The sequence below is a fragment of the Dipteris shenzhenensis genome, chromosome 14 (genome assembly GCF_047967505.1).
Source record: "Dipteris shenzhenensis isolate YYH24624 ecotype China chromosome 14, Dip_SZ_1.0, whole genome shotgun sequence".
Classification (NCBI taxonomy): Eukaryota; Viridiplantae; Streptophyta; class Polypodiopsida; order Gleicheniales; family Dipteridaceae; genus Dipteris; species Dipteris shenzhenensis.
In genome coordinates this window covers 6,097,440-6,169,528 of record NC_141609.1, presented here as the reverse complement: position 1 = coordinate 6,169,528, position 72,089 = coordinate 6,097,440, and the positions used below count along the sequence as shown (strand labels likewise).

Sequence of the window (72,089 nt, the reverse complement as noted above, 5' to 3'; positions counted from 1 at the left end):
TTCAGATTGAGTGTGTTGAACCTGTAAATTGGAAAGCCATCTTACTAGGGGATGCATGCAAAGTAAGGCATGAGCCTCGGTTCCAAATAAGGTCCCATGCTCTATGGTTCATATGGGTCTCTAGAAATAATTTTCAATTTAATCATAAATATTTATGTACCGATGCTTTGTTTGCTTCATGGCGGGATAGGAAAAGAGAAGACTTGACTTCTTCATTAGTGCCTACAACCTTGAATATCAGAGGTTAAATGCAGTCATTTCCAGACATAAACATCATTGTTTTATCTCAGATGAACATTCCAAGCTACCCAATTTCTTGTAGAGGAAAGATTTAACAACTGGTTCTCCCATTCAGATACCCTTCCACTGTTGTTTTGTTGTAGGTGCATAGAGCCCTCCTGCTATTAGTATGAGTTCTTAGAGCTTCTTCTCCCCTCATCAGCCTCTATGGATGCTGCTTAAGATGTTGCTGGCCCTTCTCTCTATTCTCCAGTGGTTAGCTTCTCTAACTAATCCCCCTCTATGGATGTGGACACTTCAGATTAGCTACCTTTTGCTTCTCCTAGGTGGATCCTACACTCAAGTTCTTGGTTTCTCTACTCAGCTACCCTCTTCCGTTTCTCGTCAAATTCGGGGACTTGCTACGGTGTTACCTATTTTAGGACAGGATTTGGATGCTATGTCCATTGACCCTTCTCAGGGTGTTGCTGCTGCTCTTGGTCATTCTCCTGATACTACTGTTGTTGTTGCTTTAGATTCCCTTCATAGTGACTCTAAAGAGGAAACCTCTAGCTTCTCCTTGCACCTCTAAGAAGCTCCTCTCAGTATTTTTTGAGGACTTTACTTTCTATGATTTTGTTGCTATGGTTCCAAGATATAAGTGCTTATGTGATTAGCATTGCTAGTATAGTTCAACTTTGATGATGTACAAAATGTTATAAAGTAATAAAGTCACTTTCTTTTTCTACCCAAAACAAAACAAAACAAAACAAATATCCCATTGGCCGGTCAAGCCATATAGCTTCCTTGCAACCCTCTATAGCTGCAACATACTCGGCCTCTACTGTAGACAAAGCGATGCAATTCTGTGCACGAGACATCCATGACACCTACAAAGGTGAACACATAACCAGAAGTGGATCTCCTGCTATCCACATGCCCTGCATAGTTTGAATCTATGTACCCAAGTACACGGATCCCTCCTCTGCCAAAGCAGATACACATCTCCTTGGTACCCTTCATGTACCTCATGATGCACTTAACTGCCTCCCAATGCCTCTTTCCTGGACTAGCCATGTACTAGAGCTAACAGCTCCCACTACGAATGCAATGTCTAGTCTAGTAGCTTGTAAAGAATAAGGGAGAGAAATAGGAGACTCAAGTTCAGCTTTCTTCACAACACACAAAAGAGAGAGGACACAAGGTTGGAGGGTGAAGCCTTTCTTCACTTTTGCACACAACAACAATACAATAGAAGAGGGAAATACCCTATATGTCAAAACCTAGAATACGTGGTTCATATGTGAACCCAAACCAAAAACATACGTGGTAGTCTAACTACACCACGAGTACAACTAACATAGGCGGTGACATAAATGATAGTCATCCAGGAGAGCTTGATATCTCAACACTCCCCCTCAAGCTCAAATCCATCTCACGTACACCAAGCAAGCTCCTAAATCTACGAAGCTTCTCGGTACCCAATGCCTTCGTAAAAATATCAGCCACCTGCTCCTCAGTGCTGACATAGACAAGATCAATCTCACCAGCTAGAACCTTCTCTCTCACAAAGTGATAATGCACCTCAATGTGCTTCGTTCTAGCATGATAAACTGGGTTATTAGCAAGCATGATGCTACTAATGTTGTCACAATGAATGACAACTGCTCCATGAATTGACTGTCCCATATCTGCAAGTAGCTTCCGTAACCAAGCTACCTCACATGCAGCCATTGCTGCACCCCTGTACTCAGCCTCTGTGCTCGACAAGGCAACTGTTGGCTGCTTCTTGCTGCTCCAACTGATGGCACCACTCCCAAGGGAAAACATAAAACCACTAGTAGATCTCCTGTCTGAGACACTACCAGCCCAATCAGCATCTGTGTATCCATGTACCTGTAATGCACACCCAGCTTCATAAAACAGTCCATAATGTAATGTGGACTTCACATACCGCAGTATGCGCCTAGCCGCATCCAAATGTGGCTTCCTCGGTGCCTGCATAAACTGGCTCACCAGCCCCACAGCATAGCTCAAATCTGGTCTGGTTATAGTCATTTAAATCAAGCTACCTACTATGCGCCTGTACATAGTAATATCTTCAAGAAGCTCACCTGTCTCTGCATTGAGCTTCACATTCTGCTCCAATGGAACAGAGATAGGCTTACAGCCTGTCATCCCATATTTGGACAGCATGTCCAAACCGTATTGCCTTTGCAATAGCCATATCCCACTCGGGGATCTAATAACCTCAATGCCCAAGAAGTAACACAGCTCTCCCAAATCCTTCATCTCAAATTTTTGCTTCAACAGCAGCTTCACTTCATTAATGTCTGCATCACTATCACCTGTAATAATCAAGTCATCAACATAGATGACTATAAGCACAATCCCTCTGTTTGTCCTTTTCACATAAAGTGAAAAATCTGAATTGGAAATCTGAAATCCAATAGTGACAAGATATTGCCCTATCTTGTCTGACCATGCCCTCGGCGCCTGTTTTAAGCCATACAAGGCTTTGCGCAACCTGCATACAAAATCGGGGTGTGAATTATCCTCATAACCTTCTGGCTGCATCATATAAACCTCTTCCTGCAAATCACCATGCAAGAAGGCATTTTTCACATCCATCTGATGCAAAGACCATCCCTTTGCAGCAGCCATAGCAATTACTGCTCTCACGGTTGCCATCCTTGCAACTGGGCTGAAAGTTTCCTCATAGTCAATTCCATATGTCTGCGCAAAACCTTTGGCAACCAATCTTGCCTTGTACCTGCTAACAGACCCATCAGCATTGTGCTTTACTTTGTAAACCCACTTGCAGCCAATAGCCTTCTTATCATGAGGCAAAGGCATCAAATCCCAAGTGTGGTTTGCATCCAAGGCAGCCATCTCTTCATCCATAGCTGCTTCCCAATTTTTATGCCCTGCTGCATCCTCAAAACATGTGGGCTCTGGCTCCTCTAGAACCTTGACCATATAAGCATAGTGATGTGCTGTATACCCATCATATCTCAGCCTGTCAACTGAATACTTAATACGAGTGGACCTCCGTACAACTGGATCAGTTGCAGGAGTCTTTAAATCATGCCTGCTTTTCCTTGCACCAGGTGTAACAACAGAAGGAATCCCAAGTTCCTCATCAAGGCTCATTTCAGAGCCGCTTGACTCTCCATCAACATGAGAGCTACCAGCAGACACATCAAACACTGGAGCATGGTCTACTTTTTCTTTTCCCTTATGTGATACCTGCACAACACTATCAGGGCTGCCATGTGACGATTCACTAGATCTCAATCTCCCTGTCCATGCATTAGATCCACTAGTAGAGGACTCTCTGGGTCCACTCAAGGCTTGAGATTGCTGCTCTGCATTTATTGCAGCATTCCCATTTCCTGTATCTGCATCTCCTACCATAACAGTTGGTGCATACCAGCTGCTCATTTCATCAAAAACAACATCTCTGCTCACTTGCATTTTGCGGGTGGAAGGGTTATAACAGTGATACCCTTTCTGGTGCTGAGCATATCCAATAAAGATGCATTTTTTTGCCTTTGGATCCAGCTTTGTTCTCTTCTCATCAGGAACATGAACATAAGCTATGCAACCAAATACCTTCAAGTGAGAAATATCTGGTTTTTGGCCTGTATACATTTCTTCAGGCGTCATGCCATGGACAGCTGCAGTGGGGGTTCTGTTCATAATATAAACAGCAGTTGCTACTACTTCAGCCCAAAAATAATCAGGCATGTTTTTCTCATTTAGGATCGCCCGTCCTACTTCTGCAATATGCCTGTTCTTCCTTTCTGCAACCCCATTCTGCTGAGGGGTAGACCTGCATGAGTACTTCCTTTGAATTCCCTGTTCTTTCAGATATTCACAAAATTCTTCTGAAAAGTACTCTCCCCCTCCATCAGATCTTAGCACTTCAATATGCACACCTTTCTCTTTTTCAACCATGGCCTTAAAAGCCTTGAAATGGCTGAACACTTCACTTTTGTGCTTCATAAAATAAATCCACACCTTCCTAGTGTAGTCATCAATAAACGTCACATAATAATGGCATCCACCAATAGAAGCAGCTTTGGTTGTCCAAACATCTGAATGGATCACTTCCAAAGGTCTTCTGCTCACCTTAGCATTTTTGGGAAATGCATGTCTGGCCTGCTTACCCATTTGGCATGCTTCACATACCTTTTGCATTCCCTCAACTCTGAATTTAGGCAAACCTGCAACAATGTTTTTCGTTTGCATAGATTTCAGCCTTTGTATATTCACGTGCCCAATGCGCTTGTGCCATATCTCAATATCTGCAATGACACCTCTCCCATGCGCAAACATAGCAGCTTTCACCTCAGGCATATCAACATCCAAGGTGAACATTCTTCCATTTTTGTTGCCTTTCGCAACCAAGCGGCATTTATTTTTCAAGTCCTCAACAAAGCATCCATCAGGATTAAATCTAACCTGCAGACCTTGCTCAACCATCTGGCCAACTGAAACCAGGTTCTTAGTGATTTTTGGAACATGAAGTACATCTGCCAAGTACTTCGTTTTGCCATCCTGCATAGCCAATGGTACTTTACCAACCTGCGTAATTGGGTGCGCAGTATCATCACCTGTTTCAACATAACCTGGCTTATCCAAATTTCTAACATCATGAAACCACTCACCATGATTGGTCATGTGGTTAGAGGCACCTGAATCAACATACCAAACATCATTGCAAGCTGCAGCATCTCCTGACATGGAGTTAACCATATGCTGCATCACAAAAAGGTGCTCATTTCTGTCGTCACCATGCCCACTTGATGATGCATAGTTGCTTTGCTGCAACTTCCCACTTTTGATGTCATTCTGCTTTTTATAGCATGTATTCTCCTTGTGTCCAGGCTTTCCACAATAATAGCATTCTGTGCTGCTATTTACTTGCTGGTTCCTTTGCCATGAACCACGGCCCCTTTGGCTCCCCCTGCCTCTAGAACTACCACGTCCTCCTCCATAGGACTGGTTTTCCTGTTGTTGCTGTTGGTTCTGATTTCCTGCACGGCCACCAAAACGGCCTCTTCCTCTACCTCTGCCTCTACCTGTATTCGAGTAGAAAGCAGTCTCTTGAGAAGTTGAGGTGGCTGAACCACCATTCCTTTGCTCTTCACTCAGCAAGAGAGCAATAAGTTCCTGAAAATCAAGAAATGTTTCAGGGACTCCAATGGATGTCCGAAACTGTGCATAATCTTTCCCAAGACCATTCAAGGTCACGGACACTAAGTCCTCATCATCAACAGGTGCTCCAATGGAGGCAAGAGAATCTGCAAGGCCTTTCACCTTCAAGGAATACTCATTTATATTCAGATTTTTCCTTTGCACATTGTGCAACTCCTGCTTTAGCTGCATCTTTCGTGCTTTGGTATTTGTGCTATACAGCTTCACCAATGTATCCCATGCCTCCTTAGGCGTCTCTACATCCTGTATATGCACAATCATAGAATCTGAAATGCTAACAGACAGCCAATACAGGCATTTTTTGGCTTTTTCATGCCATTCTTTAAAGGCCTTCAATTCAGCAGGAGTGGGAGCAGCACCCAAAACTGGTTCTGCAGTTTCACCACTGATGTAATCCCAAACTCCCTTTCCCATAAGGAAGTTTGTCATCCTGAACTTCCATGCTTGGAAGTTGTTCTTGTCAAGCTTCTCACTGACAATGGTAGACAGATTCTCAGACATTTTACAAATCACGAATTGCAACAGCAACCTGTAAACACAGCAAATGCCTCACAAGGGCAAATAGCAAAACTTCTGCAAAAGGCCTCACAGGGGCAGATCTGCAACACTGACGAAAGTGGTATTTCACCACACAGTCACTTCCTAGTGACGATTTTGCATCAACAGGCAATAGGCATGAAACTGCAACTCCCAATATCTCTACACAAAGGCATACGATGCAATTTTTGTGGCACCTTTCCACCGACTAGCCGCGCAGCGAAAAACAGGGCCTTTTTCTGAGTGCCTGCGAAGAACTTGCGCCTTCAAAACGGCCCCCGAAACGGCCTCAAATCAAAAAAATAAAGTCACTGAGGGCTTCGCCCAGTCCCGCAGCATATACTGCGCTCTCGCCACACCGCGAAGGGCCTCTCAATCTGTAACAGTGCACTCCTGCACTTCTGGCTGTGCTACCTACAGAGATTTGCTCCCAAACTCGAAATAGGAAAGCTACACTGGTCCTCTTACCAGGACACCACAAACTTGGCTTGCTTTCTTGAGCTCCTTACCACGAACAAGGCTCTGATACCATGTAAAGAATAAGGGAGAGAGATAGGAGACTCAAGTTCAGCTTTCTTCACAACACACAAAAGAGAGAGGACACAAGGTTGGAGGGTGAAGCCTTTCTTCACTTTTGCACACAACAACAATACAATAGAAGAGGGAAATACCCTATATGTCAAAACCTAGAATACGTGGTTCATATGTGAACCCAAACCAAAAACATACGTGGTAGTCTAACTACACCACGAGTACAACTAACATAGGCGGTGACATAAATGATAGTCATCCAGGAGAGCTTGATATCTCAACATAGCTATCACATGTCTAATTGCATATCATACTCCCACTTGCACTAATCCTCGCTCATCATAGCCTCTCTATAGCAAGAAGGCTCACTGCAATCAATAAGCATCACATAGTCTACAAATATCTCAGGTAGTTCAGACACTCTAGATGATCTTCTCAAGAGAATTTCAGCTTGATGTCCCGCCTACATATCAAGCACATTTGGCTCATCATTCCCACCAATATATGATCCATCATCTACCCTTGATTGTGTACCTATGTGAGTACCTGGTGGCACCAGTTCCTGCACATTTGGTGCATGGACAGCTTGCTATCTATCAACATATTTGGGTGAATTCACATCTTGAAAAGTGATTCTCCTCATTTCCACATCCCTCATGGGTGTCTTATGCATCTTCTTCTCATTGAATACCACATCATGGCTTTGTATGATCTTGTTTGCTTCTGGATCCCAGAGACGATAGCCCATCTCTCCACTTTCACCATAACCCAGAAATATGCATTTCCTAGACTTAGGATCTAGCTTCTTCCAAATCTCTTTTGGCACATGTGCATATGCCTCACACCCAAATATATACAAATGAGAGTAAGAGGGCTTCTTGCCACTCCATGCCTCTTTAGGAATACCAGCATCCAAACTCTTAGTAGGTGATCTATTATCACATGCACTGCAGTCTTCATTGCCTTAACCCAAAAACCACTAGAAAGACTTGCATTGGAAAGCATACATTGCAACCTTTTTTAAATGGTGCAGTTCATCTATTCTGCAACTGGATTTTGCTTTAGAGTATGAAAAGATGTGAGCTCCCTCTTGATCCCACGTGTATCACAGAAATGCTGAAAGTCATGAGAGATATACTCTCCACCATTATCAGCCCGTAGGCATTTAAGCATTCTACCTGGCTGATTTTTAGCCATAGCCAACCATTTTTGAAATACTTGGAATACACTACTTTTCGAGCTATAGCATAGGCCCACACTTTCCTAGTTGCATCATCAATGAATGTCACATAGTATTCAGCCCCACCTAATGACCATATAGGCATGGGACCACATACGTCTGAATGCACCAAATCAAGCCTTTCAAGCTCTTTCTTTCCCCTTATTTTGTGGGCTGATTTAATCTGCTTCCCATAGAGACAATGCTCACAAAATTCAAAGTCAGAAAAACTCAAATGCGATACACAACCCAAACGTCATAAGAGTTTCATTCCATTCTGGCTCATGTGCCCAAGCGGTAATGCCACAAAGAAGTACTTGGTTGCTTAGGAGTTGCTTAGTTATTACAAAAACATGATCAGACACCCCTGATACATGTAATGGATACAATGTCCCACATTTGGCACCCCTTGCGAAAACCATAGAGCCCTTCTAAATTTTCCAACTCTGAAAACCAAAAGTGGTCTAAAAACTAGCATCATCTAGCTGACCCGCTGAAATAAGACTCTTGGTCAGCTTAGGCACATGTCTCACATTTTTCAAAACAAATGCAAACCCATTTCCAAAAGAAAACTTTATGTCACGTGCTCCCACTATGTGACGTGCATAGTTATTTCCAAGATGCACACAACTTGTCTTTCCACGGTCATAAGTTGAGAACCATCCCCTATGGGAAGTAACATGGAATGAAGCACCAAAATCCAAAATCAAATCCTGGGAATATGCATAGTCTGCTAGGTAGAGTAGATATGAAGAGAATTTCATTGTCACTATTATCAATGATTGCATTGATCTCCTTGATCTTCATTTTTTCTTTGTCCTCCCTTGGACTCTTTTCCTTCTTATTTTCACTCCAATTTGCATTCTTTTTCTTATCCTTTTTCTCTCTTTTTAGCTTGTAGCAATCCTTTTTCATGTGGCCCTTCTTACCACAATGGTAACACTTAATGTTCCATGCCCTAGATTGGCTATGAGACTTTCCTCTTTCTTGGGACTTCCGCTTAAACTGTGATCTGCCCCTTTGCACATTTAAGGCTGCATCCTACTTGTTGCCTTCCATAGACTTTTGTCTAAGCTCCTCAGCCAACAAGCTATCCACAACATCATCAAACTTCAGTACTCCACCAGATGTAGAGTTATTGATAGCTGTACAAAAGGTACCGCATGAGGATGGCAATGAACACAAGAGGAATATTGCCTTAGTCTTTGCATCAAAATTCATCTTCTGAGCCTAAAGATGGCTGAAAACAATATTGAATTCATTCAAGTGAGAAGTAATGCAACTCAAACAACCTCTTCATGAGGTAAACTTTATTAGAGGAAGTTTCCTTCTCATAAGTGGCACATAATTTCTTCCATAAATCTTTCGTAGTCTACTCATTTACTACTTTGAAATAGACTAACTCTGCAAGATGAAGTCTAATAGTAGACTTTGCTAATGCATCCAACTCATTCCAATCATCCTCAAACATATCTGCAAGCTTAGCTCCAATCCCTACCAAGTGTTTAATCTGCTTCTTTTGAATAAGCACATCCTTATCTATTCTTTCCACAAAAAAAGTTTGTCCCATCAAACTTTTTAATGCTGAAAAACTCCTTTTCAAACATGGAAGAGGATGCCATGATGAAAATGACACAAAATCCCAAATGCTAGTACCACCTGCAAGAGAGAAATCACACCAAATACCAGGTGTACCCAAATATGTATTCCTTTATGAAGGATAGTGTCACCAAAACTCAAGGCTCAAAGCATCAAAATGCATCTGACTCATGTGCATATACTATGCATCCATATGAGCAAATATGGCCCAAAAGAAAATGTTAACCTGCAATGAACAATGGCAAACCCAATGCTAATAAGAGCCAAATGCCTCAAATATAAACATCATCCATGGGTATAAGCATCAAAAATGTCTTATCCAAGAGAGCATAGCACTATGAATGCATCCACTGCAATATGTCAAAGCTGTCCCTCAGCATAAAATAGCATCTTTGTGCTAAACGTCCATCAATAAAGCATCCCACAAGACAATCTAGGCCTATAAGTGCATCCAACAAGGATATCAATACATCTAAATGGCCTGTAAAGCATCCACTACAACCCAATGTCAACCACAAATGAGCGCACATGGCTTAGACTACAACCTGAGAGATTTGCATAAGGTATATCCAAGAAATCACGGCCCCACTGCAATTACTGCTAGTGAAAATAGAGCCTTGGATGCCTCAAAACATGGGTGTCACTACATAATTGGACTCAACAAGACAATCTACAAATATCTCTCTTTTGCTAGAACTACAAAATCCCAACCGATGAATGGGAAACAGGGAGTCAACCCGTAAAATTGACCTATAATCCAAAACTCAAAGGTCTGAACCTTTAAATGAATTTTTGACAGAGATATATACGATTTGTCACCTTAGAGAGGGAACTTCTCCAAATCTCCATGGTATCACATAAGAGCTGGAAGGTAGGGGTTTTTGGGCCTCCAAAATGCAATGGAACAGATGGTTTTAAAAACCATGGTCCCAATCACCGAGTCCAACACACAGACCAAAAAATGTTTTTGCAAATAGACCTATTTGTAAACACCACCAGAGTGTGAATGATGAGCAACATAGAAGTTTTAGGACCTCGAGTCCACTAGAACTCACAAATCTATGAATGGTTGCTTCAAACTTGAGTTCCAACACACTCGCAGAAAAACGTTAAAGTAGAGACAGTGAGTCAAAAATCCAATGAAATGATCCCAAATTCAAGAATCATGGAGTTTTTGAACTCTTGAAGTGCCATGGATACCAAAAGTAGGCAATGGTTGCCTCTACAAGTCATTCCGGACTCTCAGTAGTCGAAATGAACAGGGGAATCATCAAAAAACGTCTTTTTTTCCAAAATCACCTGCTGGCTTGCAAAAACCCACTCAGAGAACTTTCCAAAGGTTTCTACAAGGTCTCTGCACACCAGGATGCAGGTAAAGTCACCTAACAGAGTTCCTCCTTTTGCCCATAGAGTTGCAGCACAGACTTCATGCTCTAGGCACACACTCGGGCTCGTCTACACACAACACTCGCACTCTGATACTAGCTGATAGATATCAACAACGAAAGCAGAATAGAAGAGCGTGAAAGAAAAGGAGAGCCAAAAGAGAGAGCTACACAAGTTTTGGCGGGTGCAAAACACTCTAATTTTCTATATCATCCATATGTATATGTGTTTGAGTATTATACATAACCGAGGTAAAGGTATAGTGGCTTTAACCCCCACATGTCATTCATGAAATGAATTGCAAAGAATGGCACTACTGCCATTCTCCAGATGTCAAGGGTGTCACATGAGAGTTTTCTCATAGAAAATTGCTAACAACCATTGAGCATGTTTACGGATCTAGTCCATCCAATCCCTATGGGTTTTGAGACACAAATGACTCAGGATCAAGGAAATCGTCGAGATCACCCAAATTGGCAAGGATAACACAAGAGCCATTTGGATGCCATATATGGATAACATAAGAGCCATTTGAAGATAGAGGGAAGGTTGTAAGTATTAGCATATGCCTTGGCACTATAGGGGCCCAAGTGATTGTAACAAAAGAGAGAGACACACACACAGAGAGAGAGAGAGAGAGAATGTATATGTGTGGTACAAGGAATAGGGTTGGTTATCCCTTCAAAAGGTGACTTGTATAAAAGGCCAAGTAGTTGACTTTGGTCTTCATTATTATATGCAACCTTTGAGAAATACAAGCTCTCTTCTTGCTCATGTGTTGAGATTGAGGTTTTCTTACTCTCCTTGTTTGCCTTTGGTGGTTGCCACGATTCTCCTTCACCTTCGTCATCCCCTTCCATTCTTTCCTCCCCCTCCTCTCTCTCTTTCTCACCTCCTTCTTCTCGATGGAAACCCCATTGCAACAATCTAGGAGGCACTCGAGCGACACGAGTGAAGGCTTCATTATGCAAGGTTCCCAGATGGAGTAGCATGGGAGTGAGGAGCTCCATTACTACACTTTCAGCATCCCCACGACACGTGTGTCTCTGCCAGACCATACATCTTTAGTGCTGCTACGTGCCAAGGAAATACGAGGTATGCTTTTTTGTTTGTTTAGATTCCTCTCATAAACAACCCATTGCACATGACCTTAGGCTTTGTTAGTAAAGATTAGGAGTGGATTTGAAGTGGAAAAGAGTGAAGAAAGAGTGATTTTAGTATAGAAAAGCTTACTTTTCAACTTTCTACCCATAAAGCCATTTTCATGCATTTGAGCTTGTTTTGATTGTTTCTTGATGTTTGTTTATACAAGAAGGTAGTTAGAATGATTTCTATGCTGGTCGTAGTGTCAAATCCAAATAAAAACACTTGAAAATTAAGATTGGAGTGGACTTTCAAAGTAGTTTTGGGTGCATGAAGAATCCAACTTGTAAAAAGCACTTATTTGTGTGCCAAAAGTCATTGTTTTGTGATGTTTTTTGTTTGAGGTAGGTAATGTAGGTCCTTAAAAGACCCCCTATGCACACAAACTTGGAACATAACTTGAAGAACCACTAGGAATCATCAGAAGAGAGTGGACGAGAGGTTGACAGCATTACATGTTCCCAAACATTTCCTATCCTGTCAACTCGTTGCCGTAGCTCACTATCTCGCCAACCCATCGCCTTGGTCTCTATCCTATCAATTGACACACGTTAGTCACCTAACCTATGCCACCTTAATTAAGATTTGTCAGGGGTTGCTAGCCCATCGGCCTGACATGCATTGACCTGATGCCATAACCATTATCCCTTTGACCGATGCCATCCTTCCACCCCGCCGACTAGAGATATCCTACCACTGGGTGCTTTAACATTAACCCGCCAACCCAGTGGCATACCAACCCAACCCAAGACACTGACATGTGTCATCTACTATCCCATCGACCAATGCCATAAGGCTAACCCTCCGACCTGATGGCATACAGCTAACCCTCCGACCAAAGAGATAGCTCTGGAACAAATTCTCTGACAAAAAATACATAATTGAATTCGAGGGAAGGTGTGCCTTTGTAGGGGTCTCATACATGGACTTGAGGTCTGAGAGAAATTTGTCCAAGGAGCCTAATCTTGAGGACATCATTTTGAACTACACCTTTTGCTCTAGTTTTGGTTCACTCCCATAGGGTATTCGATTCCCAGCTCTCGTTCAGTGTTAGCGCTCCAATGTAGTGATCCCTCCAATTCAAATAAGACCCATATCTTGAATGAGGAAATGCAAGAACCAACTGGCTTGAGGGCCTCTGAAACCCCCTATACAAGCATAGCTCTACCTTATTCTCCTGCTCCTTTCGTAACCTCTAAACTAAGGGGGACTATATCCAATATGTTTGGACGGTTAGGCCAAATGGATTCAGCAAAAATGAAGAACCCGTTTGCCAGTATGTCCATGGAAAGGGGAGGCCAACGATAACCAATCCTTGCACTGCAGGGAGGGACTAAGGCTATTTTTATGGACTTATGACCTACAGTCTTCACTGACACCCTAACCCAAAGTGTATGGAAGATGAGGACTCGTGGATGAGGCACTTCGCTAGATAAAACCCTAGGCTTAGAAACTCATGGGACTTCCAGGAGGGAACCCCTCATGAGCCCTCAACCCACCAAGTGCCCAGGGATGACCATTTTTCGAGCAAAATCTTACGAGCGTCTGAGCGAAGGAAAAAAAAGAGCTTCCAACTATGTAACAATATGGCAAAAATGGATCGGAAGTAAACATAGTTTCACTTAAGAATATGCAAAGTATTATAGAAATGCCTATTTTATACACAAATGTTTACATGAATCTTTGGGAATGCTGAGTAACATAATGGGATGGCTTTTCAAGAAACCCACATGTAGAGTAGACGTCTCTATGGAAATTCTCTTATGTTCCTTCTTACAACTTTTACTTAATAAGGGATGGCATTGAAAACCCTCTGTCAACCTATCTTCATGAAAGGGTTTCTACAAAGAAACCTCATTGAAGCAAGCCATCAAGGTAGTTTCGCCACAGCGAAACCCCTTTGAAGTAGGTCTTCCAAGGTAGTTTCACTGGCGAAACTACCTTGGACAACAGTGAAACTACCTTGGACAACACTTTTAAAAGTGACTTCACATCCAATGTCCAAATATAGTCATTCAACCATTCAAATTGATTGAAAAACCCCATTTGTGCACATATATGGGGTTATATAATGAAAAATTGTGCATATATAGTATTAAATATTACATGTATTTTATGAGAGTGATATATAAGCCTAAGTTAATACTTATTTATAGTAATTTAAACTTCTTTAGAAACATATCCATGAATATCTTGTTATTTGTGTTATATATGTTATAAAAACACTAGAAAGATCTTGTCATATGATATAAATATGTTTAATAAGTAATTATATATGTGTAATATTATTACATTATGGGAGTGATTATGAGGGATGTTTCTTAAAGGAATTATTTTTCAACACCTTTTTTGGGTAATAACAGGGGTACAAAGGGATTTCCTAAGAAGCTATATGCTTCCTTTCCTACAACTCTTTCTAGAAGATGCTCCATAAAGGGCAATGAGTAGTGGTCTTTTTGAGTCACAGCATTTACCTTTTTGAGATCTATGCATCTCTAATTTTTCCTTTCTTTTTTATAACTATGATTATGGGGGATACCTAGTCCATATGGTCAATCTTGTAGATAAATCCTATGTTGGTTAACTTTTATTTTTCTTCTCTTGCAATCGTCCTGTAGTTTGGATTCATCGAGTAGGGTCTCTGCTGCATTCGTCTAATATCATCCATCATGGGGATGGTGTGTTGTTGTACATCTTGTAGCACTCCCTTCATATTGGTATACTTCCAAGAAAAATAATCTTGAAACTCATGTAGTAGGGTAAGTAAGGCTTGTTCCTAATTAGGGGTCAAGTCATCAGCTATATAGACTAGTTCAGGGACTTTGCCTTCATTGGCAAGGTCCACTCCCTTGACCTTATTCAGACCATCATCACTGTATTGGTTCCCTTGCTCTGCCATCCATTTAGCTTGCTCCAATAGTATTTTTTGGTCTTGAACCATATAACCTTTGAAGTGTTTGGGGACCTGTTTAGTCTCCTCTTCCTTGTCATCTTCCAAACCTTTGGGATAGGCTGCTTCTCCTTAGGAGAGGACTTGGTGGCTTAGTTTTTGAAGCATTGCCTTTTTGCAGTGGATTAGCTTCCTAGGGGGCCTTAATCGTAGCTAGAGGGGTCTCTTCTACCTTGAGGGATCCTAACAAGCATTGATCCTATCCAACCTGGCTCCCCAATTTATTGAGAACTCATGGTGTGTGGTAACAGCCTCAACCAAAGCTAGAGGGATCTCTTCTACCTTGAGGGATCCTAACAAAGCATTGATTCTATCCAACTTTGCTCCCCAACTTGTTGAGAACTAAAGGACACAGGTTCCTCATTTACAACCTCATGCCATGTAGGATCCTCTTCAAACATCTTGTGACATAAGAGCAATCATCCCCCAGATGTGCTATTTGAAACTATCTCATCCGCCTTTTCCAAGGTGGGCAAAGGTTTGGGAGTTCTTTTCAAGGCCTGATGGTTTGGATGGATAGTATCCATGCCTTTGTTAGTCCTAAGCCTTTGCTCAAATCTCTCCTGACACTTGCACACTAACTGTTGTTCCTCTACAAGGTGTTTCTTCTTAGTAATAGTAGGGTCAAGGTATTTATTGTGGCTGATTGGACTTAAGTCCCATCTATGTGGTTGTGCCTCAATTACCTTACCCTTTTCCTCATGCCATAGTACGATAGGATCTAGCATCAATCGAGTGGGTCCTGAAGATGTGGATGTGGATATTGTAGCAATCTCTTCATCATTTGAGCCACTTTGAATGATGGCACAATCCAATCCCTTACCTGTTGGGATATCTCAAGGTGTATGCCCCAGGCACACCTTGGTTTCTATGTGTGTGTGCTAGAGGCACAGTTAGGTGCCCATAAGCACTGTTAGGTGGTAGATGCCACATAGGATGATTGAGAGATTCTAGGAGCTGATTGAGGAGATGATTGTGGAGCTGAGAGGTCATCAGTGATGTCAGTGATCATGTAAGAGGTGCCTACATATGGACCTCACCTTTCTTCATTCCATAATCAAGCATTCTCATTTTGTGTTCACTTCATGCTTTTCCTTTAGTTCCTCAACATGGTATCAGAGCACTATGATCCTCCTTGAGCCCATTTGTGCCACATCATCTTCTTCTTCTTCTTCATCTTTACAATTTCTTCCCAAAACTTGCTAGAGCTTGTTCTCCCTTGTTTTTTTTCCATTCTCCAAATCCTTTGAGCTGGAGATACCCTTCGCATGGGCAAACTTTCACCTGTAAGGAATTGAAGAAACATCGTTGCTGCTGGTCGCCATTCCTCGAAGATCATCAAAACTCCCTTCTACGCATTCTCTGTTTTTGCTCCACCTTTCTCTAATTCCTTTTAGAGGAAGCTTGTCCATACCTTGGACTATCTTGTGTTCAAATTTGAGCAGCAATGGTTGCATATTCGAGGAGAAAATGCAAAAAAACTAGTCAATCTTCAAGCTACTAGCTATGGCAACGTGTCACAGCATTTCGCCCTTCCTCCTCAGTGGCTCTTCTCTAGTTATGAGCTTTGTTTCTACCTAGAAATCCCTGTTTTCTTTGCTTTGAAGAAGGAGATATAAGCCCTCCAAGTTCAGGCCTCTGTTTTGGACAATTTTGATAAGGTTGTGAGTTTAATGCGACATTAGATGCTACTTTAGCAATTATGATGTTTTAAAGTGATGAATAGCTTCAATACAACTATGGCTATAGCTTTGCTTTAAGTTGCTACACCTAGATTTGCCTGGAATGCTTTCATTTAGCCACCTCTATGAAGCATACAAGTGAAAACATCATTTCCATTATGTTTTGTGGTATGGAATTTGGTTGCAAGCCTTTGCTATTCTAAATGCTTGTATTTTGAAGCTCTTCAACTCTTTCTAGCCTTGTAAGAGAGTAGACACTGCCCATTTTGGGTTAGACCCTCTCATGGCTACCATCTTAAATATGGATAAGTTCAATGGTAAAGGCATTCACACATGGCAGATGAAGGTTAAGTTTGCATTGATGAGGAAAAACCTCTGGGGGCTTGTCAAACTGGCTTCAACTTCTTCTTCAACAGCCTCTAATGCTGGAGAATCCTCAGCTCTAACACACCCAATAAGAGATCCTACTAGAGAGGAGAAAGCCTATGGCATCATTGCTCTTGCCTTAGGAGATGACTATATTCATCACATCTCTGACTTAGAGTCTCCTTCAGAAGCTTGACATTATTTTTGGTGCTAGCTCTCACATCTCAAAATTGTCACTTAAGATTTCTTTCTTTGAATTGAAGATGGTTAGTGGCACTCCTCTAGCTGCCCATGTCAATCTTATGTAGAGTCTCATGACTCAAATTGCTTCTGTCAACTCTCCAATCACTATAGATGATGCAATGGTAGTATTGCTCAAAAGTATGCCTAAATATTATGATCATGTTGTTAGCACTTTGAAAAATCTTCTTAATCCTAATCTTGAAGGTCTTATTTCTGCTCTTCAAGAAGAAGAAAGGCACATGGAACTCCGAAGAGGCAATGACATAGCATACCAGAGAGGCAATGACACAGCCTATGCCATAAAATTTCAAAAGTGCAAGTTTTCACCTTGCAAACATTGTGGGAAGACTAATCACCTCTCAAAAGACTGCTTCAAGATCAGTCTATGCAAACACTGTGGCAAAAACAATCACCACGAAAAGTATTGTAGAGTCAAAAAGGAAGCAACTACAAAGTCAAAAACTGCCAATCTACTTTCATTTGATGAGTGTCCACATGATGAAGATTATGCTTTTTGAACCATCTCCATATATGCACTAGATCTCTCTTTTTATGATTGAGTCAAGGTACTCAGCCTCGATAGTCCTCCAAAGTGAATGAAATAAACTATTGTGTTCTTTGTAAACACCTACGGTCACCATATGATGTAGGCCATGTGTATGTGTTTTGCTCCATGGTACCTCCTACAGACATTGTGTGCATGTACATGCAGGGGAGATAACCATTGGAAGGTCTTATGTATCCCTTTTGTTTACCTCACACCCTTGGGAACCCCTTGCTAGCATGAGATCCTAGCCATAGATTAATCCTTGATCACCATGAGATGGCATGAGAAACTATGAGACTAGATGAATCCTTGACATAGCCTGAGGCATTCCCTTGAGGGGGGATTTGTTGGGATATCTCAAGGTGTATGCCCCAGGCACACCTTGGTTTCTATATGTGTGTGCTAGAGGCACAGTTAGGTGCCCATAAGCACTGTTAGGTGGTAGATGCCACATAGGATGATTGAGAGATTCTAGGAGCTGATTGAGGAGATGATTATGGAGCTCAGAGGTCATCAATGATGTTAGTGATCATGTAAGAAGTGCCTACATATGGACCTCACCTTTCTTCATTCCATAATCAAGCATTCTCATTTTGTGTTCACTTCATGGTTTCCCTTTAGTTCCTCAACATTACCTAGTTTGATTGAACTTGCATGGCCTTTACCTTTGGATTCATATGTTTCTGCCTTTCCCCTCTTGGCCTATTTACGGAGCTCTCTTTACTCAGCTCTAGCTTGGGCCCTCATAAAATCACATTTAATGATATTGAGGATATTTTTCCTCTCTCAATACTCAGCAAATTGATGCTGGTCTTAGGATTAGGGGCCATTCTATGTGCTCTTCTGATGGGACACTCCTTGTATAGATGATCTACCCCACATCTTGAACATAATGGAGTGTTTGTGTTAGTAGCAGATGTTCTAGGCAAGGATTGGTCATCCTTATAAGGACAGTCCTTAAGGAAGTGAGGTCCTTGGAATTTATAACAAGCTATGGCTTGATTGGCAGTTGCCTTATAAGGACACTCACTTGCTTGGTGTGGGCCTTAACAAGTATAGCATTGGATAGTTGGCCTGTGATTCACGGTGTTCATAACCCTAGCTCATTGCATAGTGGCAATGGTTTGATACACAGGTATCTGTTGTTTGTCTGCATGATATAGTGTCTTACTTAGCTGGTCTAATATACAGTAATTTCACATGGCAAGGGATCGGGTGCCAGAATGGCATAGTCAGGATCCTCCCACTCACTCGGTGGCTCTTCAATAATAACCTGATTTATAGGTTTATCCAAGAAAAGTGATGGCAATGGTAGGTTTTGATCCCTACATGGCCCTTAGTTGGCCAAGGGGCATGTACATCTATAGTTGACCCTAGTTATATAGGTTTGGCAGTGTAGGCAAAGATAAGAGTTTCCTCTATTGGTACATGGGTGGGAGTATAGACTTGGGATACCGACATTGAGAGGTCTCATGATTTCCCCATCTAGCATAGTGAGCACAGTAAAGTGTTAACCTAGCCCAAAGGTGGGGGCACTTATTTATAGGGTGGTTGTCTTTGCATATCCGACACCATATTGGGGCCTTCTCTTCCCAACCCACCCTTGAGTTTTTGAGCCACTCAATTCAATAGATCCATAGCTACTTCTTCTATGTTTGCACTTTTTGCTAGCAAAGTTGCCTCACTTGTGCTAATTGTATTGCCTGTATGAGACACCTCGGATGCAGTGTAGGCAACTTTTCTGGTTGTGAATTATCCTTCATGTTATCATCAAAGAGTACAGTTGTTTTGCTGCACAACTCAAACAAAGTGGGGTTCAGTGTAAACAAATGATCATTCAACTTTGCATCCCTTAACCCAATAAGGAATCAAGGCAATAGCCACTCATCCCTCATCCTCTCATGAGGCTCACAATGGGAATTCAAGTGTTTAATCTTTGCAAAATATTCCGGTAATGTTTCATGTTCCTTTTGCTTGACTTCATACAATTGGTTCATTGGGCTCCATGTGGGACCAGTGGGAGCAAACCCCACTATAAAAGCTTTCCTTAGCATCTCCTAGTTGATTTTCTCCTCTGCGCTTAGAGCCCTATATACCATTGGCTTGCCTTACCATCTATGCTCAACCTAAATGCATTTTCTTTGTCCAAGTCACCTATGTCCTCGAAGGTCTCACAAGTATACTGGAACCATTTCATATAGGACACTGGGTCTCACTCTTCTAATTTTAGTTATTATGAGCTTGGAGATGGTGATCGGATGACTCCTTGAAGTAGTAGTCTCTCTTCCTATAACAACCTATGGTGTGGCCCCCCTTCCTAGTGCTTGCACTAGGATCCTCATAGACTCATCTATCAATATTGTATCTGGTTCAGGTTGAGGGGCAAGCACGGCACCATAATTGGGTGGCCTTTGGAGTGCATTATAGAAAGTTGTAGGTATTGTGTTTTCTAGTCCTGGCCTAATTGGACCTAGAGCTAACATACATGGCAAGCTGGGATGTACAAGCTGCACTAGTATGAGCCTTGGCATGGGTATGTTCACATTAGGCACCGGCATATTGGGTGCAGTCATAGGGAAAGGAATGCCTTCTGGGGCTTCTACCCAAGTTGGGTATAGATTACGAGGGGCCATTGGGTGAGGAAGAGTGTTTCCCCAAAGTCCATCTGATCATTTCCCTTCCCTTTGGGAGTCAATGGCCAAAACCTAGATACCTAGGACTCATAGGTTTTTTGTGAAGGACGGCTCTCCCTCATAGAATTGAACATGAGACCCTATAGCTTCTTTGGTCAAAACGGGCATGCATGGGGTTACTTGGAGTACTATCAATTGTAGATGTTGGAGGCAGAGCTTGCTGCTCCTCCCGTGCTCTAATCTGTTGGACAAAAGGGTTGACCAAATCTAGTACAAACATGCCCAACTTATTAAATTAGAGAATGATTCCCTCAATTGTGAGGCTGTGCGGTCAAAGGTGTGGGGGATTGGGGCCTAATAGAGCTAGAATTAGGGACCATACTAACCCCAAGATTTGGGTTTTCCCCCATTTTGGTGTCAAAACTCATTGCTTCCTCGAAACTCGAGGACTCCATGTGTGTGGACCATGTACCGAGAATAAGAACTTAAGATCACGACCCTAGATGGCACTGATAGTGCGGCATTTAATGGGCCTATTAGAATGTTATTTGAAGTGGTGTCTTCTGGCTATGGCTCAATTCCTATTACCCTACTAGACCTCAAGTTCATGTGTTGCTCACTTAGCCTAGCTTCCCCAGTCAAAATCAGCCACTGTGTCTTTCTGGCCTTATAGGAGCAATTGTTGCATTAGCCCTAAAGGGGTGATTTCATGGGTCGTTGCATTATTAGGTCACTGTGTTAGCCTTAAAGAAGCGGTCACTATGTTAGCTTTATAGCAACGACTTCTTAATGCAACGCGCTCTTAAAGTAGTGACTCTTAATGTAGCAAGTAAATTAATGCGACGACTGGTAAAGCAGCAAGGCTAGTAAAGTAATGGTTACTTAATGCAATGGGTGAAATATGGCAGCGACTCTTCAATGCAATGGCCTTAGAGTTGATGCGTTAACCTTAAAGAAGTGCATTGACTTTTGATGTGATAAAAGCTACGAGTTCATTTAATACCACGTGTAGTTAGGTGAGGTGTGTGGGGGTAGTTGGCCAACTGGCAGTCCATGTGTTAGTTGGTGCTGCATTATAACACATCGACTCGCTACTTTAGCCTTAAAGCAACAACTCACATTCTAGCTATGTTGCTAACTAGTGTTTGGTGTTCGTGAGCACTGGGGGTACATCCTACCTAATCTACCTCAAATCAAAAAATCACAAAAAACAACAATTTGAAAGAGACACATGGGGGATTTTCAAAGGGGGTGGCTAGGAACTCACTTACACCTCAACCAAATCTGATTCAACTTTATTTTTTTATGTTGTTAGGGATATTTTACACCACACACATCGTACAATCACCTAATCTATCTATTCCTATGATTTGACAACAAAAAACACTTCAAAACAAGCTTAAATGCATCAAAATCACCCTAGGGATAGAAATGACAACTTTCACTTTTTCCACTTCAAACACACACTTTTTTCCTTGAATTCAACTCTATTTTCACTAACAATACTCCTAGTTATGCTAGAAAAATTTGTGCAATGGGTAGATAATTGTAGAAAGCTTATGCATAATGAGCCTCAATTTCTCCAAACTCTAGCTCGGTTCATCCTCATTCCCCTACCCCTTCCACCACAGCATCTTAGATGCAAGAAACCTTTTCAAATATAATGAGAAGTTTGGGATGACTAAACCAACAAACATGGTGAATCCCTTTGCAAAGAAAAATAAAGTGCTAGTAGTGTGCCCTAGGTGCCAACTCACCCTGTGTTAAAAGGCATGTATAGAACATTGATTCCCACCATATGGTGAGAAATCCAACACTGCATATATGTTTTTTTTTAAAGGAGAAATTTTGTACAGTGGTGCATTTGTCCCTAAAATACCACATGATTATCAACCATAGTATTAGGATGTACAAATGGATGACCCAAACAAGAAGTAGAAGATTCCTTTTCTAGATTTTCCAATGTCCCATGCCCCACCATATCCATCTTGGGCAGGAGGCATGGAAGGCACTCCATATCCATCAATGGTTCCATATAGACCTATGTATGATGTAAATATGATGATTCATAGGGAACCTCTGATGCAACCCATTAGGCCCAATCAGCCTCAGGCCAACATTCTAATGCCCACTGGGTTGGGCTCTACAAATGCCATGTTTGTCCAACCACCAACTCTTGGAACCCTCCACCTGGAACACCCATCTATAGAGCATGGTCAACATATCCACTAAACCTTCCTGGTACACAGACTGTAATTTTTGATGAGGCTATGATAATCCTAGTGCAAGCACTAGAAAGGGGGGGCATGCCTCCTATATTTATAGGGAGGGAATCTAATCCTTCAAGGAGTAAACCACTCATAATCTCCAAGTTAATCACAAAATTCTTGGGTGAAGGAGACCCTATATACCATGCAGAAATATTCAAGTAGATCTGCAAAATATTTGGTGATATTGGAGACATGGATATGGTCAATGCATTTAGTTTAAGCTTGGATGGAAGGGCTAAATGATGGTTCAGAGCCTAAACACAAAGGAGAAAATGAATTGGTACACATTGCATTAATCACATTTATAGTGGGGTTTGCTCGAAGTGGAGCCCAATCAATTAGCTATAGGAGGTTAAATAGACAGAGATTGAATCCCTCATCTCTAGAATAAGGCACTTAAACTCACAATGCAAATCTCATGAGAGAATGAGTGACACACAATTGTTACCATGATTCCTCATAGGTTTATGGGATCCTACGTTTCATGATCATTTATTTGCAATGGATTCCCCAGGTAGTTCAAGCAATTTCCTCACCATCCATGAGCATCCAATATTCCATTGAGCTCTACAACCCCCTCCTCATCTCATAAACCCAAACTCAACAATAGAGATGACCAACAATAAAGCAGATATGGATGAGGAAGGATATTCTTCACGATGACTGATAGATGTTTAGCAAAGGACAATACTTGTGGATTACACATGAGTCTTCCATGCAATCTCATTCTAAAGGGACTCACTCAACAAAGCAAGTGAGGACCAAGCGAGAGGATGACAATCTTGATGGGTGCTAAAGTGCTTACTACAAGCCCAAGTGTACTATGGGGGCCACTCAAGATTCTGGGTAACGAAGCTTCACCCATGCAGTAGAGAACTATCCCTTGCCTACCCCAAGATAACTGTCCCATGCAGTAGAGAACTATCCCTTGCTTGCCCCAAGAATGTGCTTGTACCTCAACAACCATGATGACAAGAATGGAGGCCTAAGAAGGCAAGGGTTCCAACAACCTAGCACTAAAGGTACCTGCAGTAGACACATAAGAACCTACTCCTACAAGGAACATAGACACACAAGAACCTGCTCCTAAAATGCTACAAGAAACTAATGCAAGTTTTTCCCCAACCCAGCCATAATTGGCCCCACAAGATTCCACGCAATCAGTCTCAAAATGGACTACCACATAAGGACTCCAAAAGATAAGGCTTCAAGGTGACATTCCATCCACATCCAAGACTGTAGCTACACAAGAACCTACTCCTAAAAATGGATCAGTATCACAAGAACCTACCGAGTTGAGCACATCAATGCATCTCAAGGCAACATTACTATTGCTAGAAAACAATGTGCACCAACTAAGATCCTCATCAATGACTCAATAGCACCTCTTATGACTCAACAGCACCTCTTCCTAGCAATCCAAGACTATAGTTACACAAGAACCTACTCCTAAAAATGGAGCAGTATCACAAGAATCTATTGATTTTAGCACATCAGCACATCTCAAGGCAACACTACTATTGTTGGAGAACAATGTGCACCAACTAAGATCCTCATCGATGACTCACCAACACCTCTTCCTAGCAATCAACTGAGTTGAGCACATCTAAGCATCTCAAGGAAAATTTGTTACTGCAGAGAAGAATGTGCACCAACTAAGTTCCTCATCATCAATAACTCAACGACACCTCATCATAGCAATCCATGAGCATGTGATAGCATGACTAGCAGAGATTTTCAATTCATACTCTTCATGCCTGTCAACAAGGTATGTGGCATTACGAAAACCCTAATTTACATTCCCTTAACCTTGGGGGTACTTAAATAGATATGCACATGTCCCTTGTATACACCTCCAATCATCACTTTTTAATTCTAGCTAAGCATTTCTTATGAGTCAAACGGTCATTAGTCATGTGGCTCAAGTTCCAAGGCCACACCTCTAATGCTACTCCATCTTCTTCCAAAACATCTTCCATATCTCTTCCATCTCAAATGTATGAGAATGAATTATAGCCAACACGAGAGCAGGAATTACATCAGCTAATCCAAGAGCATGAGACCTTAGCTCAGCACTTTACCTTCCCCCCATCAAAAAGAGAAAGCTCATGGTCCCAACTATTCCTCAAGTGCACATGGATCATTACGTTCAATTGACTACCCACTCCCCTTGGGGCACATAATCATTGGAAACCTTGGGAGGGGTTGTAGTTCATGCAAAATTTAGATGTAGGAATGATGAATATTTTAAAGTATATTACAACAGCAAGGCCGGTTAGAGAGTCCTTGAGGATCCGGAGGTATAGACTCACCTAGAGAAACTTGGCCTACAAACAGTAGCCACGATAAAGCTCCCCTTCTACATCAACATGAAGTTAGGTTCACAATTCATTTCAAACTACATGGTCGACACCAATGTTACTTTCATTGAGAATGCAATAGGCCAACCTCGATGCTTCCATTTAAGCATCAACATAGTATGAGGAGCCTTCAATCTTCTAGTGCTTGGGGAACCATTCATAAACTATTGCAAATGGAGAAGATGTTCCAATGTCTCATTGTCTTCTGTACCCATAAGCACAAGGGTGGTATCCCCTTTGAGGTCATAATGAATCAAAGTTTGGTCAAACTTGCTTGAGTACTTTGAATTCTCACAAAGGTGGACCTATTGGACCACCATAACATCATTGGTCCAAATTCTCTACTTTGGCTACACATCCCCAATAGCACCCAGCAAGGTTGGCCATTTCTACAATGAAAGGTGGGCTTCTACACTATCCACAATTAAAAAATAGGGGACCCTATATTGTTCATGCCTATGGCCTATCATATGGCCTCATGGCCATTATCCATAAATGGCTTTGGTTTCATAATGAAGGCCTAAGTGGTGCTAGCTTGAGCAACTATCACACCTAGCACAAAGGGAAAAACGAGTCATAATGAAGGCTGAGTGGTGCTAGCTTGAGCAATTGTCGCACCCAGCACAAAGGAAAAAATGATTCAATAGATAACCGAAGGAGGTGGTGAATTCAACCATAGAGCTACAACAAAATAAGCCAAGGAATAGAAAGCAACAATTGAAGCAAAATGGAAGGCAATCACCTCCAAATGCCAAAGGGAACAAGAGGAGGTAGCTACCACTCACAAAATCTAGGAGCTAACCCCATGGGTGCAGAAACTAATATTTCAGGACCTGATAGATTAGCCCATGCAAGAACCATAAATGCACATGCATGCGTATCCTAATGTGACTTTAAAGAAACCTATTCAGCTGCAATGAATGGACATGAAACAGGTACCCACCATGCCAATGAACATGAACGAGAAAAGCATTCTTTAACCCCACACGGAGTAGGCACCTCTCGGTTGGATTGAATAGATGGAAGCACTTGCCCACTATTCAAATCCAAGTTATGGCAATCAATCCAAGTACCATAAGCTCGTATTTATGATCTAGGAAAAGTAGATAATATGGAGACTCAATTCATGCAAGCTATGCTACACCTCTAAGAGACTAGCCTCAACATCTACAAATGGCAAGCAAAGCAAAACATGATCTATTTCACTCAAATGATTTTGGCACAAGTAGGAAAAAACATGCTCGAACAAGAGTTCCAGGTTGAACAAGCACAAAAGACAGCCATGCAGACTATTGGAAAGCAATTACTTTAGAAAGTTCAAAGATATAAGCAGTAGGCACAAGACATGCAACTCCGCCTTTCCCAAATCAATAGCATTGGAGAACAATGTTGAGAAGCCTTTCATAAAGCTGCATTAGATCTCAATCATTATAAAGAAGTGGAGGCCAATTTTACCCCCTATCAACACAGTGTAGAAAGGAATAAAAGTCACAAAAGATTGATTGTCTACACAACAAGGTGTAAAATTACCAATGGAAGGCTTTAGATATCTAGCACACACTAGTGCAAGCTCGGAAAGCACCAACTTCTACTGCCACATATAGACACAAATGCCAAGAACAAGAGTTTGATAAGCTCCTAATAGCATCAACCTATCTCATTACCCACACTCTGCACCCACACATGTAGAAAGCACATTTACACTACCACCTTACAAACTCATAGTAGCATCTATCAAAAATCATCTAGATCTCACTAACCCACTCCCACCACCATTCCTACCCTCTTTAAAAAGAACTGTAATTATACACACCCCATTATAGCAATGTCATTCTTTAGAACAGGCCTCGTCTTCCAACAAATTTTGTATATTTCCCAACTAACTACACCCAAATATTTTACATTTTTGAGGGTGGTGCCGAATTCAAGACTCCTCAAATTTTTTGGCTGAGACCCAATTTTGGAATTGGTAAAGCCCAACAACATGGAATCCTAGCCTTGCACTCTAGATTCCTTAGCCGAAGGCCTTTGTTGGTTTTAAGTGTGAGAATGCGAAGAGAAAGTGTGCACAAGAGACTATCTAATTTATAAGAACGTCAACCAATACTACCCCAACTGTATATTGTTTTGTGTAATAGGGTCCTTGAAGCCATGAAATCTATGCAAGTATCTAGTTTCAATACATTCAAAACTATACATGTGGCATACCTTGAATATAAGTTCAAAGTAGAGGACAAGATGCAAATCACCATTCCTGAATCAACAAAACCTCTAGAGCTGGATAATAATCCTCATCACACTAACATTGACCCTTCTAATTTACACATGTACCTAAGAAGCCAAGTTAATCCACATCGAGTTGTCACAATGAGTTTAGTGATAGTGTGCAGTCCATAGGTGCTTAGATAGATGCCCTGTGGTAGAGGATCTCCTTTATCTAACCTTAACTAAGGATAATTATCAAATTGACAGTGAGATTGTTCTAGTCGAGGCATCACATGGAGTACTAAATCAAATAGCACATTTGCTCCAATGAGCTGTTGTTGCATGCAAAAGCAAGGATTACTATGATTTCTTAGCAATTGCACCTTGCAGAGGAATTTTTGTTTGCTAAAACCCCTTGCTTCCCTACGCCTACCTACAACCTTATGTCACCTACTGCATCTTGCTCATCATCTCTTCTACACCCCTTCTTACTTCCCACATGGCTTCAGCTTCTCCTCGACGTGGTGAGAGACCCAAGAAACAATCGAAGCTCACTCAATGGCTTACAAGTCCTTAGCCAATCAAGCAGTCAAAGGAACTATGAAGATGCTCAAGAGGAATGATCTCAAACCTATGGTGAACCTCCCATGGTGGGATGAATGGAGTGCATAAGTCACCGAGGAGCTTCTTCAAACATACAATGGAGATACACACATCATCACCATCGAAAACCGATAAGTGAATTTGGTTTATGCAACAAAGAATCAATCGGTCTTTATTTCCTTTGGGGTCATCGAAACACACTCCAATGCTAAGTTTGGTACACTACACCAAAATTTTTGAGCTCAACACCTTCCACCAATCTCAAAGCTATCTTATTAGTAAGGCTATTAACCCCAAAAGATGCAACCCTTCTTTTGCTTTTTGTGAGAGTATATCGAGCTGGAGAAGAACACCGGCTACATCCTGAGGATGTATGTGGCCAAATCCCTTGCATCTAATGAAGAGAAAGTTCAGATTGATTGGCTCAAGATCTTTAGAAAGAGCTTTGTTCGAGCATGTTTTCCTCAAGAATCAATCCATTAAAATCTTGATCTGCACTTGTGTATGATAAGGCGTAGGTTGATGATAAGCCATTGAAAGGTTAGTCCACACTTGTGTATGATAAGGCACTAGTTGATTTCAGAAGCAATGGCATGGCCAGAGGTACCTTGATTGGACACAATTGTTGCTATCAAATGTGGCCAGTGGACCAAAAGCAGCTAGAGATTCAAGATTGGGTACATAAGACCTTGACATCTCTGAAGAGGTGAGCATTTTGGAGTAATTGTCCAGACCCCCTCCACCTCGTCAAATTTTTGAAAGGACCCACTCCACTACCCTCCACCTTCATAGAAAGTATCTTCCTCCAATCCCCAAGTCTCCTCAGTCCTCTCCTCTAATAATAACTGAGCCAATTTTCTCTCCTAAAACCATCTTCAATCCGCCTTCTCTAACTCAAGATCTTGTGCCACAGTTTCCCATTTCTTAGGTCACAAGGAGAAGATCACAAGAAAGAAGCCATAGTCTAAAAACTGCACACCGAGGATGATTCCCTGATCACTCTCTAGTTCTGTGTAGGTCAAGAATGCCATAGGTACACAAGAGAGCTTAGAAATTTCTTTGATGAACTAGTTGAGCTCCTTGAGGAATGGGAGAGAAGGACAGATGCAAAGCTGAGTAGCTTGAGCCATGAAGATCTCTAGACTGAGCATGCAGCCTTGGCCCACCAATATCAGGAGGCTTTGGGATCACTTCAAGCTGCACACCAGGAAATCAAGTCTCAATGCCACTTGATGGTATAGTAGAAGGAGTGACTCCAATCCCTAAATACCATCACAATCGGGCTTCACAAGAGCCGACAAGAGAATGGTGCCCTTTGTCAACTTAGCCTACTCACATGAAAAACTGGATGTACTCTACATCCTTTTGGTAAATTTGTAAGCAAGTTCTCCTTGAATTCTCTTGAGTATTGTGAATGGTCCACAATACCTAGGAGACAACTTTGTAAATTTACCTATCTTTAGGGATTCTGAAGATTCAAGTACCCTGAGATAGACTTTCTCATTTACTTCAAAATCCAACCTTCTACGGTGGGGGTTTGCATAACTTCTTGCTCAGTCCTGAGCCCTTCTAATGCTATCTTTAGCTAATTTTATTTGATTCATATCTTCAAGAAAGTCTTTGGCCTTCTTCAACCTTCTAATTTTTAAGTCCCAGTGCCACTGGGCTCTAGATTTTGAAATCCATACATCATCATGAATGAACGAAAACCTATAGTTGAATGTTTGGCATAGTTATATGAAAATTCTAATATGGGCAAATATTGTTCCCAATTGGTTTGCCTTTTACTTACATGTACTCAAAGCATATCCTCAATGACCTAATTAACCCTTTCTGTTTGACTATCACTCCATGGATTATCCATGGTGCTCATATCCAAAGAAGTTTCCTACCTCATAAACACAGCTCTACAAAAATGGCTGTTAAATTTGCTATCCCGGTCACTAACAATACTAACTGGTAGCCCATATAATTATAGATATTCTTCACAAATAGCCTAGCTAATTTTGGATTTTTAACCTCATCATTGGTTGGAATAAAATGAGCCATCTTGGTCAACCGATCCACAATTACCAAGATACTAAAGTCATGCCACCTTTATGTCGTAGGTAATCCAACAATAAAATCCATGGAGATACTTCCCCATTTGCGAGATGGAATCTCCAATGGGTGTAGGAGTCCTCCTACCTTAAGGCATTTAGTCTTATTGACCTGGTATTTTTGGCATTTCAATACATAATCTTGGACATCCTTATCTATTCTAGGCCAAAATAATTGACTCTTCATAAGCACCTATGTCTTCTGAATTCCCAAATGTCCACCACTCGGACTATCATGACAGTCCAGAGAGTTTAGCACCGAATGTCATTATTATCCATGACACATACTCTACCCTTGTAAAGCACGTAGCCATCTTTAATAGTATACTTTTTCCATTTGAGTCCTTTATCACCAACCTATTGTGTACCACCATTTCCATGTGACTCCTCAATGAAAGATCCTTGATTAGTTGGATCCCTCTTCTTAATTGCTTTCCATATTTCAGAAAAGTGAGAATCAAATTCACATTTTCCTTTAAGGCCTCTAGGAATTCATTCTAGAATTGAGTAAAACTCAATTCATTAACAATTGGCACATTAAACTTTCCCTTCCGATATGTCAATTGAATATCAAAGTCTTGCATTATTTCATCCCATTTAGCTTTTCTACCTTTAAGCTTTGGCTGATTGCAAATCCACTTAATGCTTTCTTGATAAAAAATGATCTCAAATTTGGCACCAGGCAAATAGTGCCTCCATTTCTTCAAAGCATAGACTATAGCATACAGTTCATTTTCATATATTGAAGAGTTTCGTTGGGCACAATCTAACTTTTGCTTTCAAAAGCCACTTGTCGACCCTTTTGTAAAAGCACCACGCAAATTGTAAAGTCACTGGCATCTGCTTCAACCACGAATGGTGGTTCATTGGGATCCGCTACATGTAAGATAGAAGTAGATGCTATAGCTACCTTTAATTTCTTTTAGGTTCATCCCATATGAAAGTACTTCCCATCCCCTTAAGCTGGTTCATCATCAGAACAGCAATCTTAGCACAATCTTGGATGAATCACCTATAAAACCCAGATAGACCTAAGAATGCTACAAGTCTTGTAGGCTTGTAGGATGTGACCATTCCAGTGTGGCCCTTACCTTTTCATGATTCATACAAATTCTTTCTTGAGATATAATGTGTCCCAAGTACTTCACTTCCTTTGCAAAGAATTCACATTTGGATTTGTTTGCAAAAAGAGAATTACCTCTAGGCAATTGGAACACTTTCCTCAAATGTTCCAAATGTTTTAGTATAGATTAGGATATCACCTAAAAATACTATAGCAAATGTTCCTAATTATTCTCTCAAGAGACTATTCATGAGTGTCATAAAAGTTGTTGGAGTATTCGTTAAACCAAATGCTATTACTTTGAACTGATAATTGTCGTACCTAGTACAAAATGATGTCTTAGGGACATCCTCTTCTCTAATTCCTACTTGGTGATATCCTGATCTTAAGTCAATTTTAGTAAAATCTTTTGCCCCTTGCAGTTGATCAAAGAGCTCATCAATGCGAGGCATAGGATACTTATTTTTTATTGTGATTTTATTTAAGGCTCTGTAATCTATACATAAATGTATAGTGCCATCTTTTTTCTTTACTAGTAAAACTGGTGACGACCATGGTGAATTACTAGATTGGATTTGCCCCTTCCTAGGTGTTCAACTAATTGTTTTTCGACCTTACATTCTTTCATTTGACTAAGTCTATAGGGTGGTTTACAAGCAAGGATATGTCTTGACTATTTTATGATCTGCATCTCGCTCGGGAGGTAAACTGTCAGGCAAGTCATTCGAAAAAACATCTTTAAATTCAACGAATAAATCCTTAAATGAAGATTCATACTTTTTAATCACATCAATAGAAAATTTATTCTTTTCAGATGTAGCAGAAATAAAATCACAAATAAAAGAAAGTCTTTAGAGATATACCTCGCATTGTTGTTGTTGAAGTCTCCATCGAACAAATAAGGGCAGAGTTGGGCACATCATGTTCTCCCTGAATCTGGAAGACTCTATCATCATTTTAAAACTTTATAGATTTATTTAAATAACTCTATTGATGTAAGCTATGCCCAAGACTATACCACCATTCTTGACCAAGAACAACCTGAGTTCGATCGTTGAGATGCATGATTTGGAAATCCAAGGCATCATAGTAGCCTTGGATATCCACCTCTACACCATGAATCATGGTGTCCCAAACCTTTATTTTATTTTTTGGGCAAAAGAAGTTGATGTTATATTATATTCATAAGATTTATACAATAATGTCCCTGGTGAACAAAAATTTCTCCTCTGAAGAGAAATAGCTATCTAGAGACAAAAGATTCCACTGATCAATGACCATCCACAAAAGTTCAAGCCACCCGTTCTGCTCTGTTGTCATGGGGTAAACACATGTGGGTGTTGTCCTCATGATAAACCTCTACTTCAGTGTGTACTTTTTAGTACCATTAAAGCAACAACCCCTGTACCACGTGTACTTGTCTTTGTGGAGGTTTATTTGGGGCTTTAGCTCCCACCTGTTTGTTTTTAGGACTAAGCAGTGTTATCTTTACCTAAACATTGCCATCAATTAAAAAATTCCAACCCTGGCGCAGCCACATGTCATGCTATTTATGCAAGCCAGTGCAACGACCTGTCATGCACACAATACTATGTTTCATTACTTTCTTTATGCAGCGTTCTCTTCTCTCTCAACAATGCTAGCTGCTCGGACCTAGTTTGCTTGGCCTTTCATAATCCTCTTTCTATAAGAGAGGATTTTTGTGTGTTTGATGTTTCTTCGATGGTGCGTGCTGAGAAGCTTCTCAACACGATTTATGATTCTCTTCAATCAACTATATCTTCTGTGATTATAGCTTATGTAACACCCTTGGCTTCCACAATCCTCTATACAGGACAAGCTATACTCCTCAGTACCGCGAAAGTGTTCTGTGTAGGTCATCCGCACCAACTCTGATCAGCTTGCCTCCGATGATGCAGCAGCAAACACCAAAGTCTGCCACCCAAATGCAGGAGACTCAATTCTGTCCCTCGCAAATGACATTCTATTGATGGATGACCCACATCTTAGCAAAGGCTTGAACGAGTGCCTAGAGAGCTGTGACGACACCGCACAAGCAAAGCCGAGGCGAATGTTAACCCCTGGTTAAAAGGCAACTTGTATCATAGTAACTCAGGTCGCACAAGCTCGGTTCAAGATGACGTAGGCGAGCTAGAGTCAACACTAATGGTCAAGCTGTACACCTCCAAGTTTCCAAGAAGGGCGAAAGGGCAAGAGCATCACCAACTAGTCAAAGTTAGCGATTAGGCAAGATTGAAGAGGCAAGTTAAGAAGGCGATATAGTTCAACCGCCTAAGCCCAACTCCAGAGTCTAGTATATTTAGAATTGAATACAGATCGTAACGAACACTTTCCCGAACCAATTCTAGTCTGATTTGCAGTGCATAGCCTAGAAGGATTGAGTCAGGTTGTGGCTTTCACAGTCTTGAGCCACAAGTCGAGGCAGGCAGGAGTAAGAGTCATCAATGAGAATCTGAGTACTAGTTCTACGGCTAAGAGCCGTTTGTAATACAAACAAACTTTATAATTTAATACAAGTTGTTACTCATCATCTTTGTACACGTTGCTCATATCTCACTCTTTTGTTATTCACTCGCCCTCATACAGTTTGCCTACGCAACACAACACTGACTGTTATTGTTTTCTATTGATGTATATCTCTATACCAAGAGTGAATTAGGAAGCCTAGAAAAGCAACCTGAGGATTGCAAGAGAGAGCATCTTCCTATTCAACCAAGCACTTCAACACCAAGTTGGCACAAGGTAATCAATCAAACTGAGGGGTGAGAAAAAGACCACCAAAAAGCAACCTTAGGATTGCAAGAGAGATCATCTTCCTATTCAACCAAGCACTCACACACCGAGTTGGCAAAGGGTTATTAGTCAAACCGAGGGGTGACAAAAAGACCGTCAACGATTGGCCATACATCTAGGAAGTAAAGGAATAGAAAGGACAAAAGGCTATGGGCTGCCTATAGAGGCCAAAAGGGTATCGCTGAAGGATATTGCCACCCAATGAGTGGAAAATTCAATGAAGTGATGAGAGAAGCACCATTCCAAGTTATCCTCGCCATTCTCCTTTCACTACATTAGCAATGTCGAATGTGGGTTCTGCCTATATTCAACTAGCTTTTTGCATCTATGGGTCCATTCTACAAGCCTAACCACGCTCTTAAATCTTGGAGGATACCACGCCTCTACCTCCAAGTAACGTTAAAGAATCGGACCTCTATGTATACATTAAAAAATAAGTATCCACTCAGCCTTAATAAAGCCGGTGGTCGCATGACCAATCAGAAAGTGAAGGAATCTCTAGGAAAACCGGGAACACAATTTTGGAAGAATAAAACCAACAATGGAAAAGAAAACCAAGAGAAAACCCTTTGTAGCAAAGGTACAAGTCTGTTGACCATAAAGAGTCACGTGACGACCTTACATAGTTCCATGTTACTCAAATTTTGGACTATCGCATACTCTTGAAAGCATACTATTTTTTATGGGAGCCTCTCTTTTCTAAAAAATCTCACATCCAACTAGAAGCTTAACTAACTATAGAGTGGAGCTCGTTCAACAAGTTTCAAAATATCAAAGAAGACATACATGTGTAACCAATTTTTTGGGTTCTCAACAAAAAATCATACACCCATTAAGACTTTCTTAGCAAAGAAACTTATATAATGAAATTTTTTTTCAACGAGTCTCATAAACAATTTTGAATAAGGACTGCTAGCAAGTCCAAGTAGTCCATCAACAATTCCTTGTAGCCCACTCCTAGCCCCTTAACAAGGTACTTAAGCGTTTATCAAGATAGTGACATATAATGTAGAACAATTATAAGAAAGCTAACTTTTTTTTTTCAACGAGTCTTATAAACAATTTTGAATAAGAACTAGTAGTCCAACAATTCCTTGTAGCCCACTCCTAGACCCGTAACGAGGTACTTAAGCGTTTATCAAGATAGCGACATATATATCGTAGAACAATTATAAGAAAGCTCAGCATCAAAGATAGAAATTGAATCCAAAGAAAAGTATAGCAAACAAGGATCATACATTTACAATAATTAAATCAATAATGTTTCACAATGTGGTCAACAATTAGTTAAATAAAATGGGTTTGAAGCTTTTCCCAAATCAAGAGTCGAAATAAACGAGTACAAGTACTCCTGAGCACTGCCTTCGATTGGTTCTGTCAAAGGAAAACAATTCTCAAGATGAATGAATGATTAATTCGCAACACCTATGATGGAAGCCAGTGTATAGGAAAGTTTGAATGATTTGCAAACTCGGTGAGAGAGAGAGAGAGAGAGAGAGAGAACCAAAATAGGGGGCCACGTGGTGAAAAATGGGGTGGGATACTTTTTTAAGATAAGTGTAACGATAGCTCTGCATGGAAGGCAATGCTAACAAGTAATGATCAACAATAAGCAAATCTGTTAAAGAGATTTCTATTGAAAAATAGTAAACTCTGATATTCATGTGCATGTGGGTACATGTGTATATACACAAGCTCACACTTGTGAGGAAGAGCGATGCTTTATAGAGAGTCAATCAAGCACATCTCAAGCACAACTACAGCAACCCCCAATACACTTGAGCTTGATCAGGTTTTTTCTCATCCACTCTTGCTTTCCCGACTGATGTAATAGAGCAATTCACATTCCCAATCATCAAATTGTCTTCGGATATTCGGACGTATTGGGGTAGTACTGCCCCATCGCTGGCATTTCAATGCTAGGTTAGCATTTCAGAAGACTCCAAATTACCACCCAAATAAATTGAAAACTAGAGTTAGATTCTACAGACGTGATTGGCAATGGATAGCAGTTGATGCTGGACAAGATATTATGCCATTAGGAGGCAGGCCTGGAAGTAAAGTTCTCAACTATTATAAACTGCATAAATGGTTACACAGACAGCCGTAGGGAGATGGGGCAGGACACAGATGCCCAAAAATGAGGGGAAATTTTGGTTGTCCTTTATTAACATTGCTAACAAGGGTTTCACAAATTGTATAGTGTTTGAGAATACCCTGCTAATAAAAGCCAACATATTATTGTAAGGCCGCCACAACGAATGCCCTTTTTGTTTCTTTCCTTAGCCTTGCTTGACTTAGGAGAGCAGACAATCTCACTGGGTCACAATAGACATTACTTAGTCAAAATGGAATACGTTGAGTTAGGAGAGCAAAAACATAAAAATTGTCTACTCAGCATGGCACAACTGAAGGTCACAAGAGAAATGAAGACCTTCACATTTTAGTTGCTATCAAACCCCTTCATGACTGCATACAAGACCTTCATGATTCCAAAAACAGAGCTTTCTATATCATGACTCCAATAATATGCTTAGTATACAGACTCAGTTTTCTGCTTAGTGGATGAACAAAATTGATCGATCAATTGTGAAAACCTTGTATACAATATTACAACTCATGGTGGCCCATCTATAATTGCTGAAGTTGGGTTCTTCCCTGGACATTCTTTAGCTCACATGTAAACTGTAATATCAAATAATCAAATGTCTCCACATTAGTGGGAAGAATCAAATGCAGCTGAGAGATTGCAGCTATTTTGTCTGCAGAACTTCACGCAAAAATCAAGAAAGCGGCACTTTTGGCATGAAGCAATTTGGGATATACACCTTGTACATTGGACCTAAGATCTCCTCCAGAGACAATGTTATTCCTTTGTGCCTTATCCCTGTGTATCCTGTAACGCACACAAAAAATATAATCTTATTTATTTGGCACAAAAGTGGGCAAGGAAAGTTCCTGATTTCAAAGCGTAATTATACCGGAATACCATATCATGCTCTCTCTCTCTCTCTCTCTCTCTCTCTCTCCCCCCCCCCCCCTCCCTCCATGCTTGCCACCCATCCACGGAGGTTCTACAGGCAAGGACAAGGGAAATGAAAGAATATCATAGGGGATTTCTCACCCTCAGATATACTGAATTATGCTATACCTTATTATGATCACAAAGAGTACAAAGTCGAGCATCGGGTGGCTTTCCCTCCAGGATCCAGCCTCCACTCCTAGTCAATGTGACCTAGTATGGACCAAGGCTATAGCGCGTCGATTCTGAGGTGAGATTGATGTCTGCATGTGCAGCTTGCCCTGCTATGTAAGTTCACCAATCGGGGATTTAACCATTTGGTAGCCTCTTTCCATTGTCTGTGACTCCGTAGATGGTGATAAACGATTTTCAGCATCATTTGTTCAGAAGGTAAGTCCAGCATCCACTCAACCTCTCATCTTTAGAACCATGCGAGTATGTCTAGGACCCACCTGTTGTAACGATCTTACTTTTGACCGTGAAGCGAGTCTGACACAGATTCCGATTTCCAGTGATGAGGTTCCGACAGTGATTCGGATGATGACAACAAGAAAAAGAAGCGAAGGAAAAAGAAGGCGGCAGCCAAGAAAGCCAAAAAGGAAAAGGCGAAAGAGAAGTTGAAGTCCAAGAAGGTTTCAACATCTAGCTTGTGGAACAGAAACTCTAGAGTATGTATGGGAGTGAGGAAGAATCGGCCACAGTTTTAGTGTGGCATCTGCAGGAAGAATCACCCAACGGAGGTATACAGTTACAATCCGAATGCCCATGCAAATCAGGGACAAGTACCACTACACATGGCCTGATTGAATAAATCACCTATCCTCTCCAGTGCTACATTAATCTAGCATGGTATGATTGAATAAATCACCTATCCATTCCAGGGATACATCACCTGACCATTTCATCGATTCAGCACTAATGTTTAGTGTAACTGCGGCCTTTTTGAATCCCATTGGCGAGCCTTTCATCCCTTGTGCGTCGTCTTAAAGACAAAATAATTATTCTCATCTGTGTACAAGCTCCCAGCCAGTGGGCATTGTTCAGCTGCCTCTTGTACATAAAGGAGCACATGCTACTCTTCTGTCCTACGCATGCACACGTCAAACAAAAGTGAACACATCTTATGTGGATCTCCTCACCTATCAAACATACTCCATAGCCCTCAATATTTAGCGGCCCTCGAAACTCCCTTTGCATAGTTGGGTCACTCCACGGACAATAATACAATCTCTCTCTCTCTCTCTCTCTCTCTCTCTCTCTCTCTCCACACACACACACAAAGATTCTATTATTGTCCGTGGAGTCACCCACCTGTGCAAAGTTTGTTCCAAGGGCTGCTAAATGCCGATACAGTCCCACGTAGGACGTTATGGGAAAGATTGGAAAAGCTTAAAGTCCCTCAAGAACTCAAAAAAACCACGTACTGACTCTATGAGACGGTCCTAGCAAATCCAGCACAGCCGCTAGTAGATGGGTCATGCTTCACAGGAATAAGCAGTGGCATAGGGGTTAAGCAATGATTCCCCCTCTCTTGGTCTCTTTATTGATGATTTAGAGCCGTGGATGAGAATACACAGCAAGAAAGGTGATGAGAATACACAGCAAGAAAGGTGTTCAGATCACAAGGTGTGCTTTGCTAATGCTTATCTACATGGACGATGTATTCCTCGCAAAGAACAAGGATAATATGCAAGCACACTTGGATGCACTTAGAGAATCCTCCAAACACTCGAGAATGCAGGTCAACATAGATAAGACAAAGGTAATGGTGATCAGTACAGGCAATAAACAAGTGGATGTCACCCTTGAAGGGGAGCTCTTGGAAACGTCAACTGCATATGGAATGCGTGCATGGAAAGGGGGATTCTAGGAGGTATGAAAGATTTCCAAAATAAATGCAAGGCTCATCTCTTAAATTGGAACATATGAGAGTTTCTGTACACCATGCTGGTGCAGACAGTAATCCTCTACGGATGCCCAACTTGGGCTCCTGGGCTCTCTAGGATGTATTGGGAAAGGATAGAAACTTTACACACATTTCCTAATAGGGAAGTTACTAGCCAAAACAGATATGATACCTCTAGAAGGGAAAGCAATATACCTAGACGAATCCAGGAACATTCCCAAACTAATCCTCTAAAAACACAACATAGTGTAGTTTCAATCTCACAATAGTCACTCATAAGATTGAAAACCATAAACTCATCACGCATAGCAAGGACTAGCTACTATGACATCCCCACTCACGTCATCAGCGCCCAACAGTGGGTGTAGACCATAGTATAAAAATATGCTCTCACACATACAAATCCACACACCCATTTATACAAAGTCTTAGTACTGAGTTTCTATCGGCATTCCGGAGGTGAAAGGAAAACCCAGCCATGATGAAGGGAAAGCATTATGTTAATTCATGGCTTACCTCAACAAAGTTGAGAAGATGGATGTCAATAAAATACCATGCAAGGCGGTGGAAGCTACGCAAATCATGGGATGGCACAAAGAGGGGCATGAAGCAGATGGCAGCTGCTGATATAGCAAAATGCATGTGAAACTAGATAGATAGTGACATACAGAATGCTACAGAAACTATGGCAAACCCCTGGGACAAAATGCATTTCTACAAACAGGAAATGAACTCGATAGACACTTATGGAATACAAACATAGCTCGGGGAAGACATATCAATATTCAAAAGACAGCTAATCTGTTGGAGATATCATAGCCAAAGAGTGTAGAGATGTGATGTGTTGGTGTGTAGTACAAGCATAGTTTTTTCCATACGTGACCATATGCATACGTCATACAAGTACGGAAGTATGATTGGAGTATGGTTCAGCCCCAGGGCTGAATCATACGTGACCCCAATTTTACCCACAAAAAATCAGAAAATAATAGAATGTACACATTTACTTGAGAGAGAACTACAAAACTTCATACTTCTATTGATTTTAAAGTCATGAAGAGTCCAGGAACTGGATTTTGTCATCTGATACATAGTGATAGACACCAAAACATCATGATCAATCATCAAAGGTAGCAAGTAGTAGATACTAGAAAAGTGAAAGAATCCTGGGCCCTGTAGGCTGCAGGTACTACATCAAAGGCAAGCTGGAAAACATCATATAACAAACTGAAAAGGCTGCCAGCCTAGGCCCTGCAAGCTGCCACTGTCCACAAGCTACAGCCAAGAAACAAAACTGAAATGCATCACAACTGATCAGTGGCCTCAAGGTGCATCCTCATCCTGTGCCTCATCCTCATCATCATCAGCATCAGTGCCATCCTCCTCCTCCTCCTCATCCTCATCATTGTTGATCTCATCTGCCTCGGCATGGGACTCCAAAATACTGGAACTGCTTGAAGCTGCAGCAACATTCATCCTTCCTGTAACAAGAGGGGCTGGTCCGGCTGATATCTCCTCTTCTCCCTCTGTAGTCTCTTGCAAAGCAAGCAACCTTTCATCATCCTTCTCCTTGTTGATCATTTCCAAGGTCACTTCTATCTTCTCAAATCCCTTTTCCTTGATTTTGGAGATCAGTCGCAAATTAGTATGGATGTATACTAACTGTTCTGTATTCTTAAGAAGAAGCCTATTCCTTCTTTTGGTATGTATAAGAGAGAATGTGCTCCAGCTCCTCTCACAAGGAGAAGCACATGTCCCTTGCGAGAGCACTCGAATAGCCAACTGCTGCAAATTTGGAGTGTGAGTCCCAAATGTCTCCCACCACTTCACCCCTTGGTGCATCCTCTTATCATCCTTCGCAATTGCCCAAGCAAATGTGCCTCACATGGACTTGTAAACATCAAACTCATCAAATAAGATGCCCTGCCTCTCAACATCATACTTCGTGTACCGCTCAATGACATCCATCCACCCATCATGCACCTCCTTATTACCATCTAGATTTCTCTCTCTCCAAATAGGATGGGGAACAAAAGCTACTGCATGTAAAGGAGAGTGCATCATATCCCACCTATTAACACACAAGGCTCTAACATCAGCCAACTTGGAGGAGTCTATGCCATCTATAGTCTGTATCTTCTCCACCATTCGATCAATGAGCTCATATACAAGTCCCATTGTAGCCCTTTCCCTATCAGCCAAACAGAGGATCTTCAGAATAGGTGCACATATCTTCACTATGACTCTTGCTTCCTACCAGAACGAGGCACCCAATACAATGGAAGACACCATTCCTGCTAAAAGTTCTGTATGATGCTAACACAGTGTGCTTCCGAGTAACAAACGTGACAATTATGTTTGCATGTGTTAACACGCTTCACCCAAGTAAGATGCCCAATGTCCTCAAACAAGAGGTCAAGGCAATGGCATGTGCATCTAGTATAGAAAATATGAGGCTACTCCTCTACCAAATCTCCTGCTCGCACGCAGTTAGATGCATTATCCATGCACACCTGCACCACATTATCTAGCCCAACATCAAGAATGGCATCTTTTAATATCCCAAAAATGTATTCCTCTGATTTATACTGCCCACTAGTATCCACAGACTTCAAGAAGACAGATCCAAAAATGCATGAGAGTTGAGACCATAATATTAATGATAGGCCTACGCCGAGTGTCAGACCAGCCATCATACACTATGCTTTTTCCATTTCTCCCGAAACTGCAGCAACTCTTGATCTATGCATACCACCTCCTTTTTCAACTCCGAAGTGTGCAAGGATTTGTAGGATGAAGGCTTAAAGCTAGGCCCAACTTGGCCAATTGCACGGACCATTTCCCAAAATATGGACTCCTCACCTTCCAATGAGGAATGTCCTCTGCAAAGAAAAAGCGCCAAAGAGCAATGTGGGCATCCTTCCGTGCCTAGGACTCCCATGCCTTGGCCAAGGCTCCATGGGTCACCTTTTGTTTCTTATTTTTTGGTTCATGCGTAGATGCACTTGCACTTGCAGCACCACTCTCCCAGGCATCTCCCAAATCAACCACATCTGCATCAAGCTCTTCTACAAATTTTTTTCTTTTTGCCTTTGCTTGCAACCTTCTGCAAGTGTCTTTCACATTTTCAGGAGGGAGGAGCAAGGATCAACCCCAAGGCCTGTCGTCCCAAGAAAGTGTGCTCTTATGCAGGTAGGTCCTCCACCCCATCTGTGAGGGTAGTACTTGCATTTACAAGTGAACTGTCCCTTTCCCAAAGGCTTCAATGTCTCCACAAATTCCCATTCTTCTCCTTTCTTTCTTCCCATTTGAGAGAGAGAGAGAGAGAGAGAGAGAGAGATGAGAATCTGAATTTCAGAATGAGAAGAAACTGTCGGATGCCCAAAAACCCTACTTGTCAGTTCTTACGCGATTCGGTGGAGGATTTTCAGACTTATAGATCTCTGTGTATTCGATTTCGTCTCTCTGTTATGCATTTTTTATCTAAGGTTTTGAAACCTTAGATTTATGTCACATGGCAGTGGATAAGTGTTGACTCTCATTTCTCACTCATCGGTTGGGATTTTGAAGTTCCGACACAAGAGATATATTTGCAGATTTTCTTGCCGAGTCCGATTATGTAATGGCGCCCATGTTTTGAGGCATCTCAAGTTCTATTTTCAGTAGCGGTCATTACCATGGGACTATGATTTCTTGAGCATACCTTATGCAGATCACTTTGGTTGCAGTTTGAGCAGTGCGCTCATTCGTGGTATGCATTGGGTTGCAGTGGATGATTTATAGGCCATTTGGATGCGTTGCGGTTTTTATTGGAGGTGTTGATAGGCCCAAATTGCCTTGTGGGATGCTATTGTTATGGCCGCTTTGCACATGGATGCTATTTTATGCCGAGGGACAGCTTTGACACATTGCAGGTGATGCACTGATAGTGCTATGCTTTCTTGGATGAGATATTATTAATGCATATGTCAGTGGACGGTGTTTATGCTTGAGTCATTTGGCACTTATTGGCATTTTGGATTGCCATTGCAGTTGGTATTTTCTTTTGGGCCAGATTTGCTTATATGGATGCATAGTATATGCACATGAGTCAGATGCTTTGAGACATGAGTTTTGGTGATATTTCACTCTATTGTGGCATACACATTTGGGTGCACCTGGTATTTGGTGTGATTCTCTCTTGTAGGTACTAGCATTTGGGATTTTTGCTTCATTTGCATCATGGCATCCTCTTCCATGTTTGAAAAGAAGTTTTTTAGCATTAAAAAGTTTGATGGGACAAACTTTTCTTTGTGGAAAGAACAAATAAGGGATGTGCTTATTCAAAAGAAGCAGATTAAACCCTTGGCAGGGATTGAAGCTTAGCCTGTAAATATGTCTAAGGATGATTGGAATGAGTTGGATGCATTAGCAAAATCTACTATTAGAGTTCATCTTGTAGAGTCAATTTATTTCACAGTAGTAAATGAGCAGACTACGGAAGATTTGTGGAAGAAACTGTGCCACGCAATGGGACAGACGGTTTTGAAAACCGTGGTCTCAATCACTGGATCCAACATACGGACTGAAAAACGTTTTTGGAAACAGAGCTGTTTGTAAACTCCACCGAAGTGTGAATGATGAGCAACATAGAAGTTTTAGGACCTCCTGAGTCCACCGGAACTGACAGATCTACAAATGGTTGCTCCAAACTTGAGTTCCAACACCCGAAAAAAAAAACGCAGAAACTGACACAGTGAGTCAAAAATCCAATGAAATGATCCCAGATTTAAGAATGAAGATGTTTCCAAGCTCCTGAAGTAAAGTGGACACCAAAAGCAAGCAATAGTTGCCTCTACAAGTCAATATGGAGTCTCTGTCATCGAACGGAATAGGAAAAAGCTTAAAAAATGACTTTGTCTTTAAAAACACTTAACAGGCTCTCAAAACCACTTCGCAAAACCAAAGTGACTTTTCCAAAAGTTCCTCCAAGGTCTCTACACACTCGGATGCAAGTAAAGTCACCCACAAAGCTTCCCACAGAGCTTCTCCTTCCTCCCACAGAGCTGCTGAGCTTCAAGCATTCACGCACGCTCAGCTAGATCACCCGAGCTTTGATACCAGTTGAGAGTGCTCTCAACGGAAGCAAGAACGAAAGAGGAAGAGAGAAACAGAGAGCCACACAAGTTTTGGTGGGTGCAGAATAACCCTAATCTTCTTTTTCATTCATTTATATATCTGTTTGAGTATTGTACATAACCAGAGTAAAGGCACAGTGACCTTTAACCCCCACATTATCTTCACAGGGTTTGAGCTTTGCCTAGAGGACGGCTACCGGGAGTGACACTGGGGTCATCCATACGACTAACCGAGAGTTAGAATTCGTATGGCTTGTTATGCACGCATTTCTAGATGGTTTAACAAACAGGGCATTCAGATGGATTGTCTCCCTCCTTTCAATAGAGCTTAGATGCTCTTGATCACCTGGTCTCACGAGATGACATCAACCATATTATACGGTTTGAACTCTCCAGCTCTATACGTCATGGGCTTGGGGAGGGGACTCTTGCACGAGTTCCCCACCAAAATCCGATTCCATCACATCCATTTCTTGAGAATATTGGAGGATGGAGTGATCATCAGACCCCAGTATCTCGGGGATAGACACGTTTCACACGACTCAAGATTGAGATTGGACATATACGGGTCTCATCCCATTCATTAGCTGAGGATTGAGGTAAGGAGAGCCACAAGTACACCCAAGGAGATGCGGATTTGCAGATTGAGCACCTTGGGGGAGATAGAGACGGAGGAGTATTTGCTATGTACATGTCCGATCTACTACGAGATCTGAGGATTCTATCACTACCTCTTCCAAGAGGGACATGGATTTGGCCTCTCTCCTGACTCATTTACTTTCAGGACCAGATTTGCATTGGTGGGGATAATGCGACGTAGAGAGATCCTACTGCGCCAAATCACAGAGCAAGAGAGGATAGCACCACAAGAGACGTAGACAGAGCCCAACGACCTGTTCTAGATTTCTACACACTTGAGACTGTCCTCGGGCATGTTGGGATAGAGCAAGAGGACATCGATGACATCAAGACAGTATGGGTCAATGAGACAAGACGACAAGGAGGAGATACGCAACCACCAAGAGCCACATACGATGCAACAGCAAACCAAAGCACGCACGATGGAGGTTCAGCCCATCACAACCCTACTCAGTGGAGATCACCAAACTAGAGGCTTCACTGTTAACATGGCCCATTGGATACTTAGACGACGCCCTTGCCACAACATGAGACGACGTAAGACAACCAGACAGACTGATACGAGACATCTTTGCTCCTCAAAGGAGAGCTACTATGGTACCTGGCTATGTCTTCTGACTCCTCTCAGTCTGATTTAGCTATTTGTCCCTAGCTATGGACTTTGAGTTTATTTTTTGGAGATTTGAGATTAGTTTAGTTTATTTCTCAGCAAAGGGCCTTAGTGAGACCTTTGCCACAACCCATTGAGGCTTGTGTCACTCTGATATTGTGTCTTTCGAAGACATTAAGACCTACCTCTCTCTCTCTCTCTCTCTCTCTCTCTCTCTCTCTCTCTCTCTCTCTCTGATATTGTGTCTTTCGAAGACATTAAGACCTCTCTTCGAAAGACATTAAGACCTCTCTCTCTCTCTCTCTAGCCTCCCCTCCGCCTAGCCTTGCCTTGCCCTGCCCTACTCTCTGCCCGCCCTGCTCTCTGCTCGCTGCCTGCTCCACTCGGCTCGCTGCCCGTTGCTCCGCCACTCTGCGTGCACCTCGACCACCCCTCTCTACCCACCGCTCCACCTCCACCCTTCTTGACGGCTCCTCCAACCACTGCGCTGCCTAGCTGCGCAACCTCTTGCAGCCCCACCCCTCCGCCTTGCTGCACCCTGCACTCGCATCCCTCCTACCCGCCTCCGACCCCCTCATCTCTCTCCTACTCACTCCAGCCTACGGCCTCCCCACTCTGCCCCTTCCCCATTCCGCTCCAATCCATAGCCCTCCCCTACGCTACCTCCTTGCCCTACCCCTTCGCCATTCCGCTCCAACCCACAACCCCCCCTATGTTGCAGCATTACTCAACCTTGCTCCATCCGCCTCGACGTGCAGCCCCGTCCGTCGAGCTCTCCCGCTCTCCCACAGCCTCTCACTTCCTCTTCTTTTTCAGCCCCGGGGACTGGGTGTGCCTCTCACCATGGGGAGAGACTCATGCTCATGCTCCCGCTCTCGCTCCTGCACTGACACCTGCACCGAAGACGGGATTAGCCAAAAAGAACGGGGAAAGGTGGCAAAGATACGGATAAATCCGCCAAGAAAGACGACGTCAAAACCAAGAAACAAACACAATTGAAACTTGAGGATGTGAACACACGCTACAACCGAAAGCTACTGGGAGTGATATACCCATACCCATGACATCATTTGCTCCATCCCACCCTGGGATAGAGGGGTTGTCACTGACATCATCTCTTTCGTCTCTCTCTTCATCTCCCACTTCAGTTCTCACCGATTATGACACATACTCCTCTACATTGACGAGCTTGAGACAGTGATGCAGACACAATGGGGGGGTAGGTTGCTCTCTTGCGGGCACACTGATCTAGATATTGCTTTACGCAGATGACGTGGCTCTGTTGTCTTCCTCAGCAGAGGGGCTCTAGAGACACCTTGATGCACTACAATCCTTTTGAGAGTCTCATGATTTGAAGCTCAACCAAGGCAAAACCAAGGTTATGATCTTCAATACATCTCGAGCCATCATGCGCCAGAAGCAATTCGCATTTGATGGGCCACCTATTGAGGCAGTTTCATCATACGCTTATCTTGGGGTTGTCTTTTTCGGACCCATCGTCACTATGAGACCCGTGATGGAGGCACGCTTCAGCAGAGGATATGCTTCATTGGCCAGACTAGAGAGGCAATGCTTCCGCTCTCACTTTCAAGATCCACGGACCAAAGGATTGCTTTTTGACTCTTTGGTCCGACCAATAGGGATGTATGGCAATCCATGCTGGAGGGTAGACTTCTCGGATACAGAGTGGGCCAGGGTGGAGCAACTACAGGTTCTCATGTTATCACGGATGATCCGTGGTAAGCCATCCGTTCCTCACCAGATCATTCGGACGGAGTTTGGGTCACCTCATTACATCTAGATGCTGCATTTCAAGTCATCACATATCTGTACCGAGTCAAGGGATATGGGGATTGCACCCCACTCACTAAGGATAGTTCCGGGTCTCTTCACACAGACTTCATATCGAGAGCAGCAAAGTAGAGCGACTACCCAGGGAGAGGCCCATATGTACTTTGTGTGACATGCAAGAGGTGGAGAAATAGGAGCACTTCATCTTCAAGTGTCCTATTTACTATCAGATCTGCGGACATTTCTACTGCCTCTCCAGAGAGAGCTATGGGATTTTAACCCGATTCATCTCCTACCCAAACTAGCGATGTTTGGCAAGTTTCGTTCATGAGGCACTCAGACACCGCGAGAGGACACTTCGAGCTCGGAGACAGGAGGAGACTTCTTCCTTGGCCGATCCCTCTCAGAGCTCTATCACAGTGTTTTCCCAACCACATCACATGGACACCCACGAGACGAGGCCTCGACATGACCGTGACCCGGAGCCTATGACCCGACAACTCAAACAAAGGGTTGACACACAGATCACACTTGGGGACATCCCCTCCCTGTTGAAAGTCGGGTCCCGCCCAACAGGGGTCACGGTAGCCCTGATTAGATGCAGAGCAATGACCAGGAGGCATGCCAGGGCTGCACCTTCAAATGGCTGACAGCATGATATGCTAAATGACCCGCTTTGGATTTCGCAAATCAAAAGATTTTTCAAATAATAATAATAATAATAATAATGCCATGGTCGCACATCTTTGTGTCTCAAACCCAAATGAGCTCCTCATTTTCTAAAATTCACCTTTAAGAAAACACTGGTCAGAGCTGACTCTCTCCCTGCAGTAGGCTGACCATAACCAGCCCCTAGTCCAGACATGCACGCCTCTTGTTACCAGGTCATCCCACCCTCCATGGCTGGGCATACATAACCAGCCCTTAGTCCAGACATGCAGGCCTGCGAACTTGCCTCACATAAGCCCTTGTAGCATCTGCATCAGTCCCCAAAAACAACTCTAGAAGGGATCCCAAGGTGTCAAGCACCATGCACATTGCACTCTGGTATTGAACATTATTTTTTTGGCAAGTCTGGTGCATGAAATCCCACGACACCTAGACATAGTTCTAAGGAACTCAAAACAGTGCTTCATTCAGTTAGAGGCATCTTCCATGTGAGGAAAAACCATTCTTCCCTTACACATCCAACAAAACAATAAAATATACCTTTGTAAAACTAGAATAAGTCCAATAAAACAATAAAAGCTTAAATTACTTTGCTAAATGTGTCAAAAGAAAATTAAAGCTCTCCACCAAGTTCAGCCAGTGTCTCTCAGCATCTGCCATTAATCTGCATCTGTTCACAAACAGTGTCAACTACAGACTAACACTCCAACCCATGAAATGGGGAGCAACTGTCAGCAGCTTCAACGTTGCAAACTTGGATTACTAAATTTTGCATCACAGAGACACATCAGCGCAAAATGTCTCAATAGGCTTATATGAGCTATCCCATGCAAGCCAACCACAGCTTGACTTTACAAACCAGCAATTATCCTTTGAAAATGACTTAGTTTCTCAATAGTTCCACAGTCTATTCATACTGCGAATGGTATCACAAGGTAATGCAGTAACATCAGGATCAGGGTCTTCTTAACAATTCAAACAACTGCCGATTCCATGTAAAACTTGGCAGGGCAGAATCGCCAAAAAATCAAACCAAATGAAAAATTGACCAGCATCCCTTACCATGAATTGACCAGCATCCCTTAAAAATTCTTTAAAATCTTATCCTGCTTTACGCCTTCTGCAAGCAGGATAGAAGTGATATCCTGCATGCCAGAGTAAATTTAAGTGAAGTGCAACCTAAACTTCGCACAGCAGAGCATAATGGGAGTCACATCACAAATCTGTTACCTCTGCCATTCCTTTATGCCCACATAAAACTGCACCGGTCTGAAGGGGATCAGAAATCTCTTTTGACTTTGCAAAAGCAGCCTGCATACATTTTTGCATTGAAATGATCCATCAAAAAAATGACCTTCCCAGGCTGCACGTAATCCACTCTTACAAATTGAGTAATTTTTTGAAATAAGGAACGAACAACTGAGAGGGGGGGGGGGAGAGAGAGAGAGGGGGGGGGGGGAGAGAGAGAGAAGGGACATAGAAGAGAAGGCCAAATCAAAACTAAAAAGTGGAAAGGAAATTTAGAGAGCATAGCTCCATACAGTACACAAGCAGGCTCTCTATGGCTTGAAATAGAGACCCACAGCTCGGTTTTCCAGGATAGATCGATTCAGCACTTTCTTTAAAAAGGGATGAGCAAAAATTTTGCAGATCCACATCTCTAATCCTTAAGAAAAGGTGAAGATATAGTGCTTCTTGTTCTACATATACCGAGATGAATCCAGGAACATTCCCAAACTCATCCTCTAAAAACACAACATAGTGCAGTTTCAATCTCACGAGAGTCACTCATAAGATTCAAAACCATAAACTCCATCACGCATAGCAGGGACTAGCTACTATGACAACCCCACTGACGTCATCAGCGCCCAACAGTGGGTGTAGACCATAGTATAAAAGTATGCTCTCACACATACAAATCCCCACACCCACACATACTTGAGCATCCATTTATACAAAGTCTTTGTACTGAGTTTCTGTCGGCACTCCGGAGGTGAAGGGCAAACTCAGCCATGACAAAGGCTAGCACTAAAGGAGAAGACTAATCAAAAAGTAGTCCAAATCTCTTCATTCAAGCTACAACTGCTTGTGAAGTCTAAACGATTTCATTTTAGTCTCTCCCAAACGAGCATCTAAATCTAAATCTAGCTAATAGGGCAACGCACCATTTAAGATAGAAAGAATTATCGCAATACCAACAGGCCGCAACTTGGATCTACATGTTGATAATATAATCATAATTGGACAAAATGATATGTTGAAATGACAGATTTGGGACTTCTGTGCTATTTTTTGGGCGTTGAAGTGCTATTTTTTGGGCGTTGAAGTGTGACAGCCTCTCTCCAAGGAAACATCCAAAAAATAGTTTGAAAAAGTTTCACATGAGAATAAGCCTTTTAACACTCTCATGGCTTGACGTGATTAGCTTTGGTGAATGCCACTTTATATAGGAAGCTCATAGAGGTGATGATATTGATCTTTGTGGTTTTACAGAAGGTAGCCAGGAAGTATGTGAAGCCTCATGGTTGAGGACTTCAGGCTTCTTCTCGAAGAAATTGGGGCCATAAAATGTCAGTACTGCTGTGTTTGAGATTACAAAAGCAATATATGTTTGGCAAAAATAACGTTCCATGCAAGGACGAGCCACATTGAAGTGCAATTTCAATTTTTTAAAAGCTTGCATCACAGTGACTTATATTTGCACTAAAAATCAGCAGCTAGTCTAAGGGAGAGAGTACTAATGCTCGGTTTTAATGTACTAGTATCAGTATTGGACCAGCCAATGGTAGCTTTTTATTTAATAAAATACCATTTAGCTTATAGCCAAGATGAGTTAAGAAAGTTTTTGACGTACCACATGGCACTGCCATATCATCAAGACTTGTGGAAACCCTAATCTTGTACTACATAGGTCTAATGACCTTGCAGGAATCTCGAGTCACGAACATTCCCAAGACAAGTTCTAGAGGTGACGATCTCGACACAATGTGTCTACACCCTCAACCAACTTCACCATGGAGGCTCAAATCGACGAGCCAAGGACCTTTGAGGAGGCGAAAGGTATACCGCAGTGGCAAGCTGTGAAGGCAGAGATGGATGCTATTATGAAAAATGACACATGGGACCTTGTGGACAGACACTACAAACATTAGGTAATTGGTAATAAGTGGGTTGTACAAGCTTAAGTTCAAGTCTCATGGGAGCTTTGGAGAATTATAAAGCTAGATTGGTGGTGAAAGGCTATGCTCAGTCAGAGGGACTTGACTTCGACAAGACCTTTGCCCGACATCCCATATGGTCACTATTCGGGCAGTGATCACCTTGGTTGTTCATCACGGTTGGTCCATATTTCAGATGGACGTCAAGCCAGCATTCTTGAACAAAATCTTGGAGGAGGAGGTATATGTGGATCAGCCACCTTGCTTTCAAGTTCTAGGGTCCGCTTCAAAGGTATGCAAACTAAAGAAGGTGTTATACGGGCTAAAACATGCCCCAAGAGCATGCGTTGGTCGCATCTTACTCGGGTCGAATCGAAATCCATCAGACGCAAATCTCTATTTCTTTCCAGAGGGGGGACAAAGGCTGGTCTTGATCCTATACGTGGACGATATGATCTCTCAGGTCAAGAGGCTGCTCATGAAGGAGTTCGAGATGACGACTTGGGGTCTCTCCACTACTTCCTTGGGATTGAGGTCAAGCAGAACAAGGATAGCATTTTCATCTGGCGGGAGAAATACTGTTGAGAGATACTGAAGCAATTCGAGATGGAGGACTGCAAGGAGGCTGTGATAACCAATGGAGTGTCGAGCAAAAGTCGAGTATTCATAACTCTTCAGATCTGGTAGATGCCATTAGTATCGACGATTGGTGAGTTGTTGCTTTATCCAACCAACAAGTCGAGCACCTCCTTTGCCGTTGGGCTCGTGTCAAATTTTTGCAAAACCCAAGGAGAATCACTACAAGGCAGGTCTACAAGTGCTGAGGAATCTGAAGGCTACTTGCACATACGGGATTACATACACCACAAGAATTGAGTTAGGCGGATTCTGTGACTGTTCGGGCAGGCGACAGTAACACCAAGCGTTCGACTTCACGGTATTGTTTTAAGCTTCCATCAGGGACCATCTCTTGGTTGAACAAGAAACAACCCTTTCTTCTACAGAACTCTTCAAATCTGGTAGATGCCATTAAGTATCGACGATTGGTGGGTAGTTGCTTTATCTAACCAACACCAGGTCGAGCACCTCCTTTGCCGTTGGGCTCTTGTGTCAGATTTTTGCAAAACCCAAGGAGAATCACTAGAAGGCAAGTCTACAAGTGCTGAGGCATCTGAAGGCTACTTGCACATACGGGATTACATACACCACAAGAATTGAGTTAGGCGGATTCTCTGACTCAATTTGGGCAGCGACAGTAACACCAAGCGTTTGACTTCAGGGTATTGTTTTGAGCTTGCATTAGAGACCATCTCTTGGCTGAACAAGAAACAACCGTCAATGCCCTTTCTTCTATAGAGGCGCAGTACCAAGCTGCTTGCAATGCAACATGTGAAACGTTGTGGCTCACTTGGATTCTTGAGGATATGGACGTGACTCAAGAGAAGGCGATGGTGGTTACGTGCGACAACCAAAGTTGCATTGCCATCGCGAAGAACCCAATGTTTAATGCAAGGGCAAAGCACATTGAAGTCTACTACCATTTCCACGGGCGCTCATCATCAATGATATTAAGCTGATGTATCGTCCAACCGCCGACAATCTTTCTCATGGGGATCAGCCCGCAGCATTGAGAGGGGGTGTTGGAAGTCAATGTCCCCCACCTGTGAGGAAGATATGGGGGGGCATATGATTGTGAGAGGGAGGGATAATGGGGGACTGTTATGGGCTGCAGGATATGCAGCAGGACAGCAGCATGGAGGGCTGCATGGCAGGCCACAAAGGGCAGGGACAGCAGCTCTACTGAACGCTCCTTGGTGGAAGAATGAGTTCTCTCTCTTGCATACTCTGTTCTTTGTGTGAGGTATAAGTGTGGACTGCATCACTGAGTGTGAGACAGAGCTGTTCCTATTCCGCATAGGTTGAGAGGTTAGAGAGAGTCTTTCCTCCATTTCCAACAGGTCGTCCATGCTGGTCTATCATGATTTGCAGCCACATGGTCGTTTGCTTGTTATCAAATGCACATAGAATGGGAATAGTTATGAATTTGCCCGATTTATGCCTCTTCTACTTCTGCAGTGTGGACTGAAATGTGGCATAAGTTGGCAGAGTATCAGGGGGTTGGGGGGGGAGTTGGTGGGGGATATACCTTCATATGTGGAGGTTTTTATAATTCTCCTGGCATTCATGACAATAGTACTCATCGTTCTCATATGCTGCAAAGGGAAAAGGATGCCTGGACATTTATTTTGACTCTTTGCGTGCATGCGATTTATGGCACCATCTCATGCCTGATACTGCTGGATTCACTTTTCATCATAAGACTTTTGGGCTGCTTGGATTTTCATGTGGAGCTTTTAATAATTCTCCTGGCATTCATGACAATAGTACTCATCGTTCTCATATGATGCAAAGGGAAAAGGATGCCTGGACATTTATGTTTGACTCTTTTCATGCATGCGATTTATGGCAGCATCTCATGCCTGATACAGCTGGATTCACTTTTCATCATAAGGCTTTTGGGCTGCTTGGATCGATGGTACATGCTCCATGTGAAACAATTTGATGCTTTTACCTATGACATACACTTAGATTATACGCTGCGTTTATTTAAACACTTTCCGTTCCATATGACCTTGAATTTCGGTCTTCCAATGACTAATGGGCAGCCGCCTCACAAGAGATTTCTACTGGTCAGGATTCTTATCTGAAGCACCATGCCTTTCAAGTGATGGTCAAGGCTCTCATTCGTCGACTTTTTTTGCATACTGCCATTGATGCAGATTGGGCATGGGACCATTTCGCGAGGGGCATGCAAGATCTTATTAAAGAATATGATAGATGTTAGGTGACCTGTGTCACAAAGTGGTGCAAGCAAAGGCCTTGATTCAGCATCTTACTCCTGTGACGCAGCAGTGCCAGCTGTTCATGGAAGACCAATCTACTTTTCAAGGAGTGTCACGATCTGTGACGTATTCCTTTCTCTATTTCTAGACTTATGGATGGTTTGATGAATGGACACTTGTGGAAGGGTATGCCCTTTCGGCGGGACACTTCCTATGAGGCACAACCCTTGCCCTTTCGCCGGGACACTTCCTATGAGGCACAACCCTTCACAAGAGACACTCTATTGAAGAGACATTTCTATTGTAATGTAGGGGTACACACCTCTTCATGCACACACACTTTGGAGTACACACCTTTTCATATGTGACTCTTCACTCTATATATCAAAGAGGCCCAATTGTATGAATGACACACACAACAGATACCCTACAGACATTCAAGCAATACAATTATTCCTTGTTCTCTGCTATTTCAGTCTCCTTTCTGTTCCTTAGCGCATTTCTAAATATAGTAAATCTAGGATTTCTTACAGTGGTATCAGAGCCAAATTCGCTCCTGTCTGTAGGAAATGCCCCCCACCTTCTAGCGCCGATCTGATACATCTTTTCCGCTAGAAGGATATCCGTGCACATTGTGCATGGAAGAGATGGAGAGGATGAGCGTAAAAATTTTTAGCGCCAACCCTGCCTAAAGTCATATATGGCCTCTTCATCTCCCACACATCACGAGTTGATGTGAATGAACATGACAAAAATCGTGTCTTTACAAGTGCTTGGGCTGTCCCAAAACCAAGGGACGCACCTTTTCCACCATCGGACACACCTTTTGATGAAGAGCCTCGACTCCTCATTCAAGGGACACACCCCCTCGTGGACAAAAGGACACACCTATTCATGTAGGGACACCCCTTTTAAAAACAGGGGGACACCCCTTCATGAAAAGGTGCACCTATTCCAAGGGTCACACCCCTTCGAATAGGCACACCTTTTAGGCACCAAGCACCTATAAAAGGGTACCTAGAGGGGTTAAAATGGAAAACCCAGCCCCAAACCTTAGGTTTACCCTAGCTACCCTAGGGTTAATTAAACCCACCATTTAATTTTTGAGCAACCACCCAACCTTAGGCAGCCCCCAACGAAAAAGGGGCGCACCTCTTTGACGTTCCGTACGGATTTGCATGCACCGTACGGATTTCCATGCAGCAGCAGCCCGCCTCAGCCGACGCCATTTCGTTAGCAGCCCACGCAGGGTCTGCCCGCCTCAGCCCTCACCATCTCGCTGCCAGCCGCACAGGTTCGCTGCCCGCCTCAGCCCTCGCCATATCGCTGCCAGCCCGCACAGGTTCGCTGCCCGCCTTGGCCTCACCATCTCACTGCCAGCCCACGCCAGCTTGCTGCCAGTTTTCACGCACCATCTTGCTGCCAGACATGCCATTTTCGCTGCCAGCCCTCGCCTTTTTCGCTGCCAGTTTCCTTGCCCTTGCAGCCCTGCTCCTTTCCAGCCTGCAACGTGTGCCACACCAGCCTCGCCAGCCCTTTTTCTGTTTCGCCAGTCTCCCATGACAGCAGCAGCCTGGTGCGCCAGCCCCTATTGTGATCCAGAATCGGGTACCTGCAGCCTGTTGCGCCATTGATAGCCTGCTCTCCTTAGTTCGCTACATTTTCCTGCCAGATCAGCAGCAGTTTCAGCCTCCTATCGCGATGAAGACAGCCTGTTAAATACCAGGCCCACATCTGCAATCTCCTACGCAACAATTTGGCAGATTAAATCATTGCCAGGTGGAGTCTTTCCATTCTGCTTTTAAGGATTCTCTTGTCATTATCAAATTACAGCAAATGAAAGACGCTCCCTTAAAGCATGGAAACCCCTGGTAATTCACCCAGCATTTCAAGGACACCTTAGGCATCATCTACCACACAATATCGTGTTCAGATTGCACAACCAGCCCATTTCGGAGCTTTTGCATCTTGGGTCTTCTGTGTCACGTGCCCTCCTAGTAATTTGGACCACATCCTATATCTTCTGCGTGAGGCACCTCATTTACATTACTTCCTCAGCACAGTACAGGTTGTCCACAAGACACGAAGATACCCAGAACCCGATATTCCTCAAGAGTTTGCTGTCCATCTTTGGAGAGACTTTTACCCCTCACCTTCAGCATCTCCAAGGTACTCTCCACCTCTTTCAGCTCCCAGATGTGCTCCTATACAGGTTGTACCTTCTCCAAGACCGCATTTACACTCTGAAGGCACTCCTTCTCCTAGATATCCTCCACTTCCGACATCAGCTCCTTATTTTTTCTCAGATCCGTGGACTCTGCAACCTACTCATGTCCTCTCACGAGAGTAACACCACTTTCGGCATCACCAGTGTTACCTCAGACAGGACCTCCTTTACCAGAGTTCCACGGGTGGGTTCCATCCTGCCTCGCCGGCCTCCTCCAACATGAGCAACCTCAAGGAGCAGCCCGAATCCTCTTCCAGGAATGGTACAAACTAGAGCGCAAGTTCGCGCTTTTCTCACAGGGATCTCCGATATGTCGCAACGCTCACCTGAAGCCTCTCCAAAGATCAAAGACTCAAGTCCAAAAAAGACCCCTGAAGTCAACGTACAAGGCGAAACACTACTGCAACTTCAAATTTCCAAGCTTCAGGACAGCATCTCCGAATTGGTCCAGAAAGTCCAACAACTTCAAGATTCTCGCAGTACCACACATACAGAGGATGACGTGACACAACCAGACGACTATGCGGATTCATTCCCACCAGAGGTAGAAAACACTGAACTGCGTGCCCTCTGCCGTTTACTTCAAGCTTCCAAAACTAAAAGACTTGACATCAAACTTCCAGAAGCCTTCACTGGTCAACGCAATCGCCGAACAGTTGACCAATGGCTCGCAAAAATGCGCGTGTATTTTGATACTGTTGACCTCACTGAAGGCAAAAAGATTGCCTTGGCAACCTCCCTCCTCAAGGATACAGCTTTTCTATGGTGGCAAAGACGCTTAAAGGACGGCAAAAGTGTGTTAACATGGGAACGTTTTGAACACGTGCTTCGTAAGCAGTTCATACCTACCAATGCGGATTCCAAGCACGTTCAAAACTCCGACAGTTGGAGCAAACGGGCTCCCTGTCTTCCTACATCTCTCAGTTCACCACATTGGTGCTGGAGATTGATGGTTTAACTGAGGATGATCGCCTTCATGCTTTCATCTCAGGCCTAAATCCCTCGTTACGCATTGATGTCCTTAAAGCAAACATCACCACCACAGCTGGCGCTATTGCTTACGCAGAGCGCATTACAGATTTCCAAAACACAGGGAAGCAGAATGCTAATCGCACACAGAACTCTACTATGGCCAAAGGTGCTCGCCCTCAAGATAACACCAGGTTTCGAAAAAACTCCGGTAATCAAGGTCAACGACAGTCTCAAGATCCCCAGAAGACTCAAAAATCATATGTTGGATTCCAACAGAAGCACTCCTCCAAGGATCGCGCCTCTTCTTCTTCACAAAGTCATTACCGACATCCCCAACATAAAGGTGCGGCCACTAACAAGAAGAACAACTCCAGCACAAAAGGACTTTGTATCATCTGTACAGGCGACCATAGATGGTTCGATTGTCCCAAGTGACCAAAGCAAAATTCCAATATGGAAGCTAGCACTTCCCAGACAGAAGATGCTACCCCAACACAAGACAAGAAAGGCAAAGCTGTTCGAATGGCGAATACCATCCACCTGAGCCTTCCCAGCAACCCCGAACCTTTTCTGGCCACTCAAGTACTTTGTGTTCAAGGATCGATTCGTGGAACAACGGTCACTATCCTCATCGACAGTGGCTGCTCTCATAATTTCCTAGCTAGTTCTATGGTCGACAAACTTCGATTGACCACCAGTCCTAGTCTCATGGACTATCAGATTGAACTCGCAAATGGAACTACTTTCTTGTGCAACACCAGGATCAAAAACTTGTCTTTTCGCATCCAACATTATACGGACAAGTTAAACTTCGACATCATGCCTCTTTCTCGGTACGATGTCATACTTGGACAACAGTGGCTCTATGACTATGATCCATCAATCAGTTTTCGCAGCCATACTATCCAGTTTGTCCACTAGGGAAAACTTATTGAGCTAACTGGTTCTAGGGACTCTCCTTCAACCCCAGTTGCCTCTGCCCTACAAGTAAAGAAGTGGGTTCGTGAACGTCAAGTAAAGACTTCACTTCTGTTGGTTACGGCAGTCGAGGAGACACCAACAAAGGATCCTCCTGAATACCTCACCCAACCTTTTTTCCAACCTTACCTGGATATTTTTCCACAGGAATTGCCAAAGCATTTACCACCTCGACGACCAGTGGATCACCCAATCGAACTTATTCCCAGCAGTAATCCACCGTCGAAACCTCCTTATCGGGTTTCTTACACTCAAAATGAAGAAATCCAAAGACAGGTCACCGAACTACTCGACAAAGGTCACATTCGGCCCAGTCGCAGCCCTTTCGGATCTCCTGTACTACTTGTGGAAAAAAAGAATAAGTGAATCTTCAGGCCTTACCTCGATAAGTTCGTCATCGTTTACCTCGATGACATCCTCGTTTTCAGCAGATCCCTACATGAGCACAAACAACATCTTCACCGAGTTTTTGAAGTTCTCCGCGCAAATTCTCTCTACATCAACATTGAGAAGAGTGAGTTCTTCAAAACCCAACTCGAATATTTGGGACATGTTATTTCAGCTCAAGGCATCTCTGTGGATCCCAAGAAGGTCGAGGTAATCCGAAACTGGCCTACTCCTAAGAATGTTCATGATGTCCGCTCTTTTCTCGGATTGGCAAACTTCTACCATACAAAGGTCTATCAGTTTTCCGAAATCGCAGCTCCTATGTCCGAATTATTGAAAAGCACAGCAGTTTTTCAGTGGCTTCCCGAAACAGAGTATAGTTTCCAACAAATCAAGCAAGCACTCACTACCACACCAATTATGGCTATTGCTGACCCAAACCTTCCATTTGAGATCATGACCGACGCTTCCGACATCGCTACAGGAGCAGTCTTGATGCAAGAAGACAGAGTTATTGCTTTTGACAGCCATAAACATTCTGATATCCAAACCCGATACCCAGTTTATGATAAGGAGTTTCTTGCCATTGTACATGCTTATCGCTCTTGGAAACATTATCTCATGGGAGCCGACTCTGTGGTTAAGACAGACCATCACTCTCTAAAGTATATCTTTACTCAGCCAGTCATGAACGCTCGTCAAGCACGCTAGGTTGAGTTTCTAGCCAACTTTCACATGACCATTGAGTACATTCCAAGACTACGCAATGTAGTTGCAGATGCTCTCAACAGTATACCTCTAGCATCAGCTATGGTAATCTCTACATTATCTGTGGATGTTCCGAATTCATTCAAAGGGAAGTATTTCAATGATAAAGACTTCGGCACAGCAGTACAGGTTCTTTCAAAAGATCAACCTTCGACTTCCAAACAAAAGATTTTCTCTTCCTATTCTTATACGGACGACCTTCTGTACTATCAAGATCGCGTCTGTGTACCACATGACAAGGATGTTCGACGTCTTTTGTTAAAAGAGCATCATGTAGTTCCTTATGCTGCCCATCTAGGCATCAACAAGACTTATCGGTTACTCAGTGCAACATACTACTGGCCTCAAATGAAAAGCGACGTCATCAACATGGTTACATCTTGCTTATCTTGTCAACAAATGAAAGCAAGCCGACGACTTCCAACAGGACTTCTTCAACCTCTTCCAGTTCCAACTGAAAGGTGGGAAAGTATTTCCATGGATTTCATTACAACACTACCACGATTCTCCAGAGGTAACACTCACATTATGGTAATTGTTGATCGATTGTCCAAAATGGCACACTTTGTTGCTTGCAAAAGCAATGCCCAAGCTCCGGACATAGCCAAACTCTTCATACAACACATCTTCCGACACCATGGATTGCCCAAGAATATCATATCCGACAGAGATCCTAAGTTTACCAGTCACTTTTGGATTTCACTGTTCGAATCTTTGGGTACAACTCTACTGTTCAGTTCAGCCTACCACCCATAATCAGATGGCCAGACTGAAAGAGTCAACCAAGTTCTGGAAGAAATGCTTCGACATTATATTCAGTCACGCCTAGCAACTTGGGAAGAGTATCTACCACTCCTTGAGTTTGCTTATAATAACTCTTTCCATAGTGTCATTAGCATGACTCCATTCCAAGCAGCTTATGGACACTCCGATCGTACCAACGAATTTTGTACTTCAACATCGAGTGGCCCTAGCTGATCAACTGGTTCAAGAAATGCAAGACATTCTACTCCAAGTCAAGGATCATATGCGAAAAGCGCAAGAGCGGTATCAACGGTCTGCCAACAAACATAGACGTCACCTGGAATTTGACACTGGTGACATGGTGCTATTATTTGTAGCCCCACATCGCTATAAGACGGTTAAGTCTGTGTTTCCTAAGTTACAACCAAGATACTATGGACCTTTCCGGATCGTCAAGAAAAATTCACCTTTAAGTTACAAATTGGAATTACCACCATCATGGGGTAAAATCCATCCAACATTTCATATTTCTTGGCTAAAGACGTACATTCCAGGCGATGAAGCAGTTCCTCCTGCAAGTGCTTATGTCCCAGAAATCAAAGACGATTATGTTCTCCTTATTCCTGGACGTATTCTGGACCATCGACAGCGAGAGACTCGACATCGACTTATCACGGAATTCCTTGTTCTTTGGTGAGATCTGGACGACTCCGACGCTACTTGGCAATCTGATGAAGACTTACAGCAGTACCCTGACATTTTACAGCAGTATTTTCAGAATTTATAGTGATATTTTCTACATCAGTTCATTATCTCCACCAAGGTCTTATTTTGAGTGGGAGGAGATGTCACGATCAGTGACGTATTCCTTTCTCTATTTCTAGACTTATGGATGGTTTGATGAATGGACACTTGTGGAAGGGTATGCCCTTTCAACGGGACACTTCCTATGAGGCACAACCCTTGCCCTTTCGACGGGACACTTCCTATGAGGCACAACCCTTCACAAGAGACACTCTATTGAAGAGACATTTCTATTGTAATGTACCCTCTCATCAAGGGTCACACCCTTCACAAAGGGTACACACCTCTTCATGCACACACACTTTGGAGTACACACCTTTTCATGTGTGACTCTTCACTCTCTATATAAGAGAGGCCCAATTGTATGAATGACACACACAACAGATACCCTACAGACATTCAAGCAATACAATTATTTCTTGTTCTCTGCTATTTCAATCTCCTTTCTGTTCCTTAGCACATTTCTAAATATAGTAAATCTAGGATTTCTTACAAGGAGCCAATGCTTGCCTGAAAATGATCATCACAAGCTGAGAAAACGGCAGATGTGTTCTTGCCACAAAACCACGCAAAATAGGCTGCTTATCCTAGGCTTTCTTCAAAATTCTTCATACTAATAGGCATCAACTTGATGATGTAGTGCATACGTACTTTTCCGATACCTTTGAAGCCCTCCTTCTATGTCACATGTAGAGATTGATGCTTGAAATGTTTTTCTTCGCCATGTTACGAATCAATCCTCTCTCAAGACGATGCGGATAAGTTGGAGATGCCTTTCAAAGATCTAGAATTGAAAGCGGCTTTATCCAAGTTGGGGCACTCTAAATCCCTAGGTTAAGATGACATTACATTTGAATTTTTTGCTGAATTTTGGGATCAACTCAGCCCTATTCTTTTGCATATGATCAATAATGCTTGGCTCTCCATCTCTTTGCCTTCCTTGGCTGTTGTGTTTGACCACAAAAGAGCCCATGTCAATATCTCTCCGATTGGAGGCCAATCATATTGATGCCTGTCGTTTATATGTAGGTCTCTAAAGTGTTGGTTATGGGGATATCTCATTTTCTATGTATGGCTTTGTACCCTGCTCAATATGGTTTCGTGCCTTGCATGGACAATATTGCAAATGCCTACATAGGCATTAAAATATCCAAATAGACTCAATAGGATGTTTTAACTATGCGGATATGCGGATTGCTTTTGACAAAGCCTTTGACACGATAAATGGGATTTTATTGCCATGCAATAGTTGGGCTTGGGTCCCAGTATGCAACACTATCTTCTGCCCTTTCTTCTTCTTGGACTTTGCCTCATTCTGTTAGGCAAGGCTGTCCTCTTAGTGCCCTGCTTTTTGCGATAGCTACACATCCACTATTGATGCATATGGTTGCCTTGGTTTCACAGCAACGTTTGCATAGTATTGAGTTTCCTGGAGGCAATCCTTTTGTCAACCAAGCTTATGCTGATGACAACTCCTTTTTTTTGCGGAACTCGGAGGATGATGTTAGGCGTCTCATCCAAGCCTTGGATTTTTTTTTGCCTTGCAACTGGGCTGAAAGTAAATTTTGGCAAAATTGAAACTTTTGCCTTGGCGTGACTGTGATTATTGGCATCGTCTGTTGTGGTCTTTGCTTCCTCTTGATCAAGTGGTGAGTCATTTGGTTTATTCTATTGGTTGGCATATTTCTTTGCCACAAGAGAGACTTTGGGTGCTACAAAAGCTATTTCATAAGCTAGATTAGTAAAAATTATCTACTTGGCCACTACATGTACGTCTTCGAACTGTGCAATCTCTTCTCATGGTTTGTGTTAGTTCTATATACCGCTCATTCCTTGGTCTCCTTTGGATATTAAAAAATTTATCACTAAAATTATGAAATGCCTATGGTGAACCGAACATGATCGCAACGCCCTTCGTCTCCTTAAGTCCAATTATGTTTGTTCGACCAGGATGCATGGAAGCCTCAACATTTTCAATATTCACATTCACATGTTGGCTCGCAAGGCTATGCTCTTGACTACATTTTTTTAACAACATCAGCCTTGGACTATTATGCTTTCCTGTATGGTTACCTCTATCCGCACAGATGCTTTTGGCAACTGGATTCCGGCTATTGCAGATGTTATTTTCAATCGTTTCCAAGGGTTGGATTCCCACCTATGCTTTCTCTACTCACCTCATACATGATTGGCAACAACTTTTGGATCGTTTGCATTGGTCAGGTAGACCTCCGGATCCTGGTAACACCATCTGGGGATTTTCGATGGATGATGTAGTGGATGGTCAAGGCTGCGTCCTCCCTTTTCTACGATCCAAAAGGCAGTTTTGCCTAGATATACATCACAGGCTTGTTTGGCATGCTGCATACCCTTTCTAAACGTTGCAACCTATTCCACTTTTGGACTAGAAGTTTGATAGAGCACTCCCAAGCTATTCTTCATTTTCATTTCCTGATCTTTCTATTAAGAACACTTATCATCTTTTATTACCACAGCCATGGATTCAAGATCATGCAAATCATTTATGGCTTCTCAATAAGCCCCTTGCTTGGTGGAAGGATTGTCTTCAACGAATCTCGAGCAATAAGCTTCCTCTCAACCAACCTTGTAAGTGTCCTCTACATTGTAAGTCTACATTATAAGTGTTATCTGCATGCCAATTGAGAGGGACATTTTGATAAACTTATAAGCTAGGCCTGGCGGTGGGAAGAGAGGGTATAGTGGTGGGGGAGTAAAAAATTCTAGAGCCAAAGTGGGAGGGGGGCAGGATGAGGTCGAACCTAGGGGATCCACCTTTGCCTGAGACTTAGTCATCCCATCCTTCTTCCTACAGTGTCACCTCCATCTCTTTTTTTTGCTTCACACCACTATCCACTCCAAATCCCCTAAGGATGCCTCCCTTCTCCTTCTCCTAGGGGGCCGGTTGATGACTCTGAGGGGCCTCTCAAGAAGAGAGGTCGAGTGAAACTGGGACGGTCCTATCTGGACCCGGGGGGGTCAACTGGGGGTGGGATGCTCTATCTAGGGCTGGAGGTCTATCCTCTCCTCCTTACACCGGTTATCCTTCAAGCATGCTTTGGCTTGGTCAAATGCATGAAACAGAGGCACTGACCTAGAAGTCGAGAGAATCCAGCTGATGTAAATTATGGCAAAATACTTGGGGCACATTGTAAGAAGAGATGAGATTCAGGTAGACCAAGCAAAAGTGAAAGGTGTGAGGGAATGGCACAACTCAATTTTTGAAGACCTGAAAATTGCATTGACTCATGCCCCTGTGTTGGTATGCCCTGATTTCTCAACCATGAATTGTGGAGGCAGATGCTAGTGGGAAAGGCATGGGGACTATCCTTGGCCAGAGGCATGGTGTAATAGCTTTTGCAAGCAATAAATGTGGGCCCTCCTACTCATGATGTTGGAAATATAGTGGTCACCTCCCCATTTGTAAGCCCCCAAATGAGGAGAGCGTGAGGAGAGTGGACCTAGGGTTAGGGTTGCCACATGGGCATCCGATTGGATGCCATGTGGGCAACACACCCGGAAAGAAAAACAAAGAGAGGGGGCTGCCACATGGGCAGCAGGTCAAGAAGGGTACCAGGCAGTTATGAGGCTCCATGGAGGGCAGAAGGACTGCGGGTATGCCACGTGGCCAACAAAGACTGACTGGATAAAGAGCTACCAAGAGATGCAGGCCTGGGACAGGGAGTGCTGACATCAGCGAGAGTACGGCACAGGGCACAAGGCTGTCCAGGGCTGGAGATGGCCTGGCAAGAGGCAGAACTGATGCAGCAGCAAAGTGGGTTGAAGAGGCGAGTAAAAGGGCTGAAGGGAGCAGGCCCCTTGCCCTTTTTTAGGGCCTGGTTGGGCTGGTTGGAGCCAGAGAACCAGGTCGGCTGCTACCGACCCAGAAGTCGGCCAAGGGGGGTCAGTTTCATCCCCCTACTGGGTCGACTATTTGCAGCGCCCTTGGGGCCTAAAAAAGGGGACATTTGGGCCCTTATTCAATATCACTTGGAGCAGCCAAACCACAGCAGACAGGAGCAGCAGAAGGGGCAGGCTTGGGCCTATACTCATGACGTGAAGGTGACCCTGAAGGAGCTGCAGACAGAGCTAGAGTGGCAGCCCACCTAGGCTGGCTTTCCAGACAGCAAGCTGGAAGAGATCCTTTGGATGGATATGGTGCTGCCTCGTATTCAGATGGTGAACACTTCTTTCAAGGCCTGGATGACATTGAGGGGTATGTATGAGCTCGACAATGAGGCAAGAATCTTGGACCTCGAGCCAAAGCTGTACTAGAACGTTTTGTGAAAGATTGCAAAAAGAAGAAGGGTGCCAACTCAAAGTCAAAGGAGTCAACTCGGCTGGTGACAACAAAACTACTCCGAGTGCTGCTGAGATTAGATATGTGGACCCCGGTATGACTGTCAAAATGTCAGACATTGAGGATTGATCAGAAGAGGAGTCAAGATCCTTTGTGAAGGTGATGGACACTGACGAGTGCCCGGAGTCATATGGGTGCTTGGTTTGTGACATGTGTTACTAAAGCAGATAAGGATTCTTCGACAGGACCCGAGGACTCAAGCCAAAAAGAGGCTGTGACTTAGAGGGGGACAAAAATACAAAACCACAGTTGGAGCTTGACGTTCCAAGTAATCTAGATTTGTGCTTGGGATATGCTATCTCAGGTATGTTGTTTGGTCAAACCTAGCCAGATGGAGGACGGATTGAAACAAACCATGAGAGTTTGGTGTCTAGAGGACTTCAAGCTGTCCACCCATCAAAGGGGAATAGTGGGAGGATGCTGGTACCTAGAGAGCTCGAGTTCGGAGGCGGGTTCGTGATTGAAGGTGGAGGTGCCATCACGTGCTACCAAAGATGGACTTGTGTACCAACTGGTGTGCGAAAGCGGAACCGGACTTGGCAGAGCAAGAGCTGCTGGTTTGAAAAGCTAGGAGAAGACTATGACAAGTCACAACGCCGAAGTGTTCTGGAGGGCTACGATACGAGAGCTACTTGAGCATCTTCACCAACCGATTGGGATCGGGCCAAAATGGGTCAATGAGAGGGGGTGTTGGAAATACACCTCCCCATTTGCAAGCCCCTAAATGAGGAGAGCGTAGGGGAGGTAGACCTAGGGTTAGGGTTGCGACATGGGCACCTGATTGGATGCCATGTGGGCAACACACCCAAAGATAAAAACAAAGAGAGGGGGCTGCCACATGGGCAGCACATGGACTGCCATGTGGGCAACAAGCCAAGAAGGGTACTAGGAACTTATGAGTCTCCATGGAGAGCAGAAGGATTGCGGATATGCCACGTGGCCATCGAAGACTAGCTGGATAAAGAACTGCCCAGAGATGCAAGCCCAAGACAGGTGGTGCTGACATCAACGAGAGTACGGAGCAAGGTACAACACTGTACGGGGCTGGAGAGGACCTGGCAGGAGGCAAAACTAGTGCAACAACAAAGTGGGGCGTAAAAGGACTAAATGGGGCAGGCCCCTTACTCTTTTATAGGGCCTTGTTGGGCTGGTTGGAGCCACCAACCAAGTCGCGTGCTACAGATCGAAAAGTCGACCAGGGAGTCGATTTCATCCCCAGGTTTCATCCCCCTACTGGGTCGGCTATTTGCAAGGCCCTTGGGCCTATAAAAGGGAACACTTGGGCCCCCATTCAATATCACTTGAAGCAGCCAATCCACATCTATAGTAGAAGAACCTTTTGGTATTGTATCTTGTCCAGGTTTTCGACAAACAAAAATATATTCTATATTTGTCTTTGAGCACAGTCTATTTGCTAGCTTGCGCACACATGAATGGTTCTAAAGTACACACATATGTTGATGAAGCTCGATTCCATGGTGAAACGCTTCCGTGTGTAATTCTTGGGCCCATCTATTAGCCTTCCACTACGAGATACCCTCTGGTGGGATTTCATTTTCTAACACACTACCTGTATGGAAGAAAAATCAACGTCAAACTGATTATAGAACACACAAATTTTTGAATTGTGCAGCCCAACTTGTCAACCAAGTAAAGGAGAAGCCAACATGCGGTCCTATGATTTTGACACTGAGTATAGAAAGGCAATAGGCACCAATCCTTTGTAAAACAAAGCCAAATTTTTTGTCGAGTTCCCTAAAAATAGCAAATCCGTTTTAACAGTACCAAAGGAAAGTCATGGCAACAAGAAGCCTAACCAAACGAAAAAACGGCCGGACAATAAGCAAAAGGAGAAAATACCTGAACATAACCTCGTTCACCAGTCCAGTCTTCACCAGGTTGGGATAACACAGGCACAATTTTTACCCCCAATGCCTCCCATGCTTTGAATTTGTCCTAACATTAGTAAAAAGACATATCACAAGGTGGGCACAACCACCAGACATAACTTGTATATGCAAAATCTAGATTGCACCAACAACATAGACTTGTACCTGATATGCCATCTTTTGCAAGTTCCTCGTACCATAGTACAGTCTGACGTCAGGCCTCTTGTGTGCGTCAAAGCCAGCTTCTATTAGTGATCGAACAGGACTGTCCTGGACAATAATCTCACATAAGCCAAACCAAAATACGCTGGAGCATACATCTTCCTAAACGGCAATCGTCCAAAAGAGAGCGGAGGGCCAGCAAAGACTGCAAGATACCTTATACCAGATCCAGTCGCGAACAGGAGCACTGTGGAAAACTCATCCGCAGGAGACAATCGTTCCACAGGGAATCCATTACCCATGACTTGACTCAATTCAACCCTGTTGCCTTTTCGAAGCTCACAGAGCAAACCTGCGGTCGCTCCCTCCACGTACTTAATGAGGAACTCCAACGATCCCGAAGCGGCCGTCTTGGGGGGAGAAGCAATGGCCAAGAAAGCCGGCTTACTGTCCCCCACCCTAACTTGGACAAACTGGCCAGGTTTGGTGTGACCGGCCATCAATTCAGGGTTACCGGAGATGTCAAGGGAGAGGTGGAAGAGCTGTTGGGCGATCTGATCGACGGAGGAGACGGGAGCTTCAGCGAAGAGGACGTCCTGCTTCCAGACAGCAAAGGCGAGGGAGGAGAGGGGGCGAGGGGGGTGGGGAGGGAGGAGGGGGGTCAGAAGGCGGGCAAAGCGGGGGCGGAGGGAGGCCATGGAGGGGGAGGAGGCATGGAGGGAGGGGCGATGGAGGCAGGCATGGAGACGAGGAGGAGATGGTAACGGAGAAATGGCTATGGCGGAAACAGCCATTGCTCAGTTCAACTCTCTTGTAAATATATATCTCTACAAGGAGAGCCCTAACTATGAAGAAGACGAACCTTTATAGACACACACATAAAGCTCCACTTTATATGCTTCCTTCTTATTCTCATTGACCTAACTTTTTCAAACTTCCATCCTCATTTTCTTCTTCCTCCACTTAAAGCACATGGCAATTCACCTTTTCTTCTTCCTTTCCACTTTTTCAAACTTCCATCCTCATTTTCTTCATGCACTTAAGCACATGGCACTTGGGATATCACTTTTGTAGAGCAAAGCTCCTTCTCTATCTCTATCTCTATCTGTCTCTCTTCTGTATCTTCTCTCTCTCTCTATATATTTCTTAAGAGAAGGGTGCCACGTGGTGATCTCGAAAGCCCTTCCTTAGCCCCTCCACGTGGCATGCCTATTTGAGCTCTCTACGTATAACCTTGAAACCTCCGCCCGCCTTATCCGCAATCTACCCCTCAATCCTCAGGATTCCAAAGACCCACACCACCTCCCTTTGATTTTGAGCTACCTCCCACTAAGTTGTTGCTACTCCTTTTGGCATGTCTCAAGCATCGCTTTGAATGTCAAGTCCTCCAAGTCCGCGTTGTAGAGGTGATACTCCATGTACCTCATGTTGTCATGTCTGAAAATTTCTTCTTTCAGATGTTTCCTCTCTTCTTTGCTACCCATTTTAACCTGAATTGATGTTGTAGATTGTCTTGCAAGGTACTGTCGATCAGGTGCAAGACGCCGCCGATCAGGCTAGTGAGCAGGTCAAGGACGCGGCCCAACAGGCTCAGGATTTAGTATTCAAAATTCCTCTAAAGATGTGAAGCATGCTACAGATAATGCTGCATCAAACTTGCGTAGCTGAGCAGATGAAGCCAAGGGGGAGGTCTGATAGTGTGAATCTGGCATAGAGAATAATTTGAAAAAGACAGGATTGTGAATAAGAGAAATGCGAGAAGCAAATGACTCTTTTGCAGGTTTGAAACACCCTCCTTCGGTTCTCTGGCTTGAGATTTTTTAAGCGTAGTTGAGGTGGTCATCAAGTTGCATGCCTTAGCAGAGCTCGACGTCTTGCTCGACGTGTTGCAGTCATCAAACAGGTTTCTTGGAGGCAGATGCCGCACCATAGGAGTACGCTTGATCTTGACACGTTTGGAAACCCGCAGCTGGAGGATCCAGTACTATCGTCTACAGTCTTGAAGATGCCTTAGTCATATGCACCTTGAACAACTCTCTGAATTTTGTGGAAGGGGGAGTTTTGGGTGCACGAGGAAATGACTTGGAGGGCAATAAGCAACAAGAGTCATCCAAGTTGATGCACCTGCAACAAGGATGCCCCGGATCACCGTCAACTGTCACATGCCCCGAATCACCGTCAACTCTCACAGAGATGAAGCAAGGATTCTAGCTGCTCCTAGCGTCCTCAAATCCTTCCTCCTCAATGGTCCTCCTATCGATTTGTTCGAGGACATAACTCGATGCTTGAAGTGTATCCTGTAGTACCTGAGCGAAAATATTTTGAAGTAATCCCACGGGAGCCATCCGAAGAATCCTCCATCACTTGATTGCTTCCATGGATGCCCCGTGAGGCCTCATGGGATGCCATAGGAGAGTTTGGGACTGGTAGCTTGTGCACATGAACTACCAACCAGCACAACCTTTGCGGAGGTGGGCGGGGGGTATGAAAAAACCCTTGCCAAGCAGATGATAGATGATGGGTTTGCATAGTTTTGAACTTCGCGTCGACTATAGAAGAGCCAAGATGTTGCGGGAGGGCAGCTCATGCCATGAAAATATAGGAAATGTAAGCCTGCTGCTGCTCTATGGAAATAAATCTGACGTTCTATCCTTCATCCGAAAAAACACTCCACTTCTAAGGGCCCAGCAGCTAGCAGGTACCTCTACGACAATACCCTCCTCAACTTTCTCTATATGGCTTCTTCAATAGCAAAGAAGTAGAAGTGGAACTTTGCTGAATGGAGTACCGCTAAATCTAATCATTGCAATTGTGCAAGAGGACATGAAAATAGCCAAATTGTGGTTCAGCAGAGGTGCAAAAGTTTCAAGAAAGGTTCAAGAAAAAATGGATAGGAGGTGGAGAAGGCCACTAAGAGGGCGGTAAGGCTCAACAAAAAAGGGTACACACGAAGGGGGGGTTGATTGCTATATTTCCATGGCTTGCCATGGGTTTACATACTAGTATATATAATTGAGAAGAGAGAGAGAGCGTAACTCAAAGGAAGAAGATGCTACACAACCACCAACAAACTTCCAATTTTTATTCTTCCTTTTGTTATAATTATCGCACCTTTTACATACTTCTTCCTTATTTTCTTCCCTTTTTCAAACTTCCATCCTCACATTCTCTTTAGCTTAGCATAGCATAGCTTAGTACTCAGCAAGGGCACTAGTGTGCCCTTTACTTCAGCCCATTGAGACTTGTATGAGTTTTCTTTTTGGAGTACTTTATTCCATAGGTCCGCGAGGCCTTTTGTGGATGTCTCTTCCTTCTCCCTCGTTTATAAGTGCCATTTTGAGTTTCTCTTGCCCCAACTCTATTTTCAAACTTCTTCCTTTCTTTTGAGCGAGAAGCTTCTCTCTCTGTTCTCCCTATCATGGGATGGACTCTCACGTCGAAATCATCTTTGTCCATATCTACCTATGTTTCCCTCCCATTTCACACTCACTTGTTTAAAACTTTCAAGATTTTTTGAATGAGATTCAACCTCACTTCTTCTTGCTCTATTTTGGGTGCTTTTCTTTCAAATCTCGCCATTTCTTCTCTCATCTAAGATTCTCTTGTGATTTCAAATCGTTTTCAATCAAAAACTCAAGGCAATCAATGTTCTGGATGAACCATGAATGGTGCAAGGTGTTTCAAGCTTGCAAGGATCTACTGGATGAGATTCTCTGAGAGAAGATTGACTCTGAAGAATTACACTTGCTTGTGCATGAAAATCAATCTTTTTTTTTCCCATTTCTCAACATCGGTCACTTTCCTTGCTGCAAACCCTTGGGATGCATGACAAAAAACATTTGTAAAGGTTTGGAGCCTATCCAAATAGCTTTCTGGAGGTTGAGGTGAGTCAGCCTCTGGAACAATGCAAGACAATGACAAGATTTGAAATTTAAGGATGCGACTTTGAAGAAATAGTGTATTCAAAGTTTATTTTGTGTAGTTGTGTTATTTTCTTTCATTACATGGTTTGAAACATTGGAAGGTTTGTCTATCTTGTAAGAAATTTCATGAAAGTTGAGCTTATAGAGTCTTTCTTACAAGAGAAAATAGTAAAACAATAAAGAAGAAGTCACTTTGGATAAGCAAGTTAATAGTTTCAAACACACACACACACAGTTTTTTACAAAAGTTTGCTTGAAATAGATTTTGAGATGTTTGGGAGTATATAATTTGTTTTAGAGCAAGATCCATCAACTTCAGCAACTTGGAATACGGGAGGGTTCACTGCGGTAGAGGATAAGTTTGATGATATTCTTCTTTCAAAGATACCTACTCTAAGAATTTGATATTGTTCATTCACAAGCTTTTGGTTTTTTAACATTTGATAGTTTAACAATGTTTGTCATTTTCAAATGTGATTTATGTCATTTTTTGTAGTTTACTAAGTCAAGTGTGCCACTAAATTTGCTAAATGCAAGTCAAATTTTTAATTGTTTGTGTGATATTTTTGTATGTGATATTAGTTTTATTTTCTATTGTATATGTGTTGATGTTATTGGCATTCATAATTTGTTTTAGCATGTTTGTGTGTTCAATATTATGTTATATTAGGTGGAAAAAATATAAAACGATGGAGGCCCTTAATAAAAATATGGACATCCATTTTCAAATTCATGCAAAGAAGGCACCATTTCTAAAGAGAAATGAATCTTCCTTAGCAAGTGAAAGTGATTTAGCAACTCTTCGAAATCAAGGAAAAACGCATATGGATTGTGGTTAAATGGAAAGATATATCTTGCAGATCCACAATGTGTTGTCTCAACGGTGACTCACATGTCATGGGGATCTTGAAGAAATGCCGATGGAGCCTCCACTCCAAGCTTCTCTTGTGAGATCAATGCAAAGCATGAGCCGCCCGCATGTGTCACTCAAGCGGTTCCCAGATTGTTGCAATGTGTTTCCATGAGAGCAAGAGGGAAGGGGGAGAAGGGAGAGGAGAGGGAGAAGGAAGGGAGAAGGAAAAGGGAAGGAGAGAGTAAAGGGGGATAGAGTGGCAAACACAAAGACATTACAAGGGAAACAAGAGAACACCCAAAGACACTCTTGGAAGAGAAGAGGGAGCTTGTATTCCAAACTTGTGCATATAACAATGAAGACCAAGTCAACCATTTGGCCTTTTATACAAGTCACCTTTTGAAGGGAGGGCCAACCCTTTTCCTTGATGCACTCTCTCTGTCTTTACATTCACAAGGCTCTTGGGCCCATAGGGTGCCAAGGTGTCTTCTCTATCCTTTCCTTCCCTCTTCTATTGTTACAACTCTTCGTGTGACGAAAATAGCACTTGTGTTAAC

At 43.0% G+C, this 72,089-nt stretch overlaps 1 protein-coding gene and 1 pseudogene across 1 annotated transcript; both read right to left on the bottom strand.

The window, feature by feature from the left end:
• Positions 1-36,097: 36,097 nt before the first annotated feature.
• Positions 36,098-67,613, bottom strand: LOC147894117 (fruit protein pKIWI502-like). The gene is made up of 6 exons (XM_087384734.1): positions 66,973-67,613; positions 66,760-66,859; positions 66,566-66,661; positions 48,677-48,757; positions 48,509-48,591; positions 36,098-36,588 (listed from the first exon to the last, which is right to left on the bottom strand). The coding sequence occupies exons 1-5, from the start codon at positions 67,548-67,550 to the stop codon at positions 48,529-48,531; spliced, it is 918 nt and encodes a 305-aa protein (XP_087240860.1). The 5' UTR covers positions 67,551-67,613; the 3' UTR covers positions 36,098-36,588; positions 48,509-48,528.
• On the bottom strand, positions 39,944-40,684 carry LOC147894118 (uncharacterized; annotated as a pseudogene).
• Positions 67,614-72,089: the final 4,476 nt, after the last annotated feature.

Excerpts from the sequence above, each read along its gene's own strand:
- LOC147894117 (XM_087384734.1), bottom strand. The coding sequence starts at position 67,550 with ATGGCTGTTTCCGCCATAGCCATTTCTCCGTTACCATCTCCTCCTCGT. Across the intron at positions 66,860-66,972 it reads GCGACTGGATCTGGTATAAG|TCCTGTTCGATCACTAATAG; the intron begins GTATCTTGCAGT and ends TGTCCAGGACAG. Across the intron at positions 48,758-66,565 it reads GTGAACGAGGTTATGTTCAG|GCTGCTTTTGCAAAGTCAAA; the intron begins GTATTTTCTCCT and ends AAATGTATGCAG.